At 45.0% G+C, this 60,948-nt stretch overlaps 1 protein-coding gene across 1 annotated transcript; it reads left to right on the top strand.

The window, feature by feature from the left end:
• Nucleotides 1-1,854: 1,854 nt before the first annotated feature.
• col5a3a (collagen, type V, alpha 3a) lies at nucleotides 1,855-48,731 on the top strand. The gene is made up of 67 exons (XM_079282320.1): nucleotides 1,855-2,105; nucleotides 10,037-10,204; nucleotides 10,459-10,675; nucleotides 10,773-10,935; nucleotides 14,937-15,059; nucleotides 16,620-17,000; nucleotides 17,806-17,922; nucleotides 18,037-18,153; nucleotides 18,253-18,306; nucleotides 18,416-18,457; nucleotides 18,902-18,964; nucleotides 20,036-20,110; nucleotides 20,293-20,376; nucleotides 20,530-20,586; nucleotides 20,914-20,967; nucleotides 21,094-21,147; nucleotides 21,291-21,344; nucleotides 21,869-21,922; nucleotides 22,173-22,226; nucleotides 22,758-22,802; nucleotides 24,029-24,082; nucleotides 24,281-24,325; nucleotides 24,547-24,600; nucleotides 25,199-25,243; nucleotides 25,611-25,664; nucleotides 26,893-26,937; nucleotides 27,292-27,345; nucleotides 27,979-28,023; nucleotides 28,144-28,197; nucleotides 28,307-28,414; nucleotides 29,673-29,726; nucleotides 30,068-30,121; nucleotides 30,218-30,262; nucleotides 30,479-30,532; nucleotides 31,945-31,989; nucleotides 32,154-32,207; nucleotides 32,336-32,389; nucleotides 32,626-32,679; nucleotides 32,799-32,906; nucleotides 33,226-33,315; nucleotides 33,932-33,985; nucleotides 34,185-34,292; nucleotides 34,625-34,732; nucleotides 35,128-35,181; nucleotides 35,391-35,444; nucleotides 35,553-35,660; nucleotides 35,798-35,851; nucleotides 38,755-38,808; nucleotides 40,072-40,125; nucleotides 40,244-40,297; nucleotides 40,396-40,503; nucleotides 40,608-40,661; nucleotides 40,752-40,805; nucleotides 41,001-41,054; nucleotides 41,170-41,223; nucleotides 41,332-41,439; nucleotides 41,617-41,670; nucleotides 41,794-41,847; nucleotides 41,928-42,035; nucleotides 42,127-42,180; nucleotides 42,666-42,701; nucleotides 43,158-43,211; nucleotides 43,312-43,606; nucleotides 44,428-44,540; nucleotides 45,121-45,189; nucleotides 45,966-46,199; nucleotides 46,347-48,731. Exons 1-67 carry the CDS (start codon nucleotides 2,021-2,023, stop codon nucleotides 46,491-46,493), a joined length of 5,583 nt encoding a protein of 1,860 aa, XP_079138446.1. The 5' UTR covers nucleotides 1,855-2,020; the 3' UTR covers nucleotides 46,494-48,731.
• The last annotated feature ends 12,217 nt before the right edge of the window (nucleotides 48,732-60,948 follow it).

Genomic DNA, 60,948 nt, shown 5'->3' with positions numbered 1-60,948 from the left:
GGAAATATTTGTCACCCAGAGCTCAGACTACCCACTGGACTCTTAGTAACTATCTGCTAAAAGCAGTTAGGAATGTGGCTGGCTAAACTGGTACTGAGAAGGGAGACGGTGGGAGGTCAGGGGTCCGATGTTTACAGACCAGATCAACCGCAATCTGATCAGTTATCTGGTTGTTTCTGTCAAACCTCCTTCTGTCACTCACTCCCAAGGCTTTTAGTGTTCTCTGTAGTCACTCTACAACTTGTGCTCCCACTATTTACTGTCTTTGAGGCTCAGGAAATGTATCTTTTATCTTTCTTTTTCATAGAAGGGTCCCCTTATATTGAAGAAGGATTTATTTTTTTATATTACTGAACCAAACAGTTTTTGACGTGATATCTATTTACCATAAAGAAGCATTTATATGTGTTGAATCTACATCGCAACTGATGTCAATGATGTCATTTGCAGCCAAGAGTTGGGTTTGGCAAAGAACGATATGGAACAGTATTGGATAAGAGAGAGAATTATGACTTTTAAATGGGTGTGTTTCTCCCTCTTTCTGTAGTTTGAGACTCATCCCCTTCGAGAAATGACGGTTTGGCTTCTTTTCTCCGAACGTTCTCTGGGAAAGCAGTTCCTTTACAAAGGCCTGTTGTAGCTTGGACGCGAGACATGTTATCTTTGGTCCTTTTCCAATTAGACAAGGTCCTCACAAGTCCTAGCATGTCTCAACTGAATACCACAATCTTTCTGGAATTAATTAGGCTTCTGGCAGGGCTGTAATCAGCCTTCACAGGTATCGACACAGTATCGGCTTATCGGCTTCTGGCAGATGTCACCGGCAGTATTAAGAGGTAGGTGACCAATTATTTCAGCTCATTACTGTCAGCGAGCACTATTTAACTTCACGCAACTTAATGCAAACTCACTTCACATTATGTTATACCTTTAAAACATGTTCATGTACAAAATAGTGCAACACCCAATGATGTCTTTTTAATATTTTCATGAGGTTGAACATGCACAAAATAGATGTTTCTGTTTTGTGGAAAGAGGAACTCATTGTCAGGTGATTTTGTCTAAAGAGCGACACGAGGTTGGATGGCTACTCTGGTAACGTTGCGGGGGTGTGGATAACACACCTTGTTGTTTTATATAATGTGCTTTAAACCAGTAGCCTGCCCCTGAACTAGCAGTCCACGACCTTTAAGCCGAGGTGATTCAGCCTCCAGCCTCGCTGTGGCCAAGCACCGGTCTGAACAAGCATCACTGCAGCAATGGGCTGAGATTAGACTGATGGTGGAGATAACCTGCCCTGGTCTGCAAAAACCTGAACCGGTGAACTGGCCCCGGGGTGTTTTAATGTTGAGATGTATTGAACTAGCGCTGTGAGTGAAGTTCAAAGCTCGGATACATCCTCCAGCTTCAAACCTCTGATCTTCACTGTGAGGTGACCGTTAACTAAATAATGACATATCAGAACATTTTGCACCATTATCATCATCGTCACAATCACCATCATCATTAATATTATGATGCATTGCTTTTCTATCACTCAGACATCCTGATCAAATCTATTTGAATTAGGTGTGCCATGTGTGGATAAGATAGCTTACACTGGATCTGCAGAAATCAGAAAACGGACAGGTTACTCTGTGACGTCGTCCTCCACACACTTCTGTGTATGAAGTGAGACCCCACACATTCTCGTCAGTTATAAACGTGATTTAGGAACGCAATCTCATCCATGCGTCCAAGGAGCGTCCTATATGGGAGGGAAGAGGCGGAGGAGGTGGAGAGCAGAGGGAGGGCGTGATGGTGAGAGGGAGAAATTGAATGAGAGGGGCATAGCGAAACTGAGAGGAGCCACCACAACAAAACTTCTCCAACAATCAAGCAAGTGGAATTACAGACTGACTTCTCTCCTTTTTCTCCCCGCATGGCCGCTGAGTTCCTGCAATTATAACTCCAGTGTAAAGTTGTGGTGGCGGAGGCAGAGGGGGGGAGGGGGGGGGGGAGGGGGTCTCCGCTTGGAAAGATGGACCATTTAATAAGGACCAAGTCGCGCAGGAGAATACCGCTATTTATTTTGATCCTGCTTCACGTGACGACGACACAAACTGGTAAAGTATCTTGTTGAACATGCATGATGTGCTGTCCACTTTATCCAAGTTTCCGTGACTTTTTCTTTTTTCAGCCATATCTTCATACATCACTTGGTCCCCAGCCAACAACAGTTATTGGTGCAAAAGCATCATCTTTACTCTCGTATTTTTAAGTTTCACTTTTGCATCCCTCAGAAACCCGCAAATACAATTATGCACAAGTTGTTTTCTGTCTGCGCACATATTAATTATCCGCGTCGTTGCACGAAGAAGCCCATTCGGGTTGATTTGGCGTCTCCTCCTCCAGCTTGCATTTTAATCGAACACATTTCAAAGCTTCTGAATTTCGACGCGTCCTCACTCCTTCCTGCGCCAGGTGAGCTGGAGGACGCGCAGCGACCCTCCGGAGATGATGTCACCTTTGCGTTTGCGTGTGACCAGCGTCGGTTTGCTGTGAACAGGTTTAACGTTGGCTTGAGAAAGAGGTGAATGCCTGAACACTGACCGAACCGAGTAGATTAAAATTCCTGTCATGGATCCGTTTAATGTGCCCTCTGCTCACATCGCTCTTAAGTGAAGGCGCTTAGCACTAACACTCTTACTGACTTATGATTATTCTGGCACACTTAAATATAGCTCTATAGCTCGGCTCCTGTTTCACACACTTTAGCCGCACTATGTCTTGTATAGGAGTGAAGTAGCTGGACTTTGTTTTCATAATCCACCTGTAAGAAGAGGGCCTGGTCTCTGTCAAACATCTGTCACTCTCCGTCTATCACAATGTCCACATTTGTAGCACTTTCAGGATTGTTCAGCAAGTGCTGCGCCCATTTTAAGACTTCCCTTTTCCCAAGAGAGCCAGTAACGATCAGCTCGTGCATATATATTGTATGCCATTTGGCCCACTGCTATCTGTCACCCACACAGGTCTCCCTGCCCTGTGGCTGTGTCCGATGTATCTCCGACTGGCAGCAGACTCTTTCGTTGCAGGTGTTGGGGGGTTTAGAGACTCCCCTGATGGAGCGACATGCCCCAACAGCAGGACTTAACCCCCATGGAGTGCTTAAAGATGTCTCCCTTTTTTCGCTTGTGGCTTTCCACATGCACCCACGTTATGGCTGGCAGGATTTGTTGGAATTGGCTGACAGAAAGCGATGGCAAGGGGGGGGAAGAGAGCCAACTGACATAATCACATTCAAGTGACACAGCGGCTGTGGTGTCCACTGCTATCGAATGAGGGCCTGTGAAGTGAGGGGCTGAGATGATTTAAAAGTGCAGGACATATGGCGGCGCTGATATGGCGGTCTCAGACACGTGCGTGCGCTTGATAAAGTGTTTGCGTCTGTGCGTGTGTGTGTGTATTACAGTGCCAGAATGTTTTCCCATATGCTGTCTGTGTGTGTTCAGCAGAGATGAGAGGACTTTGTAGTCATGTTTGCTTACAGGAAGTGAGAAATTCTTGCACACGTCCACGGCTAGTTTCAGTTAAAATCCTCTGTTCTTTTGCCTCAACACATTTTTGCTCAGTTTTTCCTTTCCTTCTTTTATTTTGCTTCTGTTCCTGGGAATAGGCAGTGTTTGTTTTCATTTTATACGCCTTATCTCTTCTTTTACATCATCGTTCTCCTCTTGCTCTTGCCCTGCCTCATCCTTGACTGGTTCTACGAGAGAGGGGAAATCGTGCGTGCAGCCCCCCTCGCTGTGTCCCGTTTGATCAAGCCTCTTTGCCAATTCTGCACCAGACTCTCAAAGGAGGACAGCGAGCCTTGTTCGCCTTTGATCCAGCAAAAAAATTTTGGCAAAGGAAAACAAATGAAAAACGCAGCCAAAATGATCAGCATAGAGAACAGGAAAAGAGGAATTGTACGCCTGTTACAGCTCTCGCGTTTTCTTCTGTTTTGTGAGTTTTGTGTTTCTGTCATGAAAACATTCAACTTTTCAACAAACAATTTTTCAACTTCTCTGAACCTGTCAAGTGTCCTTTAGACACTAAGCTGCCCACAACTTGTTAAGAATTTCTTTAAAACGTCCCTCAGCAGTACAAGGATCATAACTTCTAAAGGAGCATGTGTCTGGCATAAGGTTGTGTGTGTGTAGCATTTAGTGTTATTCTTTGATTTTGCCAGCTCTGGGGTTACACATCATAATAGCTGCCTTAATGTTATGATGTCTGAGAGACCAAATGACAGCTTGGGGCTGAAACTTGAATGGGCTTGGTCATGTGTACACTTGCATGTTAATCCTCTGTGCCTGAGGCATGTATGCAAATGTGCATTCGGAATTCTGTGAGCGCACTTGTGTTTGTATTTGTTGGGGTGGTGTGTTATGGTGTATATTTATGAGGACCTGATATCCTCAGAAAGATGAGAAAAGATCAGGTCATTTTTAAACCCTCACCTCTTAGTTTAGTGAGTATAAATGGTGTCAGGCATAGGTTAAGGGGTCGGTGGTTATCATGCAGTGGAGATTATGGTTAGGGAATGGAATTGCTGTTGTCAGAGCAGTAAAAAGAACATCCTCACAAGTAGAGAAGTACACATGTGTCTGTGGAGGGCCTGTCCAGTTATGGGCTTTGAGGGGCAGGTGTTTTCTCTAAGGGCCAAGCAGCTTTTGGCCTGTCGGCCCATCCTGCTGTGAACAAACATGACGAGAACAAACTGTGGAGATTCAAGAATGTGGTGCTGATGTGACTTGGAAGGAAATGTCAAAACACATGCCACCAGAATCTTGCAGCTTCAACACCAACAGTAACAAGACACTGACCCATATTCAGCGGGCATTTCATATGCCTATATAGATATACATATATATCTATATACACGTAAAATAAAATGAATGAAAGACTCAATGCTAGGCACTGACTGTTGGTCACTTCCATCATCGCTGTCATTGTCTCTTAATAATATTCATGACTTCATAACCCCTCAGAATATGTTTGAAGCCGTTCCCAGCAGTCGTCTATATATAACCGCTGACTTGACTTGCTCTCTAAACTCTCTGAGATAACTCAAAGCAGACCCAACCACAAAGCACGTTCAGTGAGATAGCTATCACTGCCTCTCAGTTTGCATACTTCCAGCTCAACAAATGTCCTTATGTTACAGTCAATTTACATTTGTCATCGATGCTGCAATACGCTCTTCTTTGTTTCAATAACCTCTTTTTTTTACAAGGAACAGAGCAAAGTGTTTGACAGCTAAAGTAATAGAGTGATTCATCTTGACTAGGTTAGAGGCCCAAAGTGCTGTTCTTTCCCCTTCTGTGGGCGTTATAATAGAGCTGCATATAAACAGCGTGTGCAGGTCAAACTAGTGCTCCTCAGTGCAAGCAATCTTATTCATCAATCTTATTTGTCTGTTCATGTGCTACATTTTCATCTGTTCATAGCGTGTATTAGCTCTCCTGCACCTCACAGTGCTCTTGTCACACACAGCGGTGACCCAGACGAAAGGTCACACCCACTGCTAATTAGATTAAGGCTGTTCTTCATGGAGCCTGAGAGAAACTGTGTCTTGATTTATTCAACCACTTCCACTGGATCTGTCTCAGATTTTTCATTATTTAATCACCATAGGTGTGTTGCAGCTTGTTGCTTTTAAAACGTTTCATGAAGAAATGCCCCGTCAATCGTAGTTCTTTGGTATTTCAGAAGGAAAGCTGCTTTTCCTCCCCTCATCTCAGGGTGTGGTCCAAGACACTATGGGAGATTGTCTTTACCCAGATTCATTTTGGCTTCATTTCTTGTTAAAATCCCCCAGTTTCCAGGCGCAATCGTTTCTGACAGAGTGGTATTCTGTGTGTGTGCGAGGGGTCTTTTCAGGCTGAGCTGGGAGTGTAGGTGGTGTGAGTCATAAAGAATGTCTTCAGAGACATTTGCTTTAGGAACACAGAGCACACATTATGTCCATGTATGACTTAATTGGTGCTGAGTTGTATGACCGCTGGGCACGGAGAGACTGTGTCAAGTGTCACAAAGCCAGAGAAGATACACAGATGGAGACTGTTTGGTGGCATTTTTCGGGGCATAGAGCATAATCTGTGAGGTGGAGTGTTTAGCTCTTTTTCTGTCAGGAAGACTGTGGACAGCTCTGTTGCTGGACAGAGACGGTTGTCTCATTGAAAAATGTACAAGAAAAAAAAAAGGCAGAAATGCCAGATGTCTGTGAAATTGCTGGATACTTCAAGCTCCTTCCCAGTTCCCATGTACTCTGACCTTTTGGTGTGATTGGAAAACACTCTGACTCATTAGTCCTGAGAGATTCTACGATGCCATATCAAACACGTGGAGCCATATCTTTGAGTGGTGGGGGTACCGCGCTGCCCAGGCCGACAGAATAACCATCAAGATCGTAGGTTCTGTCAGTGGCCATACCGGAGTGTTGATCTAATTTACACTCAGCCTCTCGCTTCTTTAGAAGTAACATCATTTGCCAGGTGAGGTCCTGTAAGGACACGACTACCGCAAAGCCTAATGAGATGCAAGCAAAGCCTGCTCAGACAGTCAGTGCTGCAGGACAGGTAACGCTGCAAGCATTGGCTGAACTTAAGGTGACAAAAATGGATCCAAAGCAAGGAAGACATAACTTTCTTTTATTGATTGCTTCATGGATTCAGATTTTACATGGCCGCCTGCCACATGCTTGGGGTTTTCCTCTTGACTGAAGAATCACCGGTGGTGGTATTTATATGGTGAAATACAGGCTACTCCACAGGAACTTGTTTGTATTCTCTGTGGGTCATGCATGTATTCAACAAGCTTTTGATGTTGTTGCTTGCAGCAGATGTTGTTGCTTGCATCCTCTAAAGTCCAGCAGAAGTTTTTCCCACGTTCTTTGAATCAGCTTCCTAAACTTTCTTCACAACAGTTCACTTTGCACACTTGGATGTGGGATGCCTATTATTCCCTGCATATTTGACTGACAGATCATTGTGAATCATTGATTCACAGTCAATGTTTCTTTTTTTTGGAGGAGGTTTTGCTGGTTGTCTCAGATGTCTCCCTTTGGCCTTGTTGCACATCTTGACTGTTCTCTGTTGTCTTGAGTCAACAGTCAACAGTCTCCCGACAGACCGTAGCTGGAACAACAGGGCAATGGTTATTTTTAAAACTCATAGCGGTTGAGGAACAAATGTACTTTATACGGTTCATGGGTTGCACTCACATCTCATCTTTGGATTACTTGAAATTAATCAAATCTTTGTTTTTAGACCATTTTGTCAGGTGCTGCTCCAGATAGGCTGACAGAAACCCAAGGATCCTGTCTAATTACACCCATGCTGCTTCAATTTAGAACAATTCAGCCTGTTCCAAACATCCCTGCCTTATGACCTCTCTCCCAGTGTATGAGTATGTATGAGAGATAGAGAAAGAACAAGATATTTACTGTGGGACATATTTTTTTTACTGGATTCTGACCTTTGACTAAAACACTAACTTTAAACTTTGCTATCCCAAAGGAAATTGATTTGGAGTCAAGGCCACAACAGAGCTCCAAAGAGCTCATTTGGAATTAAATATAAATATCAAAGACTAGGACCCATACTTGACGTAACATGCTAAGTAAACTGCTGTGCTTTGAAAGAAAGGCAGATATGTATTTAAAGGTGCTATATATGAGATTGGGAACATTTCTACTGCCTCTCAGCAGCTCTCAACATAGCGACGGCTTGCGGCTGCTAACAAGTGCTAACGGCGGTAACAGTGCTAACGGCGGCAAAAGTACGCCAGAGCTAACAGTGTTTACGTGACGGGGAACCAGAGGATGTGTTCCATGTTCCACAACAACCACCAGCTGTAACTGCCGTATGAGGCCGTGCAGAGCAGCATCCGTGAGCTAGTCAGTGGGCCACAAACATGCACAAACATGTGAGGCCGACCCGGCTATATGTAAATAAAGCACAGAAAAGCTCGGATTACAACACACACAGAGGGAGTGAGACCTCATTCTCTGCTCAGGTAGACATTACTCCACTACATTTCTATATAGCAAATAGTTGTTTGCTGCTGTATTAATTCTCTGTAAATTGAATAAAGCATCTTTCAGCTTTTAGCTACAAGAATAAAAGAGAGGGCAGGTCTTTGTTCTTTGCCTCTGAAGTGGCAGTCTGATCAGGGCAATCAAGGACGCAGCTATAGCCTTTTGATGACTTTCTTGAGGTAAATGTCATTTGTTTGTTTATTTGCAAACTTAACCAGAATTGTCAATTAATTTTATTTCATCAGGGCAAAAAGACAAAACGCCTTCATGTGAATGTGAGAATGGGAAATCAGAAACAATGCCAGTGTCTTGATTTAAGTGTGGGTGACTTGTTTGTGACCTTTTAAAGTCAATACCTTATTCCTTGACATTTAGGTCTTTGTTCACTGTCACAATGGCTGGAGCAGATTTGAAAATGATCCCAAAAGACTGTGTGTGGCTGGGTTACTGGTGCCACTCGCACATATAACTGCCTGAGGTTTCTGTTGTTAGAAGCCAGCAACTTCTGTCATTATTTAATTTACACTGCTTCTTTATATAAATTCAAACTTCAAGCCTTCAGGGTCTGAAATACCTTTAGATCTGTACCTAATGTTTTCTATTGTTGGAGCCTGGCTGTAATTCACAGCTTAACCTATTTACAACCCTGTTGCCATGCTCGGGGACTGGGCTCTCAAAGCTGCTTGCAATAAACAGCCTCTGCTATGCAAATAAATAATGCCATAAAATGTAACGTGGTGTTTTTCTGCAAGCAATGTCTGGGCATCGGTATACCCTCTCCACATGTTTAATTAACAAGGAGAATAAAATGCCAGCTCTGTTTGAGCGGCAAGAGCTACAGGAGGCAATTTGGGTTTAGGATCCTCTTTTCAGATGCCTGGAATGCTAAGTGCTGAGTTGCCCTGAAACGGCTCTCACTAGCAGCTGGTGGGAGTCTGGCAACGCCAAGAAACTCTGATCCTGGCTCATGCTCAAAGCAGCACTTTATCAAGAGAACATCTGATAACATGACTGCAAATAAAGCTCAGGCTCACTGTAATGAGAGGACCAACACTGGGAGAAACCACATGTCTACATCAAATAAATCCCCAATCTTAACCAATCACAAGAGCCGTTCTCCTGTTTGTTGTTAAAGTCAACTTGTTTCAAGAGTTTTAATGAGAATACCATCTCTTTATTGCACCAATTGGCCTTATCCTGACTTGTTTCCAGATATTTACATGCACATCTGGAAAACACCTGAAACAAAAGGGATTGCATGGAGAACAAATAAAAAACATTTGCAGAATTCTTTTTTTTTTTTTTCTTCAGGAAAATAAGCTTTTGAAGGTTTAATACAGAACTATCTGATTTGTCACAACAGATGTTTCAGCAGTGAGAATATATAAATCACTGATGTGCTTATTTGTGCCAGTGAAGTGTTGAAATTGTGATGAATGCGATGCGGACATATTGTTGCTCGCTGGTGCAGGTGTCAGCTGTCAGGTGTGCTGCAGTAGGATTATGGGTTAGACTGTGTACCACCCATATCCTATAATAACACCCACACAAGAAGCCTGGCCACCTGCCGCCACATCTCAGAGGAGCCCGTCTCTTCCGACTCCGAGGAAGCAGGAAGCCTGCAGCCGCACTAAACCCTGCTCTTCAGCTCGGTAACAACCAGCACTTAACTGAGCCAGACAACAAAGTGCTGTCACACTGGCAGAGTTTAAGTGTTACACTGACATAACTAAAAACATGCTGCCACAAGTTCCACCCTATCATAAGTCATTTTTTATAGTTTTTCACACAATGGTAGAAACAGAAATGATAAGAAAGCAGGACATCTGCTTTTTTTAAAAAATAATCAATATCTAATTTCAAGAGATATAATTAGCAACAGTCTGTGAGCGTGAAATGAAACGCACTACCATGTTTCTTCTATCTGCTCGATAAAAATGTGTAAATCACTTTTTTTTCTTCCATTTCCAGCTGATCCCATTGATGTTCTGCAAGTGCTGGAGCTGTCAGGGAGCATGGAGGGGGTGTCTTTGGAGACGGGTCTCTGCACCAGCAGGAGGGGCTTTGAGGAGCCGGACCTGGCCTACAGGATAGACAAAAGGATTCAGCTCAGTGCTCCAACCAAACAGCTTTTCCCTGGTAGTAAACTTATTTTTTCCAATGAAGATATTTAATGATGGGGAAAAAAAGTGTTTCTTCGCTCAGTAAATCATTCAGAGATCTGACTTTGAACTGCCTTCTACCCCTCCTCGTGGGTACTCACTGCTTTCATGGACAATATTTTTCATCATTATTATCTTCACTAAGGTCTCACTGGCAGTGGGTGGTGCCTGCGTGTTGTACAAGATCTGCTCCCTGCTGTTCTCTAACAGCTCCTCTCCTCTCCTTCCCAGATTCAACCATATTTCCTGAGAATTTCTCCGTGATGGCTACAGTGCGAGCTAAAATGGGCTCCCAGTTCTTCCTGCTTTCAGTGTATGATGACCAGGGGGTGCAGCAGCTGGGCCTGGAAGTGGGCCGTTCACCCGTCTTCCTGTATGAGGACCAGCATGGGCAGCCCACACCAGAAATGTATCCCATCTTCAAAAAGATCAACCTGGCTGATGGAAAGTGGGTAGTTTGAGGGCCTATGACGTCTCCATTAGAACAGATATCAATGACACATGTGCCTTTCTGTTGATTTGACAAAATATCGGTGTTGTTTCAGATGGCACAGGATAGCCTACAGTGTGCAGGGCAAGTCTGTGACCCTCTACCTGGACTGTCAGCGGAAAGAGACCCTGGATCTGCTGCGAGGGGACAACGCTGGAGTCAGCACGGAGGGTGTCGTTGTGTTTGGGACACGGCTGCTGGACGAAGATGTCTTTGAGGTAGGACATTATTTAAGCATGGGAGCCTCTGAAAGCAAGCGATTTTACTTTGCTGTCATACTTTTAAATGTTCCTTTATCGTTGTTAGTTATGAAGAGGATCAACAGACCATGTACTGGTCTGTTTATCTGTCCTGGAACTTTCATTTGTATGACTTTCATTCTTTCCCTCTATAACATGACTGCATTACCAGGCTGTTCAGACATGCCCAGCCTCATCAAGCCAAGAAATTACACATTCTCTTTGCCTTTTTGACTTGTCGGTATATTTCTGTCGGCCAGCTGTGCATTTGGACGTTAGAAACATGCTTGACTGTGAATGTGTGTTGTTCGGTAATGTCTTGTGATGGTCATCCTCCTGCAGAAACAAATACCCGCTTCTTGTTCTTGTACACTTTCTTATTTGTTTAGCACTCAGCAGGAGAAGTGTATCACTGATGTAGTTACTGCTTAATTCATTCCAAATTGCGTCTCCCAGGAAAACAAAATAATTTGAACCTTTTTGAAGTTGAAGTACACGTCTTCAGTTGAGGGCATTAGAAAATGTTTCCTGATGTGTATCAATATGCTGGGAAAACATGGAGGAGCAAACATGGAGGTTGGGACGCTTCAAAACTAAGCTCGACTCGTTTTCTCAGCAGTAACCTTTATCGTCACGAATCATTCTCTGTGCTTCCCACGACAATATGCCGGCCTTGCTCCATTGTCATTCCCAGTGAGGCGCCAGTCTAAATATCTCGCCCACAGCATGAAATAGAGATCAGCTCAAGCCCCTTCCCCTGCTATGCCCTCAGCGGTCTGTCTGCTTAGCAAAGGAGCAAGAAAGAAAAGGAAAGACAGCCAGAGGCATGAGGTACAGTCAAGTTTCTCTGTCCCGTCAGTGTCCAGAGAACACCCCACAGTTTGCAAAGGGTAACATACCATTACACTTTAAGAGAGTAGCGAGGGAGGGTTGTTATTACTCCCTATTTGCCGAATAGACAGAAACCACAGCCTTCCTCACTTTCACCAGGAGAAAACCAGATGTCCATGGTCCTGACAAGTAAACACCTCCTGCTTTTGCGTGTGTAGTCAAGAACTACTTTCCTAACCTTACCTTCCCTATGACCTCACTTAACCTCAGCTGCCCCTCCAATGCTATAAGTTACTCTCAACTCCCTTCCTTCCCTTCCCTCTTCAGTTAAGACATGCGTCTCCTCGTGGGCTCTATAAATTTCCCTTTTCAGAAGCAATAGAGCTTGTTTCATTTTTTTGGCCTTGCTCCAAAAACACTCCCATGTCCTTTTTCATCATCGTATGCATAGAGAGATATATGATGATACATCCTTTAGTCCAATCCATTGTGGTTATTGTTTTCATGTCGTTCAAAATTGATTCTTAATATCTTGCTTTCTGTGGAGGAAGTGAAAAATCCTCAAATGAGCCATCTGTTTCAGATTTTTCATTGATACATGTGATGGTAAATATGAGTTTCAGCGTGTGCATTGGCAGCTCTGTATGTCTGGCTGTGCATATCTCAGCATCCGTGTAGATCTCGGGCGAGGCTGGTACCAGGGGAGGAGAGAATGCAGGCTGACCTCTGGGCCTCTGTTCCCAGGCCCTGGTTCCGGGGAGGAGGCTGGTGTTCTGGCCCAGTTCTCCCAGCATGGGAGTATGGGGACCGTGGTCAGCCACTAATGTCTCTATTGCTTCCAGATTGCACTACAAATGACTACACGAGTTTGGTGTTCAGACTCAACACATTTGCAAACCTCAAGCTGTCCGCAAGTCTGGTTGTGCTCCTTCAGCTGCGTGCCCTTTGTATGTGCCTCCAACACGCTGACTGCTTGGATAAGATCCAGACCAGCGTTTATTTGTTGGGAAATTCAGATCCTTTCCATCTCGATTAGTACTGGAAATTAGATGTTTTTGTCACACTGTTACAGGCACGTCGAAGCCAAGCTCTGTTACGCATATCATTCAAAGGCAGCTTTAGTTGAAGATTTTGCAATCCCGTTATTTTAGCACACAAATCGGCACTTTAAATCCGACAAGGTCTGTTCAAGTCGTCATATCTTGTGATTACTCATGTCTGATTGTGGTCAGATGTTAGGTTAGTCATGATCATCTGTTGCACTTTCAGCAAATGAGAAGTTTTGAAAATTCTGTTTCATTGCAGCGAGCTATAGTTGCTCCTTCTTCACCCACACTAGATCGTGACTCACGCAAGAGCATACGTTACTTTTTAGAGATCGAGATCTGACTGAGACACAAATGAGAGGACAGTACCTCATATAAGGTCGAGTTAATCAGTTTGACTCTTGACCAGCTGGCACCACCCACATTATTGCAGACAGCAGGGGAAAGCGGAGGGGTCACTCTCTGAAACACCGACGAAACCTTTGCCAACGGCGCCATGTGTGACCTCACGCGGGATGTTGGCGAGCCATCACAAATGTATGGATTCAGCTGAGGTGTTTTTGCCTTGTCAGCACGTCAACAAATGTCTCTTCAGATGTCCTTGCCCCGTCCTGAGCGGAGAACGGCAGAGCATGCATGATTTTGAGCAACGCTTAACTCGCTGTGTGTTTCTAGAGGAGAGAGCCCCTGCTCGGCAAGAAAAACAGGAGAAAGTGTTGCCTTTGATCTCAAATTGAGATTGGATTAACTCCCCGTTGCCTTTCTCTCTCGCTCCTTCTATCTGTCTCTCACCTCAGAGTGCAATCATTTCCTTTTGCTTGACGCTGGCTTGTGGCTATAACAGGAAGAAAAAATGATAAATGGATAACAAGTGATGTCATAAACTGAAGCAGAATGTCCACGGTCGTTCCTATGTTTACAGTTTTCTATAGGGTGATCCAGACTTTGCGTAGACTTCTAGTGCTGATAATAAGGCGTGAGCTGTAGTAGAAGATATATGAGCTCGTGGCCGGTAACGGAGAAGCGATCTAGTTTGATTTATTTCACCTCTGGCCACTAAAGCTTTATTAAAGAGATTACAATGGCACTATAATTACCACAACATCAAGCAGTTAATCTGACTTGATTTATTGCAAATGACTGCCCAGCTGTCCCCGGATAACATTTCACCAGGCAATATGTTTGCAATGGCCTGTCAGTTACATAGATTCTTATCGTTAATGTAATCTAAACGTTGTCAAACATCGTGCCATGGGGCCGCCTGTATTTTGTGTTTTATTGAATTACTTCCTGACTTGCGTCTCAGAGAATTAGCGCTGCAGATTCAGGGATTTCCACCATCAAATGATCGTTTGAATATACTTTATATATATAGTAATATACTACTTTATTTATTATTTATTATTATAAAACGTTTGAGCCTAACTTGTTTTATAAATAGTGCTGTCTTAATATTTATTTTATAATAATACGCACGTGAGAAAAGCCTTTGTAAACCACTGTGTTTGGTATTTTACGTGACAATTTTGTGCTTTAATGCTTCAATTGATATGTAATCGACTAGTTATCTCAGCACGACAAAGCATTATGTAATAATGTAATGTGTACAGAAGACTAGAGTGATGCTGAGATGAGTGTAATGTCATTAAAGCTAACAGAGGCTCTGGGCTCAGAGCTGCAGGGCCCAGCAGTGCAGTCTCTCTGCATGTTATTTTATATACACTGGCTACGCCTCTGGGGCGGAATGGGAAGTGAAAGGTCCCGACAGGGGGGTGAGAGAGCTATTTGACTGTTTTGTGTACACAATCAAGCCCCTCCTGGAGTTATGGGAACACACAAAAAAGCAATAGTCAGTCGCGATTGCACCAGTACTGACAGTGTGATGATGCTACTGTATTATAATTTGCTTTACATCTAGGAATGCGGACAGTTTTGTTGTTCTCATAGTGTCGTTAGTGTCACACGTTCAGCCTTCTGCTCCATGAAATATCTCTTCACTGTGCTGTAGATGTTTCTGTCAGTGCTCCATTGAGATGACTCCCCTGCCTGCCGTTATGTACTACGCTTGCCTATCATTTCTGTCTGCTTTCTGGTTTATTTCAGGGAGATATTCAGCAACTGCTGATCCTGGAGGACCCGCAGGCTGCTGCTAACTACTGTGTAAACTACATACCAGACTGTGACTCTGCTTTGCCATACAACAGCAAATCCCTGGTCCTGCAGGAGGTCAGTACTGCCACCAACAGGAGGCAACGCCTACTAGAACAGTTCTGCTGATAGAGTGGGGTATATAGCTTCAGGTCACCTTAATTACTTGCAGACACAAAGGTCAGGATCTCTCAATTCATTCTATTGTTTCATTGTTTTTTTCCACATTTCCTTTGAGGCCCTGTGTTTCATAATACGTTTTAAGAAATATGATGAGCTAAAGTGGACTTGCAGAAGCCCTTGCTTCACAGCCAACCAGTAAAAGGAGCTCAAGCATGTCCATCAATAGAGCTACGTGTCCCTCAGACTCATATGATTTACAAGCGGCCAACAGCCCCAGCCAAGACGAGGTCTGAGTACTGTGCAAATGACTGAGTGTTTGCGAAAAGAGACTTGAGCGATTAAGATAGAACAGGCTATCCGTCAAAGAATAATTGTCTTCTTTTAAATGCAGCCAGCAGTGGAGCATTCTTAAGGTCAGGTGCTCTCTCTCTCTCTCTCTCACACACACACACACACACACACACACACACACACACACACACACACACACACACACACGCACGCACACACACACACACACACACCTACACACACACACACACACACACACACACACACACACACACACACACACACACACACACACACACACCTACACACACACACACACACAGTGTAGAGCCAGGTGGCTATAACTCAAACATGATATAATAGCTCTTCCCCTCCTCAAGGCGTGCATAAAACACTTTTGGTTTCTTTGGTGGTGTGTGAAAGACAGAGATAAGGAGGACGGAGGCAGCCAGAGGAATGGAGGCAAAGAGATGTAATTGTGTGTGTGTGGCTGCATGGGCTTCAAGGAATACACAGTTTTAGCAACATGCATTACACTCACATGCGTGCAAACTCACGTGACTGCCTTTGTGTCCTCACGCATATGTGTGCGCCTGGTCATTGATTATGCCCCAGAGACGGCTCTTTCATGGTAACGCGAGGCCATGTCGATAGTCATCCAGCTGGCTTTTAAGAACGACAGCTGAGCAATGAGCTCTGAATCCAGAACATGTCAACATCTGTCACCCCACTGACCTACTTCCCATCATTCTCCGTTACACACTGACCTTCTTTACAAGTGGATCTAAATCACGTCACTGATGTCTTTCACAGATCAGGCCTTTAGAAACATTTTCAGGCCATTTACACCACTGACATTCAATGGCCATTGCTCTGGAGGATGACGCAACCATGTTTGCTCACTTGCTAGAGCACACTAAGAATTAGCACCTCTTTAGGATCGTAGACAGGGTGACCCCTGACAACTAAAGCAAATATGTCTTCTGCATTGCATTGAGAGGAAACAACTCTTTGTTTGTCCCTTCCCATTTCATGTTTGCTTTAGGTTTTTGCCAGCTAAATGGGAATCCCAGTGGGTGACTCTATAAGGTTGTCACAGGACCAGTATGCATCACTTTACTGTCCCTTACTGTTTCCCTCATTGTATTTTCATTCACAGCAGCTGTTTCTTTTTTCTCCATCCTCCACCTGGTCTCTAAACTTGCATTTCCTTTTTCATAAAAGAACTCCCAACTCAGGTCTGATTTCCCAAAGCAAAGTGACCAGCCTGATGAACCAAAGGAGCACTCCAAAAAGGACAGGAAAGGCAAAAAGAAGAGGGGCAAGGGATCTAAAGGCAAACGCAAAGGCAAGGGCAAGGGCAAGAAGGGATCCAGAAAGAAAAAACATGAAGAGGAGGGTCTCGAGGATGGCTTCCTCAGAGTGTCCACAACAGTACCCGAGTATCTATCCCAAGGACCTTTTCAGCCAACGGATTTGCCAGAAATCCCCACTGAAGTGCTCGACAAGACCCTCATGGAGATGCCCACACATGAACCTGACTCCACAGCTGAGGCCCCCACTGTGGTGCCCAGCACTTTGCCTGAATCAAAGGATACTGAGGAGGTAGACAAGTTTATTTGTAGATGCCCTCCACCCCAACCCCCCTCCTGCCATTTGCAGTTCTAACCGATCACGTCCTAATACCTACTAACCATAGTGAGCACCTCTTCCCTCTCCGATTGCTTACCACCACCACTAACCAGCACCGTCCTAATCATCACCTCTACTACACCCCTTCCAAAAAAACGTGAAGAACGCATCCTAAATGAGAAATATTTGATGATCTCACTGTATAACGTGTGCCTGCGTGTGTGCATTTTGTAGAAAATGCTGTAGTGCATGCATACTAAGGTAAATGCATGGTATGCATGGGGCATACAGTTGACTATATATCTTCCTGTATGCAAACAGACAGAATGAGTATCGGGTTGACAGTTCATTCAATGTGAATATATGCCTACATTTTTGAAATTATGAATAAACCACAACTGTATATCATCTTTTTTTTTTTAAATCCAATCAATTTGAACTTACCACTGCAACAAACAAGGATTGTTTGTGTATGTCTCCTTCGTGTTTATTATTCGCTAATTTGCTAAGTAACCACATTTTTCATGCTCATGCTGTTTCTGTAGCTGTTGCCATCTTTGCCGTGCTGCCTCAAGTATCTGATGTAGTCCATCAGCTAATTACGCTCAAGCATTGTAATTAACTGCACACCTGTATCCCGGAAAATCAACTCACTCTTGCAAAAATGACAAAATGTGCCTTGACTTGGAAGTGCTAGGCGCTAGCTAATGAGAAGAGCTCACTGTCCCCTGGTTCATCTTTTGCTGTGACTAATTTGAGCCGGTGTGTCGGCCTGCAGGAGGACAGGCCAGTGAAGAAGCCAGTAATAGAGGACGGAGAGGACCTTTACGGAGACCTCTATGACGATCCCTCAGTTTCCACGGTAACAGAAGGCCCGATTGTTAATGAATACGCGGTAGGTTAAACGCAAACGCAAGACATGCCTTCACCTCAGCACAAACACACGGAGAGCTTGTTTTGGTATTCGCTTCTCCTGAAAGGGTTTTTTTTTTTTTTCATTCCTTAACAGGTTCTCGAGTATGAAGATTACAAGGATGACACCGAGTCAGAGTACGAAGAGTACGAGGTATATGACGATGGCTTTGAATTTGCGGAGCGGGAAAGAGCAGAGACGTGGGATGGAGAGGTAAATCTCACGCATCAAGTGAGAGGTCACGTCTTCAATTGCCTGTGTCAAGTGATTTCTAACAATGCAACAAGCTATTCACCTATTTCTCTTCCTCAGGTTAGCCTCAGAGCAGAGAAGGGCCAGAAGGGAGAGCCAGCTATTATTGAGCCGGTGAGCTTCAACTGACATTTCATGCATAGCCTATAGCTTTAGTCACGAGCATGGGAATGAGTTTATGCTCTCCTAATGTACATTTCATTCCATCTGTGCTTGTGTCTAGGGTACGTTAGTGGAAGGACCCCCAGGTCTACCAGGGCCACAGGTAAGCCTATTCAGCCTGAACACAGATTAAAAAAATGTGTCTCTGTGATTGTACAGGATGTGGCAAAATGTTAGAAGCAGGAACTATCCAGATGTGCTGCAAAATGTAGAGAATTTTGGATTCTAGCAATCAGGATGTGGTGTTTTTGGAATAGGAAACAAGGGTTTTCAGGGGTGACCACAATACAAATGCACCCCTGCACTGTAACACAATGCAATATGGCACTTTGCGAAAGACTATGTCTGTAAACACATGATGAGGTGATTGATTTGATTCAAAAACTACATAAAGGAGAAGAAGAAAACGACATTAAAAAAATAAAAAGGGGTTATTGTCAAGCATTTTGGGGGGTTGGAATACTATGTAGAAGAGTGTAATTTATGGAAAACTAAGCCACAATCTTCCTCAATGGTTGTTTGAGTGCTGTGATTGTTTCCTTCACAGGGCCTCACTGGTCCAGCTGGACCAACAGGCCCTCCAGGACCATGGGGAGATCCTGGTGAATTGGTGAGTGTGGCTTAGACCTGGGCCCATTGGCTTCGTTTCACTCCAGTTTGACCCTTTCGCCTGTGGGACAGATCAACTGTGACCTCACATTGAAACATGTCCAGTCCTGAACTGAACATTCTGGCTTCAGGGACTGATGATGACTCACACGTGTGACCTGACTTTCTTTTGGTGTGTGTTGCTCGAATAAGTGTATTTATCCATTATTCATCACAATAGGAGACCCAGACACACTGTTTAACACACTTACGTCTGTCCACCAGTGATTAATACATATAAATTAGTGCATACATTTAATGATTTATGTAAAACGTATGGGGACATCCTCTAAATATTCAATGCTTCAGCTAGAATATCATTAGTCTGCTGCATGGTTTACTATATTTGTATGATTTTTTGAGATTATATGTACATTCTTAAAGCCAAACAAAAAGGTTTACCAATGAGACAAGATAATTAAAGATATTATTTTAACCACTTCTGCTTCACTTGTTCCTAGAAACAAGTGTCAGTTATTTGACAACAGGCAAAAAGGTTCCATCAGTGGAGGAACGTATTTTACCAATTTGAATACTTATCAGATGACTAACAGTCATCTGATGAACACAATTGTCATGACTCAATGCTGCATTAAATGGCTTGTTAAAATAGATATTTACAATGTGTAAACAGAAGATAAGGGTGTGTGTGTGTGTGTGTGTGTGTGTGTGTAACATGCCCTATGGAAACGGTGCAACGGTTGTTTGATTAGATTGCTGAGCTGTTTTTCTCAGCACTTAGACCAGGGGTCTCAAACTCCCGGCCCGCGGGCCGAATCCGGCCCGCCACGTCATTTTATCTCTTTGTGGGCGACCATGATGCTGATGTGGCCCGGAGTGAAAATGAGTTTGAGACCCCTGACTTAGACCCTCTCTATTTCTCTCTCACACACACACACACACACACACACACACACACACACACACACACACACACACACACACACACACACACACACACACACACACACACACACACACCCCATAGGCACAGTAGCCGACGTTTACCCCTTCCCCCGACCTTCCTTTTCAGGGTCCCCGAGGACGTCCTGGTCTTGCTGGGGTTGATGGGATGCCAGGTCCTCCAGGAACCCTGTTGATGCTGCCAGTAAGATCTTACAGCGCACTCGCGCATGCTCACGCACACATAACAAACATACACACAGAGCACACCATATTCCCAATGTGGTGTAGTGGCACGACCACAAGGGGGGGCTGTGTGATTGAACTTCATTTACATTTAGGGAATCCTGCAGTGGGAACTGATTCCTCTTTTTCCATTGCCTCCAGTTCCAGTATGGCGGTGATTCCCAGAAGGGACCAGTGGTGTCTCCCATGGAGGCACAAGCACAGGCTATACTGCAACAGACCAGGGTACGCTTCCCAGAAACACGCACGTTGGCGTCATCATGCTATATCGTAACCCCAGTGACTGTTGACGTTGTCATTTCATGCTGTATGAAGACCAATTCATTGCATAATAAAAGTCAATGGTACATAAACCACACAGTTATTTTTTTCTTCCAGCTGTCAATGAAGGGACCTCCAGGTCCACTGGGTCTAGCAGGGCGACCAGGCCCACTGGTAAGGCATTCTGACCTTGACCAAATTTGCAACATATCTCAAGGGCTCCTGCGACCTTTAACCTCAACTTCACATTCTGCCTGCCCAGGCACAAGCTCTACTCTCTCCCTCCCACCCTAAACTCATCTGTATGCATGCTCAGTATGTATCAAATTGCTTGTGAAATCATTGCAGGGTTGCAAAAAGTAAACATAATACAGATTTAAGAAAATGTTGTTCTCAGTTTATTTGTATCTTCTGTTTTTTGGTGCTGAATCTGAGTGAAGAGCTGAATTGCTCCTGTGCGTTATGCCGTGCTTAAACGAATGCTTGTTTTTATTTTTGCAGGGAGTACCAGGTCCCACTGGGCTCAAAGGGGACAGCGGAGAAAGTGGCCCTTCCGTAAGACCAGACATTGTTTTTACCACACGACTAGCTTTTTCCACACTATTAATTTCCTTTTGTCCTCTTGCCTTTTTTTTGTGACACATCTTTCCACTTGTCTTCTTCTCTTCCTTTCTTATATAGGGATCGCATGGGTTGCAAGGCCACCTAGGAACTAATGGAAAGCCAGGAAAGAGGGTGTGATATTTCAAAATATGTTTCCACACTGAAAATGTATCTGCATATTGTGTTAAAAGCATACTATAACATATAAATATACAGTATACTATATATACTATAGTACTGTAAAGCAAAACATAATTGGATTGTGTATCTTATAGGGGCGTGCGGGAGCTGACGGAGGCCGTGGAGCTCCAGGAGAAGCAGGATATATGGTAAGGTCTTACTTACTGCTTATTTGGATATTAGTTGAGGTTCAAATCTGTGTGAATGCCACATTGCCAGTTTTTAGACCATATTGCTCAGGTTTGGTGTCGAGTTTCCATGAATTCAATTTCCTGTTTCCATCAACACGACAAAACCACACGTGTTTAGGCGGCAAGGTCCTGTACGATAACGAACTATCCCTGCTTTCAAGTGTAAGCGTCAACAGCTCCCAGCGTATTATATGTATTGACAACAAGGCAACTCAATACTTAACAGCTGCAGGAAGAGCTTAGCAAATAAATCAGGTTCCCTTGATGCCGGGTCTGACAGAACAGCAGAGTCTTTATCAGTCAAAGCAGCATTTTAGCAGACCTACAGCTAATCTGAAAACTCCCTCTCCCCGACACATACTCGGAGCAGATGGGAGGCTCTGCCAGGGGAGCCTTTCAGAACAATTCTGCAAATGTTTACACATTACCGTATTTGTGTGTGTTTCAGGGTTTAATGCACTTGCTTCTCTGCTGCTTTTCAGGGTGACAGGGGTTTCGACGGCCTGCCAGGTCTCCCAGGAGACAAGGGACACAGAGTGAGTTCGATTTGGTAACTTAAAGCATTGTCGCTGTGTTTATTTCTTCATTTGGGTTACGAACGCGCTAACGCGCATCAACACCTCACACGTTATATGGCAGGTGATTGTTTGCACATTATGATCATGATTATTGTGATTCCTTTGATGACAGCGTACACTAAAAAGCATCTGCTGGATTCTGCTCTGCCAGAAACAGAACAGTCCCAAATATCTTGATGCTTGTGTGGCTAATGCTTTTATCTTGTAGGGGGACAGAGCAAAGCCGGGTCATCGTGGGCCTGTTGGAGAGCCAGGAGAAAGGGTGAGTGCGCGGTACTTTGCAAAATTTATTTGCAACAAACAAAGCCTGGAAAAACACACCCTGCAGCAATGCATTGCTTTTCTCAATTTTTCCATCACCCAAGATTTCCAGATCAGTGAATCAATTCTACGAACCGTTTAGAAGGTAAAGCACCGTAGATCAAAGCTTTACTGAAATGAAGTCATAAACTCTTGAATTTAATTACGACACGCTTAGTTCATTCAGTGTTACGGTTTGCAAAAGACATGAAAGCGATGCAGTGCATCCTGGCTTAGAATTGAAAATATGAAGGATAGAAGCGCTGTCCAGATAGTATCAATCCATTCAGGCGGGTTGGAGAAATTTGAGAGAGCGCTCCATTAGTCTTTGCTCGAAGATAGTTGAGCCTTGTCTGTCAGGCGGGGAATTTTATTAATGAGCTATTTTCACAGATTATGTCTGCGGGGATATAAATGTATCCACTGCTGAGGTTGACTTAGAAAGGTGCATGAGATTTATGTGTTGAATCTGTTTCCGTCTTTGTTAATTCAGGGATCTGATGGACCTGTGGGGACAAGAGGGCAACAAGGCGAGCCCGTGAGTAACACTATCCGGAACGACACAATGCAATATTTAATATCTATTGCTTCTCTACGTAGAAAGTACTTAATGTAGTGGATGTATTTATCAAGTCCGTGCTTTGGGTTCTCAGAAATACGCTCACACAGAATCACAGAAATTGATGATTTCCACGACAAACCGCGAGGGGATTGTAGGAGATCACTAGATTTAAGCTCAAGCATCAGGTTCAGCCAAAATCTTACAGAAGAACTTACACAAGCACAGAATCTACTGCTCATGCTGTACATGAAGAGAACTTTAGAAACACTGCACGATATTTCACAATATACAACATTTATTTAAAAAAAAACTAGGACGGTCAAACCGTATGAATGCAGTACTGCCAGAATGTTCACCGCAGCATTAAGAGAGAAAGCTCAGCTTGGACACGAGAATATACAACGACATCACATAACATGTGTTATTCTTCCAGCAAAGTAACTTTGGATCAGAGAGAAACCACAACGATCTGTAGCGCACTGTTGCAGAAGCTGCCATTTCTTTTTCCTGTGTAGCTCTGCGGCGAACACTGGTTGATTGGTTGTGACTCGCTCTCCATCTTCCTCCCAGTAGGTGAGGTTGGGGCTCAGCGGGGTTCTGTCCCTCCAAGTGGATCACCCAGTTCAGGGAGAAATAGAGTGCCATAAGACCTATTAGGAAAGCTGTGTAAAACTACAAAGATACAAGAAAGGAGAGGAGTTGGCTGTTTTTGATGAAAGAGAGCGAGGGAGGGGAGCGATGGGAAAAGGGAGGCAGCGAGAGACAAGCGCGAGGCAGAAATTTGGTTTGGATGTGAAAGAGATACGAGAGAAGGAGAGAGGAGAGAGGACAGAGGGAGAGAGTCAGAAAGGGAAGAGATAAAATCCTGGCCTGAATGATTATATTTCCATATCAATCACTTCCCTGGAGATCACAGATGTGGCTTTGGAACAGGTGGCTTGGCCAGCCTGCAAAGAGGAAGGCTGACAAAAACAGAGCGCACAAACACTCCCGCAAACACAGGCTAGTGCCGTCTCCGTAGCTAGCACATATAAAACCAGATGTGCCCACACACACAAAAATATATTATTTGTTTCTCCCTGTTCCGCTCTCTCTCTCTCTCTCTCTGCTTAGTTCAGATGTATGATTTAGTATTCCACACTCAACCCATCTCATCATGAATGCAGGTTCGCTGCTGACTATTTGCTCTGTTTTGTCTGCAGGGTTCTCGGGGTCTTGTTGGGCCAAGGGGACCAGCTGGCCCACCTGGTCAGCCGGTAAGTCAACATCGCCTTGATTGCTGAAGATTAGAAGCTCTTCAGTCTCTTCATCTCTATAAAGGGACCTCTGTTGCCTGCGAATCATCAATATGCCATTGAAGATATTGAAGGAAGCTATTGAACTGTGTCTCTTTTTTTTTTCGATCAGACGTTGATATTTCATCCATTTTTTTTCTGACATCTTGTATTTGTCAGGGTATTCGTGGAACTGATGGAGTACAAGGGTCAAAGGGCAACCTGGTCAGTCCTGCTACCTTCATCACCCACTGTTGTATATGTACAAATAGTTGTATGAAAATGAGCATGAGGGTAACACTTTTTCAACGGGATCTCAGCTACTGAAGGATCATCTGAAGTGGACTAGTGTGGCCTCTTAATGAACATTTTAGCCAGTCGTGTGACAATGAGCTCATGACAAAGTTCAAGTTGAGGCAGAGTTTGTGACTATTTGTTGTTGTCAGGGTCCAGCTGGAGAGATAGGGCCCCCAGGTCAACAGGGAAATCCAGGAGTCCAGGTACTGTACCAGCACAAAAAAACTCTCCTGTCGCTATAAGAGTTAATCCACTCATTACACATCCTGTACATTTATTCAAATCATATAGACATGCTTCAAATATGCACTCTCTCTCTCTGTCACACACAGACACGTTATTGTGGCACAAAAACTTCCTGTTTCGGTTCTATTTTTGACTTCAACTGAAGGTTTAATTGCTCTTCTAGAGGTGTAGACAATTCTCTGTCATTTTGGGCACATAAAAGCAATCCCATTGCATGACACTAAAATGTAGTGAGTCTACAAGGCTCGTTTTTATTACCTCATTTGAAAAATGGTTTTTGGAGATACAAGGTTTTCACCCCACAGCAATAAAATGTCATTTTGAAATGTCGTCAGAGACATTACGGTCATATAAAAACGATTTAATCATATTTTTTAGCTTACCAGCATGTCTACAATCGTTCCAGCCTCCATCTCACACAAGGACATCCACACATTCTGCTCATGACTCTTACATACACACACATATACACAGACGCTAGCAAAACCTTAAGCTCTGAGCCTTCTCCTGTAGTCTTGGGACACTTAACCTGATTGATGCTTTGTTCTGGTCCAGGGCTTGCTCGGTCCTCAGGGTCCCATTGGATTGCCAGGAGAGAAGGTACGTAGCATGTCTCTCACTTAATTTTAGAATTAAAGCTGTGACCTTGTGACCCCTGTCATCACATACACAGGGGAGGCCGGTGGAGCTAGAGAGTACAACCCAACCACTTCTGGCCCCCATTCAGACGAGACAGCGCTAGACAGGAAATCAATACACAAGAAACACACACAGGCAAAACAGACACCAGAGATGGCCTTGGCCAGCCCGCATCATGAGGCTAGTCTGATCAAATAAATAAAAAGTGGACTGAGTCATGAATACAATATGTGTGGTCGAGGAGCAGCAAAGTGGGTCTCTCAGGCTCCACGACGATTTCATATCTGAAGCTCATCTCAGTATTCATGCCTCTCTCGGTCCTACGCAGGGTCCCCAGGGGAAACAAGGCATGCTGGGAGTACCAGGCATTGATGGCCCAACCGTAAGTACACACAAAATGTACAACTGCATGCATTAGCACAAACACAATAAACATTAGGGGTGTAACGGTACGCGTATTAGTATTGAACCGTTCGGTACGAGGCTCACGGTTCGGTACGCGTGACGAACCGAATACGTTTGAAAAAAAAAAGATTTTTTCTTTTTTTTTAAACCTTTATTTAACCAGGTAGTCCCATTTGGATTCAAAATATATTTTGCAAGATGTAAGTAACAATACAAGATGTAAGCAAGATGTAAGTAACAATACTACATAACATTAAGGAGCAGTTTTTGTTTTTTATGCTTATGTGTTGCTAAGAAGACACCCCAGAAGATGAGTCACTCAGGTATAGTTCCATCATCGTTCAAAGTCAAAGAATAACTTTATGATGTTAGTTGTAATGAATAAATATATTTTAAAATCAAGTACATTTCTCTGGCATTTAGTTTTCTACTGTACCGAAACGTACCGAACCGTGGCTCCACTGTATCGTACCCAACCGTGAATTTTGTGAACCGTTACACCCCTAATAAACATGCATGTATGCATGCATGTTATTGCACATCCAGTATCTATGTACATATTAATAGAGAGCCTACTGCTGCTCCGTTATCAGTCGACTCTGTGCTCAAGTGTCAAGAGAACTGAATCACTGCTCCCACGACATCATTCGATTGAATAGAAGAGACTTCACATTTGGCTCACGTTGTTCATCCGTTTTTTAAAATATTTTTTCTTTTAGAGAACTGGTAAAAACATACACATAACTATATACAAGCAAAAACCTATCTACACCACATAATAACGAGACCCAGGCGACCAGTCTCTACAGTAGCCTATCGTACAGCCTGCCAGTACAGCAGTTTCCGAATACTAGCTCAAATAATGTTGTAGCAACAATAAATACAACCAAATAGCTGTGTATGTTGACATATGTAAATATGTATACATATTTAACCCAGAAATTTGTTACTCTTTTCCTGCCGGGGGGGGGGGGGGTCCTGCCGTCCGACACATTTGAATGAGTTTCACTTGATGCTCCCTGTTTTCTTCTGCAAAGCTCTGTGACACACAATGATGTTTCTATGGTGCTTCCCCTCTCAGTGCCGCTGGCATTTCCTCTCTATCACTGGTCGCTTGCATTCGGATATTTCCATCAAGGAGTGATACAGTAATGATGTATTTGCAGTGGCGCTCAATCAATCTGATTCCTGTTTTCCTATTTCAGGGTCATCCAGGAAGAGAGGGCCCCGCAGGAGAGAAAGGCATCCAAGTGGGTAACTGCATATCTGCGGCTTGTCTGGTGTAGTGTCATAGAAAGACATCATAAGTGCAATATCATGGTGTTTCTGACAATCTATTGTAACTCACTAGCATTAAGTTGCAATAAAGCTCACTCGTATCAATATAAACACTGTGTTCCTACAATGTCATCCTCTTTATTGGGCAAGAGGCTAAGCTCATTGGAGTCAGCAGCATGCACTCATCTGCAACATCAATGCGTATTGACAATGAGGGATAGGATACAATGACTGAGTGCAATGCTGATTCAAATGTCAGATAAATGCATCGTTGCTGTCTGCTGCTGTCTGAAACTAAAGAATACCGTTTTTGTTTTTTCATGAAGGGTTTACCAGGCGCTCAGGGGCCCATTGGGTACCCAGGGACCCGTGGAGTCAAGGTGAGACACAAACGCATCATGATGTCAGGAGTAATGTCCGCCGAGATGTTTATTCCCTTCCAACGTTTCATTTCAGTACTATGTCGACCATGTGACGGACAAGCTGTTTGAGTCTATGACTGACAGGTGACAGGTGGAGGGAATGCTCCTCGGTTGTGAAGGGGACTGCTGACAGCGGAGTGGGAGACATTTGATGGATGGAAGAGATGTCAGAGTCAGATAGAGCAGAGCTGTGTGCGTAGGCGTGGAGCAGTCCATTTTGAAAGTGCTTTGAGTGTGCTTTGGAAATGGAGGAATTCAAGTAGGGTTGTCATGAAATTGCATCCTGCTCGGTATTTGTTTTTGTGTCACATTCACACATCTGGTATTGTATCTGGCAGCGTAGCTCGACATGCTGCAGTTGGAAATCGTCAGTGTGAAATGAATGTAAGGTCAATAACTACTTAATACAAAGCAATGTTAGGTCAAGAGAAAATCAATACGCACTTATAAATCATTGCAGTGTTTTAATATGGGGTATTTCTGGAGATGCAGGCAAGCAGTGTTTTTTTCTGTGTGATGTTCACAGTCTCTTCTTGAGAGCAGACTTGCGAGTGTTCTTGTTCAATTAAGAGTTTTCCTACTTTTTCACAGGGAGGAGATGGAGTTAGGGGTCTAAAGGGAAGCAAAGGAGAGGAGGTGAGTGAAACAGAGAGTGAGTCTTTCTTCTGTTGTCAAACTGTGGATTGTGACTGGTGGGACACCTGATGAGTTACAAAGTAATGATGCCATTTATCACCTCTCCTCATCGCATCACAGGGGGAAGATGGCTTCCCTGGGTTCAAAGGTGATATGGGCATCAAGGGAGACAGGGTGAGAGCGGCCCACAAATCACAAGCCTCAGTATAACTTCCTCTGTTGTTCTCTATTGGAGTGGAAATAAAATTGTCATCTCTCCGTGTACTCTCATTCTTGACTTTAGGGTGATAACGGAGGTTCTGGTCCTCGTGGAGAGGATGGACCAGAAGGGCCAAAGGGCCAAACAGGACTCTTGGGAGAATTAGGAGCTCTCGGGATAGCTGGCGAGAAGGTACATTTTCTAAAAGATTTACTTTACAAGACAGGGTTGGGACACAAAAGAGGAGGATGTGGGAGATCGAATAGCTGCCAAATGATAAGAAAACTCAGTGGCACTTTACATTACAGCTGAGTAATAACATGTTATGGGGGGGGGGGGGGGGTCACAATTATATAATACTATGTAACTCCAAATGAATAACCAGGTAATAGTTTGGTATTAATGGGTATATCTGTTTATTACATATCAATATGGTCACCTATTGTCACCTGCAATAAAATGATGATATTAGTGCAAAATTTGGATGAAGAAATTGTAATATGGTGGTTAATGGGGTGATAACCTTATTATAATGATAATAATAATAGATTTTCACAATATTAAAGGCTACCATCAGTGTAACACCTTCAAAATCACATGAAAAGTATTGGAAGTTGAAATTGGTAATTTCCTTATTATAATGCTGAAATTCATCCTCACTTATGTTTCAAATATTCCTTTTCGTTTCGTGGTAATACAAATTATATGTTTCATGCTGTGACGTGTCACCTGTTGACACATTACCTGTTGCTATTTAATTTCATGGTACTATTAGATTTAACTAAACAACAAAAAGCATAATGATTACCTGGAGACATTGTGGAAACAGGTCGTCAAGTATTTTGCAGCCCTGATTCATGTTATTACACACAAAACTGCCGTTGTGTTTCCAGGGAACAAATCACACCATTGAACATATCATTTGCACAGCATCACAGTAAAACTGAAAGGAATGCGAAACATCAACCTATATTACATCATTAATATCAGGTTATTACTCCAGTAGTGGCACCATATTACCATATTGTTGATAAACCATTCCCCCATTATTACTGAGCAGCAATGTAAAGTGCTACCAAAAACTCTAAACCTGCGTTGTGCTGTTACAGCCCAGGTAAGTGAGGTAGTAGAGTATACATTTCATTCGTTTTCAGCTGTGACCTTCTGATAACATGAGTGTCTGAAAATCCCTGAAATACTGAACATATGGATTTTAATGCCCGCACATTTATTACATCTGTTTACAGCCCATTCCTCGGGCAAAGCTGCCACTGAACCAGTGTGCATCTTTTAAGCATTTTATCTTTCTGTCATCACCATATGCATTCATTTAAAGACATCCTGCTGTATTTGGTGCATGCACAGTCAGCAGTGTGTCGTACACATCGTAATTAAATGGTTTCCATGCACTTTTCTTCTTAATATTTCCCTGGTTCCTTTCTTCCTGCAGGGTAAACTTGGTGTGCCTGGATTGCCAGGATACCCTGGACGACAAGGCCCTAAGGTGATTTAGCATTGACGAGCTATTATCATCAGTTAATGTGTCCTCTGGTTCCTTTATCGAAGCCTAAACCAGCAAGATGCGTCTTTGGCTGGACTGTTTCCCGTCTGATTAAAAATATAGGATGACAAATGGCTTATTAAAAAAAGTCTATTTTATTAATAGTTCATTAGTGACATCAATTCATTACATGTTGATGAATGGCGTATTTAAGGCTGTGTTGGGCTCGTGGATTAGATTTGCTTTAATTTGATACAGTAGTTAATTACGCGACAATGAGGCATCGGGGGCGACGTGTGATAAATGGACGGCCGAGGCTGATTAACCTCTACGTTTGTCTCCAGGGAACACTTGGCTTCCCCGGTGGGGCCGGGGTCTCGGGGGCGAAAGGACGAAGGGTGAGGCCATTTCTTTCACACTCTGGCCGCTTCAGAATCTGTAAACTTTATCTGTGTGGGAGCTGATGAGTAATTGTTTGACCTTTTACAATCCAGGGTCCAGCTGGTCAGCCGGGGCCTGGGGGCCAAAGAGGTCCTAATGTGAGTACAGCTATATAGGTGTCATGCACACGCCACCATTTTTTTTTCTCTCTCTCTGTATAAAGCTGTATTTGCTCCAATTAGATACCATCGGTGTACCGCAACTTGTGGGAGGCACATTGTTGCATCACTGCAGTGTTTTCACCAGACGTTTATCTTCCACCTCCAGACGAGTTCAGCATGTGGCTAATCAGACAGTTGTTTGTTTTCCAACAGGGAGCCCGGGGGGGAAGAGGAGCAAAGGGGCCCACTGGAAAGCCTGGAGAAAAGGTGAGCTTAGACTGACACACAAACAGTGACATGAAGAAAAACATATGCACAAACATTTACAGTCACATAAACACACACCTGGCTGTCTCATAAAGTATGGATGAATGCGCCGACCGAGTCGGGAGTGGATGTTGCTGTTCACTTCTCGATGGCAGGCCATCTGGTGCAGTGAGAAGCGACTGTCGGGCAGGGGATGCCTCAGTTTTCACTCTCACCCTCAAAGACCATCTTGGGAAAGCTACAGATTTGCTGGCGGGCAGAAAACTAGAAATGCTTGAGTGCAATGTTCCCTCTAATTTTTCATGTGTCTGGGCATACACACAAGCTCCCTGAGCACACTGAGGACCACTGTGAGCAACATCAGATGTGCACGCTGTGGCCACACACCAGTATCACACCTGTTCAAAACCTTGGATCATAGCAAGTTACATGGCTTATTAAAAGAATCAAATTACAGCAGCAATTTTCACTAGTTTACTTTTAATATAAGTGATTTGACAAACTTTAAAGGAAAAAGACAAAAATCTTGTTGTTCATGAGATGTGTAGTATGTTTTATGTGAGAGTCCTGCTTTGGCCTGTGTGAGGTCCTGTTGTGGAAGAAATTATACATATACACCTTTCAGACATAACATTTTGTTCACATTAAAACATTCACATTTTGCACAATGACGTGTGCTGTAGCTTGTGATACAGTGTAAATTCCTGTAACTCTGTCTGTAAAATATGTAATTACTCAGTTTTTTATTATCATTTCTACTACCCATAAATTATCTAGTAGTAACATAATTTAATGATTAATATCCATAAGTAAAAAATCTTAATAAATGTCACTAGAATATGCACAAATCTGACTTAAATTTTACCTTATTTTTCACGTCTGTCCTTCTCACTTCTCCAATGGTTGTACACTTTGTCCAGGTTGATGGCTTCGTCTGCTTCTTGCTTTGACTTTATGTCGCTGCCCGTTCGTTTCGCCATGATAAGGGGGGATAAGGGGCATTTGCGTCTCGTAACTCCGCCGCACTGTTGTTAGCTAGCTAACCTGCACGGCGCGAATGGGCAGGGCAATAGTGTCAATGCTATGATTGGCTGCGTAGCGTAAGTGAACCGAATCGTATCATTGGCTGGACACCTGTCACTCACTGAGTTACGTTGCAAAATAGTACAGAAAACAAAATTATTATTATTATTATTATTATTGGTTTAATTGATTAGATAAGATTAGGACTAATATTAGATATTAATTAATACGTTTATGTTGAATTTTATTTTATGCGCTGCATAGATTTTCTTGTGCGCTGAGAATGTGCGAGCAGTGCGCGATTGCTCAAGCGCGCAGCTTAGAGGGAACATTGCTTGAGTGGCTCATGTTTTTGTGTTTTCGTGTCTTCCGCTTTGTCCATCTGGTAGGGTTCTGCTGGACAAGAGGGTCCTCCAGGTTCCCCCGGAGAACAGGTGATCTTTTTCCTCATGGAGGATACTGTACATGCAGTGTTTAAAAAAAGACCGTAGATGTAAAGCCTGAAACATATCTTGGCACCTCAGTCTCAAATCAGTGTTGGCCAAGCACCAGAAACTACAATCTGGGGTTTGAGACAATCTGTGTTATTGTTCCCTAGGGCCCCCAAGGACCACAGGGACGAAACGGTGAAGCAGGACTTCGAGGCACCAACGTGAGTGGGCTATGATGTACTGTACAGTGATTACCCCGTGATTTACCATCACTCGTTTTTTACCTCATGGTCAAGTTTGAATATGTCCAGTGTCATGACAATGATGGAATAAAATGCTTCCCTTTCAGGGTCCACCCGGAAAAGATGGATTACCGGGTCATCCAGGCCAGAGAGGGGAACCAGTGAGTGACGTTTAATCTTAATAAGGCCACACATTTAGTCATTTCACTTCATCCAGCTGAAAGTCAACATGATCTGCAGGTGTCAACGCGGCAAACAAGTCGAAAGATATGACTTCAGCATTGAATTATTGATTACTGAAGAGTGCAAGTCGCGAGGCCTCCACCAAGATGACCTGCCCTGTGTGCATCCTATCGACTCTGTTTCAACTCTGAGACTCACTTGTCTTATTCTTCAGGGCTTCCAAGGCAAGAACGGACCCCCCGGCCCCTTAGGTGTTGTAGGACCACAGGTGAGAGGATCGGCCGATGGCATGTTCGTTGATTGTTATGCACACAGCTGTTTATTTAAAACAGCATGTTTTTAAATAACTGTTATGAGATATGTGTCATGTAACTTGCTTGTTGTCAGGGCAATTCTGGTGAGACAGGACCAACTGGAGACAGGGGCCATCCAGGATCACCAGGACCACCTGGTGAGCATGGTTTACCGGGATCTGGTGGAAAGGAGGGTGCCAAGGTGGGTGGTTTTCATCATGTCGGGCTCATAATCACATACCAGCGTCACCTTATTACTGTGATATTAGATAAAGCCCAAGGACTCTCTCAGCTCTGCCTATTGCATATCTTATCTCCTGGGTCTCATCCCACCCTCTAATTTGCTAATAAATAACAGAGGAAACCTCGCGGTGTTGAGTGTATTGTGGCTCATAAAAGATAAATGGTGCTTCTTGGTGTGACTTGCTGGTTTGGTGTGATTTATGACTGCATAAGGGCCTGCTGTCTGCTCGCTACTTGCCTTTTATCGGATCACATATGTGTGTATGTGTGGTTTCCAGGGAGACCCAGGTCCATCGGGAGCCTCGGGGAAAAGTGGCCCTACTGGGCTGCAAGGCTTCAGAGGGAGCAGAGGGACCCCTGGTGTAATGGTAGCGTAAACTTTCATACATCTCACATCCTCGCCATCGCTCACTGTCAACCAGGAGGTTTATTACCTCAGTAAAGATTGTAAATATGAGTTTATGGTCATAATTCTTCTTCAACACTTCTTCAACACAGCATGATGTTTATTTTGTAAATTAAACTCCAATTTAGAGTCAAACAGACGATAAAGCAGGGTATGCTTTCGGGCTCGACTTCCTTGTGATTGACAGGTCACTACTACGGCGTTAACTTTAACCCTTTCATAGTGTGATTTTAGTACATGGAAGCTAAATGTACCATTTTGTTTGCCTAAAATGTCTTATTCAGCATTCGGTAGTACTTTGCTCCATCTTTTCGTGTCACGAAAGAAAACCAAGATGGCGACGGCCCAAATACCAAACTCTAAGCTTCAAAACCGTAGTCCACAAATTAAAGGGCGACGTCACGGTGACAACGTCCACTTCTTACAGTCAACACAAGATCCTTTGAAATGTGCAGCTTGCAATTACATCACAGTTGAAGTTAAAATCCTGCCAGTTACGCGTAGAAACTTACGTCACTGATGGTAAAACTTGCAATGGATGCGGTTGTCACGTGAAGGCTGTTTATGTGCATCTCCAGGGTCATGCAGGTCTGAAGGGAGGAGAGGGCCTACCTGGTGTCGCAGGACTTATTGTAAGTCAGATTTTTGTTTAATTACTTTCCATCCCATCCCCTGCTCTCTGCCAGCTTCTATGGTCTACAAAAAAATGCTATAGGACATATGAAGCAGGAGGCTGTTTCCATGGTGATCACTGATCGTGACCACCACATTAAATCAAAGAGTGCATCACGCTCACCTCATCGCTCTGTCTCCTCTTTTTTCTTTTGTCAGGGTGCCACTGGAGAGAGGGGCCCTGCTGGGCCGGCAGGCGCTATTGGCCAGCCAGGACAGCCTGGCGGCGTGGGTCTTGCTGGGCCGATGGGAGAGAAAGGCGAGCCAGTAAGATTTGGAACATTGCTAATTTTGTTTCTTCGGCAAACAACGTTTTCCAGCACATACTGTCCTATCACCTCCCACCATTGGGTAATAAATAACATGTGCTCTCACCTTGGTATGTGTCATTATGCGACAGAGAGCAGGAGGGAGGCAAAGGAGACAGCAGGGCCCCTTTGCAGGGACAAATATGAATGTGAATGTGATCAAGCCTGCTTTCTTGGGTGCAAGTTTCCCTCCTGGTTTGATCCATTTATCAATGTGTCATGCTGCTATATGAGGATAATCAGTATTCTAGCATTTGCTAGATGTGTGCTGTTTTCCCTTCTGTTCCCTAGGGAGAGAAGGGGCCTGTGGGGCCGGCTGGGCATGATGGGGAACTGGGACCGTTGGGGCTGCCGGGGGCTGCGGGATCTCCTGGGCCTCCAGGAGAGGACGGAGACAAGGTAGTTGTATTGGACACAAGAGCGGATTATGAGACAATGGTCCCTGGGCAAGAATATGTTAAAGTCCTGTTCCATCTCTCCGACACAGGAGCAAGACACACAGAGTTTTTTAGTTTTTTTGCCCCTTTTTGCAGTCATTTTGTGTATCTCTGCAGTTGTTTTGCATCTCTTTGTAGTTTTTTTTATGTTTCTTTGTGGTCCATTTGTCCCTCTTTGTGATCGGTACGTGTCTATGCAAATTACATTTTGCAGGTGAAGCCTGGTAGACCTGGTAGGCCTGTTAAGTAATCCTTCCGCTATTGGACAGCCAAACTGGACTGCAGCACTGCTCTTAAGTGTTTTCTCTCGTCCTCGTTTGTGTGTGCATGTTCATGTGTGTGCATTTGTCTCCATAGGGAGAGACAGGAGGACCAGGCCAGAAGGGCAGTAAAGGAGACACAGGAGAAGCTGTGAGTATGAATTGTATGCGAATAGTCCCAACAGCACATCGCTGGCCTCACCAGGAGGTAGAGGACAAACTGACTTATAACTGGTAGGCTGCAAGTCATTGTGATAAATGTTTGCCTGGACTCTGCATCATCTGCTGGAATGAGCAGATTGTTTTAATCATGTCTTTCCTTCAGGGAATGTGTATTGAACTGCCCTCCTGCTTTTCTAGGGACCCCAAGGACCTGTTGGACGTCAAGGGCCTGTGGGCCAACAAGGACTGCCAGTATGTTATGAATACATCAGATGAAAACACACCATTGTATGAGAAGTTGGTTGAGGTTGTGCAGTGTTAACACAGTGCACAGTGGTGACCTGTACTTGTATATTTCAGGGTGCAGATGGTGAGCCAGGTCCTCGTGGGCAGCAGGGCATGAACGGGCTGAAAGGAGACGAAGGACACAGAGGCTTTAAGGGAGCATCTGGTCCTTCTGGACTACAGGTAAGAATTGCCGTCAATTCCAAAAAACGGACTGCGTCTCCATTGGCTCCTCCCTGATTTTTACATTTATACTTTAGTTTATCTCGGTCTTCATTTTATATCTGCGACGGCGCTGCTCACCATATCTTTACTTGTAGGGAATGCCAGGACCACCAGGGGAGAAGGGAGAGAGCGGGCATGTTGGCTCGATGGTGAGTGCTGTTCAGCAATCTCAGCACATATAACACTCATCTCAAGTCTACTGCTGAGGTCCAGTGTCAGTCTCAAGTCTTTTCTCAACACCACTTTACTGACATCTTACATTTTGTGCCGTGATTGGTCTGACTTTGACTTGTCTTGGTCTCGTCTGACATTGGATATCGACTTGCCTTTTCTTTACTTTCCAAAAACAACACGTTGAATATGTTTCTCCACTTTTCTTCATCTTCTCTCCAGTACCAAAGCAGTTTAATTCATATTTTCAAAGATCAAACATGTATTTACATGCATTCATCAGTATGAAAACAATGAATTATTTACCGGGAATATTTAGGGTGTAATGCAGAGCTTGTGCAAGTACCGTATTTCAGTTTTTGATTTGGAAACAAGTTTGTATTTGTCAGAGATAATTACTCAGCTCAGTGTTTCCTGTTACCTGTACGGTGTTTCTGATGCGGGTGTGTTATCGATACTCTCACACGGTGCAAGTTTAAGCCGTGCATTATTTCATGCGATAGCTCTATCCAAGAAGCAGACCAAGACCATCCCCCTTTGTTTTGAAAGAATGACATGATGCACACAATTTGGCAAGATCAGGAGGGTGCAGTGCTCTGCAAATAAAAGAGGACCAACACCAATATTCTAGTGACACCCCATTAATAACACATTGAATAGGTGTGTGTTGCTATAGGTGTAATCACTTGGCTCGATGCTTGTAGATAATGCAGCCCAGAAACAAATGAAAACAGGTTACTATCAGAGGAAACACATTTCAATGCATTATAGAATGCACTGCTTTCATATGAGAGAAATAATAAAAGGAATTTCATGGATGATTTTTATTTCGTGAGATGAGGGAATGGTATTTTTTTTATAGCCTGTTATAGAAACAAAAGGCTGATATGAGGAGAGAGGAGCCATGTTGTTTCCCAGATTATTGTACATGTAGTATTGTAAAGGTTCAAGGTATCAGCAGCGTAGGAGCTATAGCTGGGACGCAGACAATCCACCTCTTTAAACTTTCATTCGTGCCACATGTTTTGTTTGCTTTGTTCTTTGTGCTGATCCTGCTGCTGTGTGGCAAACTTGCGAATCAACCCATTTCCTCTGCCGATACTCATCAACGCTCACCGCCCTGAAACTACAGGCAGCGGGTCTTAGTTTTGTTCTGGTCTGATTAGTCTCAATATAATTGAGACTCCGGTTGTACAAAGAGGTGTTGACAGACCTTTAGAGTAAAGTCAGTCATGGCTCTTACACTTGGAGCAGTCTAGTGTGAGGTCGATGCTCACAGCTTACTAAGAGCTGTTTCCATTGTAAGAGCCTCGACGACTCTCAACGCCTAACAATCGAATCAGCCTCATCTGTTGAAGAACTTCGGACAAAATTTAAATCTGGTTTTCTTGAGCATTTTTCCAAAGCCGACAATTGAACTTGTGATAACAGAAAAGCACGGGTGTAACGTCAATGATGGTTCTGCTCCTAATAGTACAGAATAATCCTTTTTTTAACCTAATTCATATAGTACAGAAATATCACAACCATGACACAATGACACTGAACAATGCCTACACTCTGTGTGGTGTTTTAAAGGTGTTGATTATCAAAGAAATGAACATCCCACACTAGCAAACTATTACCATCGCGTATAACAAGAACTGTGTTATTAGAGCAGCCTTGGTTTAAAAAAAAACACTCTTCGGTCAACTGCTCTTTAATTCTATTCCTCATATCTCCAAGTCTGTTGGCCGTGGTTATATATTTTTGTTTTCTGATAAAAACGATATCCAGAGTAATTATGACAAAAGAAACCGTAACACCTATAACAAGCTTAACTCGTCTGTTCGATTGGTGATGGATCTTCAAGGCGGAGTGTGAATGACGGTGACTTTACGGGCAAGAGAGACAAGCCCACGGGATGAAGAGGTGGTCCTCCATGTAAAATGAAGAAAAGGATCAAAAAGAGACGAGAGAGTGTTACGGAGAGGACGCAGTGAAGCAATGGAGTGGAAGGAAGAGGCGGAGCACTGACTGTGAGCAGGAAGACGGTGTGACAGCTGCTAATCAGATTAGCCTCAGCCTTGGCTGTCTAATGAGCATCCTCCTTTGTGACAGTCATCTCGCAACGCTGTCAACCATGAACACACGCTCAACAAGATTCTCTATAGCCCCTCTTCTCCACAGCCAGATTAGGGAGGGAATCAGAATGGAAGCAAAACAAAAGAGAGAGGAGAGACGCTCAAGACTCAGTGGGAAAGTTTCACTCATGTGTGAGCGTTGCGGATCACAGGATTCTCCCCTCTAATGCTCAAGTATCTCTCCGCCAGAAGGATATATGTTTCCTCTAGTCCCACACAGTCTCTCTCTGGGCAGATTGTCTGTCTTTCTGTCTCAGTGTCTTCACAACACAAGGCTCCCTCCAAGACTTCAGAGTGATTCAGAGCACAGTTCAACATCTACTCGACTGAAACTGAAGCCGAGCACAGTTAGGATTAATTGCTTCCCGGTCTCTCTCTCGAGCTGCACAGAAGAGTCAAATCCCATGATGTTACTGTGGCTCAGAGAATATGGTCTTGCACATCACAGACTATAGGTTTCTTATTAAAAATGGAGAATACGAGAGATGGGAGGGAGGGAGGAATCAGAGCTCGTGTCATATTGAGGGTAATGACCTGTCTGGATGTCTTCACCATGTCACTACGATAATGATCATGGATCCTGGGGCCACTGCATAAGCAGTCCTCCATGGCCTGACTTCTAACACTCATTTCATTTAAGAGGCACCGGTCATCCACTAGCTCACATTCAGTTTGTATTGCTTCTGCATGTTTTATTAATGCAGTATATATATCTTTATCGTCTGCACTAACGAGACATTTTATTTCTCTCTCCACAGGGGCCTCCAGGACAGCATGGCCCACGAGGCCCTCAGGGGTCCATTGGTGGAGAGGTAGAGTACAGCATGACTTTTTATAATGACCTATATGTGGGTTTAGACGTGAGCATGACTATTGGTGATATTACAGAGACAGTCCCATTGAGCGAGGCATTAAGAGAACACGATACAAATGCAGGTGCTCTGAAGCAAGTGAAAGGAGAATTACCCTGCGAGGAACGCATTATATCAACAAGCAGTTCGTATCCATCTTCATAACACAAACTGTAAATATTCATCGGAAAAACGTTTCACAACTGATGTTCTTGCCTTTTTTAGGATAATGCATTGAGGTTTGCAAATATTTATGATATGTTCATGAATTGTTCTTTTTGAAAAAGTATCATTGACACAGAAAACATGAAGGTGCATCAGTTTTGGAATCAAAAAGACATCCATTCAACACGCAGCATTATCGACTTTTCAAACGAAACAATAGCTTATCCTTATGCACAACATACTTTATATTTCCCAGCCTCTCATCTTTATATTCTGTCATTTGAACACTTCCTGCCACAGACCATCCGCTGCTTTTGAAACTTGAATTATTAAACAGTATTATGTTTTAATCCCTGCGAGAGAGTTATATTTACTGCTTCATGAATCATTAAGACGTATTAGACTATCATCCCTGAGAGGCAGTTATATTTACCTCTAGTAATGGTCGTCTCTCTGCAGCCTCTCACACCGGTCAATTATTCAGCAGCAAGCTGCAGAAATCGATGTGAGGCCACACTGCGGCTTCTTCACAGGAAGCATGGCAATACGGCGGTGCAGAGGGGATGGGATCCATTCATGGATTGATACAGGAATTGTGGAAAAGAGCGAAATGGTGGTTGGATGGCATGAGAGGAAAGAAAGCAGGTGACAGCAGGAGAGCGGGAGCAGTGCGTGGCGGTACTCAGCTCTCATGCTTGTGCACTCTACCGAAGACGTGCTTTTACTGGGTTTGTCTCAAGACAAAGCACAATGACAGACGTATGCGCACGCTAATATGCGTGCACATACACGAGCGAACAAACAAACCGATTGAGAGAGGGGAAGTAGCATCCACTCTGCGACTCAGGCACGATCCACATAGCAAACCTGACACAGTATTTTCCCTCGTGTTGTGATAATTCTGTTCCAGTTTCAGCATTCTGTGAGCAGAACTGCTGACAAGTATAGCAACAAAAAGATACTGCACCAAGAGCTGGATTTTCAAAAATCAAATGAATATTTCAAACTTGCCCTTGTATGATATTTTGGCTCAAGCTGTTCTCTGTCCTGCTACCACAGGGCCCACCTGGAATGTCTGGTGGAGTTGGTCAGCCTGGGATTGTTGGAGAGAAGGTCAGCATTTCCCATTAGCAACTACACAGCGTGTGCCTGTGCACATCCGAGTATCATAGCAGGGGGTTTGTGTGTGTGTGTGTGTGGGGTTTTATCTTGTGCTGTCCTTCTCTACCAGGGTGAGGATGGAGAAGCTGGAAACCCTGGGTCAGTTGGAGAGCTTGGCATTGCTGTAAGTCATGTTAATTCCATCTTTCCTTCCCGTCTTGCTCAACCTCATCCTTTCTTTACCCTTTCACTGATTGTCATTTCACATGCCCGGTGTCCCAGGGTGCTAAAGGTGATGTGGGGGAAAAGGGTGACTCTGGCCCTCACGGTGCAGCGGGGCCTCCGGGACCCAGAGGAACACCAGGGGAGGACGGCCCCAAAGGCAAACCTGTGAGTCTCTGTCTCTCTGGATCATTAACTCTTTCTTGCTCTGGTTGTCAGTTCAGACTGTTGTTGCTCTCTGATGGTGTCGAGCTCATTGTTTGTCCCCACAGGGCCCTCTTGGATTCCCCGGAGATTCCGGACCTCCCGGAGAATCTGGCGTCAGTGTGAGTATTGTTGTTATCATTGTTTGACCATTCATTTGTCATCAACTTATTGTTTGATTATTCCGTCCACATGATGTTTTTTTTATCCAGGGAGTAGATGGTGGACCGGGGCCTAAAGGAGTCAATGGAGAATCTGGCAAAGCAGTAAGCAGCGATTTTTTCCCCACTTTTTGCATGTTGACAACACTAGTAGCTTAGCTTAGCTAAGTCTGTATTCTCTGTGACATATTGAGGTTTTGCTTCTTCATCCTTACGGCTGGACGTTCTTCTCAGTTGTAGGTGACCGAGTGATAAGGTGTTTCTGTTTTAACATTCCTCCTTTTTTTCTTTTCTCTGAAGGGACCTCCAGGAGCCTCTGGAGAGCCAGGTCCTTCAGGAACTCCTGGACGGAGGGTGAGCTCAGCATATTGTATATGTTCATGTGCCTACATGTGTGGGTCCCTACTGTATATGTGTTTGTTTGCAGTGTCAGTATCATGGCAATCAACATCGTCTTTCTCGACCCCAGGGTCATATAGGTGCTGCAGGAAAAGAAGGGAAGCAAGGCATGAAGGGAGCCAAGGTAAGGGTAACGGCTGGCACTGAGCTCCGTGGTTGTGTTTGGTGCCTTACGGCAAAGCCCTTCTGGTCATAATGCCTGGCTGCCTGTGTCTGTCCCTCTGCTCTGTAGGGGACAACAGGGACCCATGGTCCAGTGGGGAAGACAGGCCCAGTGGGACCCCAAGGGCAGCCAGGGAGGTCTGGCCCGGAAGGTCTTCGAGGCATCCCGGGTTCAGCGGTCAGTACACAATGTAAAATGCTTTGTTTACATTCGTCTGAAGCTGGTACTGACTTTGTTGAGTGTGAAGCAACATCACTGACAATCATCAGCACATGAACTTCCATCACTGGTTGCATTTAACCATTGCTTCAGCAGACTTTACACTGATCTCGAATTATTGTGTTTCTTCTCTAGGGTGAGCAAGGGTTAAATGGGCCACCAGGACAAATTGGACCACCAGGACCAATAGTAAGATCCTTATAGTTGCCTGTTAATGGAGAGCGTCATTCATAATAATAAATCAGGATTCAAACCCAACCCAACAATATTCCATGTGCATTGGCCAACTAATACATCTGCCATTGTTAACAGGGGCCACCAGGACTTCCAGGATTAAAAGGAGACCCTGGACACAAGGGAGACAAAGTGAGTGTTTAGCCCTTGACAGAGAGAAAACTCTGCACCAGTTAAGAAACAATGCTGATGAGCCATGTCTCGGTCTGCAGGGTCATGGTGGGTTGCTCGGCCTAATTGGGCCCCCAGGAGAACATGGCGAGAAGGGAGACAGAGGCCTTCCTGGGATCCCGGGTACACAAGGGCCGAAAGGAGACGAGGTGCATTTAGTTGCAAAACGATGCATCTGACATACCTCCACACAACAGGAAGTTCAGTTCACTAACAAGATATGCTTGTCTTTATATATAGGGTACGCCCGGCACACATGGTCCCACTGGCCCACTGGGACCACCTGGACTGTTAGTAAGTCACATAACTGTTAATATATATATGCTTTTCAGGATGATCAGCGTTTGATTTCAGCTACAATACGAGATAAGTCATTTGCGTATTAAGCCCAAAAGGGATGTGTTGACGTCTTAAGAAACTTTATATATGTATCACCCTATTCACATACTGTTATTGTCCATCCTATGGCAAAAAAAGCAGTAATGTTAAGGTTGTATAGATTTGGATCGCAGAGATTTAGCAGCTGATTCCATCTGCAAAGCTAAAGTAAGAACCATTTTGTCCAGAGAACACACAGTCTTGTTATTATTGTCATTGTTACTCAGTAGTGAATACAATCATTTTGACCATAACCTGCCCTGTCGCTAAGCAGGTGCCGGATTCATCAGTGAATAGCTGACAGTATTTTGCAGTGCTTACTTGAGTAATTCGATCGTTTGTCGAGTATGTGCTGCTATTTGTCTTTTTACTGCTTGCTTACTCCTCCTCTCCACTCTTAGGGCACAGCTGGCGATCAGGGATCGAAGGGAGAAATAGTGAGTACAGTCATCTGTCTTGTTTATACATTGCCACCGCTGTACTCACACCTCAGCTTGGTTAGCAGCTGCTGGGAACATATGCCGGGGAAGAGGGAAAAATAGTGTTTGTTGGTTTAAATGTGCCATGCTTCACAATCACAATGCTCTACTTTGTTTACTGCATGTCGTTGGAACTCAAAAGAGGCTGTACAGCCACGCTCGCCTTGTGTGTGATGTTTTTCAATCACACCCTTTTTAATATGATTTGGTTCTGGTGTGTGTGATGTTATGGAAACCGCTACAGTGTGTCTTGAGAACCAATGCTTTGACCACAAAGTGCTGATGCACACAGCTGGATAATCCTATAACGCAGCCATATCTGCCTGGATAAAGCTGGGATTTAGCCAAGTGGTGTGAGAGAGGCTCCAGGTGAGAAATGCTTGACACAAAGTTTTGTCCTGTTCTATTCTCCAGGGTTTTGTTGGTCCCAGAGGAGATCGAGGCCCTGCTGGATCCCCAGGGCTCCCTGTGAGTACTGCGAATGAGCCACATCATGGCCCTCTCAGTGCCATCTTTACCCTCTGCCTTGCCCTGTCACCTCTTGCTCACCTCTCTCTGCTCCCTCCAGGGACCCCCTGCGACAATGATTGAGCCTCTGCCTATCAGAGAGGGCAGGCGGAAGAGACGAAGGCACTCCGATCGGGCAGGAGGAGCCGCCCCGTTCGGGGAGGAGGACGTGGATCTCGAGGAGTTACTCCAGGGAGATCAGCCTCTGGAGGACGCCGAGGGAATGGAAGAGGTCTTTGCCATCCTATCTTCCATGAAAACGGAAGTAGAGGTGATGAGGAGGCCCTTGGGATCCTTTGAGAGCCCTGCCCGGACCTGCAAAGAGCTGATTATGGTCCAACCGAACTATAAAGACGGTTAGCAAAGACAATGCTTCATGATTGATGCCTATTTCAACACATTACATGTTCTATTCAGGAAAAACTCGTGAAAATAATTCACACATCCTCTAGCAAACCCCCCTTTTAACCCTCCTGTTATGTTCGTTTCTTAGGTACAGCCATTATGTTCCCGGGTCAATGTGACCCGGTGCATGTTTAATCATCCAAAAGTTGTCAGAAACCAAAAATTCCTAATAAATACAGTTTGTACCTCATCACCAACACCATTACTAACAATTCAATCAGTATTTATTGGAATGGAGTTATTCACCCCTCCATAGATCATAGTTCAATTCGGATAACTCACTCGTTTTCATGAAAAATACATGTTCAAACTATTTTTTAGGTACATTGGAAAAACCTAGATATAAATTGCATTAGACTACCATAACATGTATTTCCTTCTAAATTTGTTTTACATTTTGAAACTTTCTTTTTTTCATGGGCTGATAAATAGAGATGAGACACCTCTGCTGTTCAGGGTCATATTGACCCGCTCACTCAAAATCAAGCCAAATGAGTCATAAGGATTTATATTGAAAGTAAACTCTATTTATGTTTATTTATAGTGTTAAGGCAAGCAGAAGAAGTTTCATACAAAAAAAGTACTTTCAAATATTTTTTCTAGATTTTCAAACTTTGAAACGGGTCAATTTGACCCGCAACATAACAGGAGGTTTACCGGTAAGTAAAAATGCTCTTTATCATATCGCCAGCTGCATGTAATCATTGTGTAACCCTCGACGTGTTCATTATACACATGCTTGATCAATGTCCTTTCTATGTGCACTCTGTAGGAGACTACTGGATTGATCCGAACCAGGGCTGTCACCGAGACTCCATCAAGGTCTACTGTAACTTCACAGCTGATGGAGAGACATGTCTCTACCCTGACAAGAGGATTGAGAATGTAAGTCTCCAATCTCTTATCAGAGCAAAAATCACTCCCTATATCCCTTAAGCCTAAAATTGACACAACATCATCTCGCTCTCTCTTTGCATGTCTCTCTCTCTCGTTGCGTGTCTCTCTCTCTCTCTCTTTGTCTGTCTCTCTTTCTCTCTCTCTCTCTCTTTCTCTTTGCGTGTCTCTCTCTCTCTTTGTGTGTGTCTCTCTCTCTCTCTCTTTCTCTTTGTGTGTGTCTCTCTCTCTCTCTCTTTGCGTGTCTCTCTCTTTCTCTTTGTGTGTGTCTCTCTCTCTCTCTCTCTTTCTCTTTGTGTATGTCTCTCTCTCCCTCTCTCTTTCTCTTTGCGTGTCTCTCTCTCTCTCTCTCTCTCTCTCTCTCTTTGTGTGTCTCTCTCTCTCTCTCTTTGTGTGTGTCTCTTTCTCTTTGCGTGTCTCTCTCTCTCTCTTTGTGTGTGTCTCTCTCTCTCTTTCTCTTTGCGTGTCTCTCTCGCTCTCTCTTTGCGTGTCTCTCTCTCTTTCTCTTTGCGTGTCTCTCTCTCTCTCTCTTTGCGTGTCTCTCTCTCTCTCTCTCTTTCTCTGCTTCTAGGTGAAATTAGCAGCGTGGAACAAAGAGAAGCCTGGAAGCTGGTACAGCCAATACAGGAAAGGCAAGCAGGTACAACAACAACAAAAAGTCTAACCTCCTCCCATTAATCTCAACTGGTGCCAAATGCCAGGCAGTCTTTTTCAGCTGAATTACTCATCCTAATTGAGAGTGCATGAATGATGTTCATGCATAAGATTGAGGTGCAAGCATTTGTTGAGTGTGTTCACATGAATGTGTCGGCTTGCACATGTCTATCCATGTGCTTTTAGGTTATTATTTGTATATTATATAATTAGGTAGCAATTTTTCAGACCCTGTGCAATGAGAGAGCTGATTTGATATTGCCTGCAGTTGAACTCAGCGTTCTGGATGACTCAGAAAGAGCCATTGTCAACTCTTTCATTGACTAACATGCAGGGCAGCTCGCTCAGAGCACTTGCCTTTCATGAGCACCTGATCAGAGGTCTCATAACGCTCTCAGATAATCATAGAGCTGCCAGCACAATTGCAATTCACTGGCTTTCTCGTACAGAGTCCTTGGCTCTGCTTAAGGTTTATTTTTTCCTTAATTTCCCTTCTACCTACTTTACTTTCCCTGTCTGTTCTGATTCTGAAGAGAAGTTGACAGAACCTCAACACCCTTGCTGACGTAAACGCCTTCATCAGCACAGGGTATTTGTCTCAGAAAGATTATAGACTCAGACATGTTTTTCTGTGGATTTGTCTCTTTTAGAGAAAACATGTTTTTGTGTACTGTATTTAATTTAAAGGCAATGCAGTTGGGTTTATAGCACATACTATATCCGTCTATGTAGAACACTAATGTCTCTATCTGTGTCATCCAGTTCTCCTACAGTGACAGGGATGGGAACCCTGTGCATGTAGTTCAGCTGACCTTCCTGAAACTACTGAGTGCCACGGCCAAGCAGAGCTTCACCTACACCTGCCAGAACTCGGCAGGCTGGTTTGACAGAACCTCTCGTTCCCATCAGCGTGCCCTTCGCTTTCGGGGCAGCAATGACGAGGAGCTGACACAGGCCAAAAGCCCCTTCATCAATGCGGTGCATGATGGATGCCAGGTCAGTGCAGGGACATGCCAGAGAAAGGGACGAGCTGGACAAATAAGAATTAGCCTCGGACAGGGATTTAGGCCAGAGAGCGGGGGGAGCTAGTTAGTCCTATTAAACCAAGCTAATTCTAATAATGGCTTTAATTCTCTCTTTCAGTTCCGGAAAGGTCAGGAAAGGACTGAACTGGAGATTGACTCTCCCTCGGCAGATCTGCTCCCTATTATAGATGTGGCTCCAGCAGACTTTGGCAACAGCAACCAGAAGTTTGGATTCCAAGTTGGACGAGTATGCTTCAACGGTTAACATCTTGCCAACAACAAACACAAAATAAAAGAGACCTGCACAAAGTTTCCACTTCAGGAAACTGGACTTTTACCGCTGCCCCAAGCAGTATTTATTCTTCATGTTCCTGTATGTGGTGGGTTTGTGGTATATCATTTAAGACTATTCAACAGCCAATGAGATTGGTTCTATGGCTTTACAACAAGAAGAAGAATGACGAGAAAGACGACGTGTACCAGCGGGAACAAAGCACATTTACCAAAGGGAAATATTCCAATTAAATATATTTAATTTGAAGTGTTTTTGTTGTCTTTTTCTCTCACTGTTTGAGTGTGCTGTAAATGATCCTCTAGAACAGGGGTGTCAAACTCATTTTCACTCTGGGGCCACATCAGCATCACGGTCGCCCTCAAAGGGCCGGTTGTAAATGTAAGACAGTGTAAATGTAACTACTCCTAACATATTTAGTTTAGTTTCCCAGGATATCTGTGACTTCCACAACACCTACTAAGCAGAAATAGAGGTTATTTTTTCCATGGTTAATGGCGGACAGTTGAACAGCTTTCAGGGCGATAAGCCCCGCCCCCTCTCCTGCGAGTCCAGTGCGAATGAACACAAATAGCCGCCGGCGAGACCGGCGGCTATTCTGCGGTATGGGTCGGCTAAGTGGGACTTTTCAGACCTTGGATGAACTAGTTGCTACCTAATGCTTAACAAAGACTGCGGCTGAATACATCAGAAACGTTGTCGTACTCATTTGCATGCTCAGATTTTGCTATAGTGACAATTGCGTAGCAGTTGTGAACTAGCCTAGCATATTAATTCCACACAAGCGCCATAATTAATTTCCTGTGTGCAGGAATGATATATTGTCCTTTTTACCCTCCAACTGCAGTTTGCTCAGTGAATTCCATTGATTGGTATTCAAAAGGCTTCGCCAGTTATTGAGCCCAACACTTACTTGAACGGATAAGGTTGTTTCCTTTATTGGACTGCTTCCCTCCATGGGTTTGATAATAAGCCTTTTGAGCCCTCCATCTTCTCAAGGGCTACAGTAGTTTATGTCAGACTAACACCCTTTTTACTTCGGTATATATACTTGCTATGACGTCCTCTGCAACTCTGTTGGGGATATTCCAGGGCAAGAATTAAGAGCATGTTGATTAAAACAGCATTAGTTCTTCATACCAAGAGACACATCTCTTGAAAGCATTGCTGACATCACCAGTTTTCACATTTTTCTCACCGACTCAGAGGTTTCTGTTTCTCTGTTTTTGTTCCTATATTGAAATTTCTAAAGAATGTGTTGCTGTTCATTTGATGTGATTTGTCCTTTAGTGGTGCTAAAAGTGATTCTGTTATTTTTGTGTCACTGCGTTTGTGTGTCTCTGTGGGCAGGATTAGAGGACGGCTTATTGCTCTTTCAGCAGCACGGGACGCCCTGAGAGGCGGAGGACTAGTCTGCTGCATTTTTTTGTCCATCTTCTGGCTGATGGTGCCAATTTCACAGGGCCAGTGAAAAGAGGTTCGGGACAGTTCAGAGCGTGGTTGATCGCTTTAAAAAGGGAAAATCCACCTTTAACGAATCCAGACAACTGTCTATCGAAACTAGAAATTACAGCATCAAGACTGGAGTTAATGGTGTCATCATGTTACATTTTGAGAATTTTACCTATCTTAGATTTGTTTTCAAATATATTTCTTTCAGATTACCTTTAAAAATTGTCGAGCTGTGAATCAGAAATTGTCCTCACATCCCAGGGAAATTGCCACGGGTGCCGTTATAGCGCCATGTTATTCCATTATTCACAGTCTGTGCAGCAGCTCCAGCATTTGTGTTCAGATGACATCATTACTACAGTCTGTCTCTGTACGTCGGCTTAAACAGAGACTTCTTCAAATTATTAAATGGCAGCCGTGAAATATTACAGAAAGGACATACGCATGTGAATTCTATTTCACGAATGATTTTCCGCTTAGCAAATTAAATCGTAATGCTCCGTCTACCTCCTACTCAAACAGTGGACTGTGTGCCCAACGTGTGTCATTTTGCAATTCACTCCCGCTGTTCTGTTCTTTTCACGGCGTTTAAACGTTCTCGTAATTAACTCCTCTCCTCCTGTCCCATCCCGCACTGCCCATCCTGTGTATAGTGTTTGTTGTACTAACTTTACATACTGTACTGTTATTCTCAGGCCTGAATGAAAAACAAATGTATTTGTCAAAAAATTGATGTGCGAATAAAAACAAACAAAGAAATTGCTCTGTTCTGTTTTTCCCCGTCGGACCCTTCAGACGGGTTGGAACAATATCCATGAGAGCATGGGGCTGCCTGCGATGTCCACAGAGAGTGTAATACAAACAAGGCTCTTCATTCCCGACTGGTTCTGCAACATTCCCTCAACAAGCTTGCAATGTAATCAACTCAGATTAGCTCCCCAGTTCATTTATTTCAATTAGCTCTGTTTCAGTCCTCAAGAGGGAAGGCTGGGAGGAGAGAGAAGCGAAGGAAGGGTGGGTGGTGAGAACAAGAGACGAGGTCCGCAGTGAAAGTGAGAGGATAAGAAATGCACCCGAGAGATTTGGTCAGTTTGGTGGAGGTACAGCTGTTCTGACAGGTATTTATGTGAGACAGACAAAGAGAAGAAACGGTAAAAATCCCAAAAGCTAATTTATTTTTAACCAGTCTGAATTTCTTCATACCCCATTCACATACTCTCTCGCTCTCTCTCTCTCTCCCTGCCTACTTATCTCTGGTGCTATTCCACAAACACACACGCAATAATTGCTTTTCGCTCCATTCACGCAGACTCTTGCGTATGAACAACACACACGTACACACAAAAACTCTAAATCCTATTCTCTCACACGCATAAAAGTACAAGGCGCTCATCCCCTTTGGGGCCCACTGTTCAAGGTTAGCGTCAATGGCAGAATAAAAGGTTGCCATGTTATTTTGTTTTCTTCCTTTTTGCTCCCTTCCACTCAATTGGATTTTAACCACACTAAGCTCTTGACCAGGAAAGGTCATCTGTTGCCACTAACTCAGAATAATGATCAAGCTGAAGAGCAGTGTGACTGTCAATATGATATTTCCACGGCACAATGCCCTTTTCCCTTGCTCACAACCCACTCTCTGGTTCCACCAATTCCTTTGACATTGTGTCTCCAAAGTGTAGCATGTCCTCTGCTGAGAGCGGAGCCTTTTCAGAGAGCTTCACGGTGCTATACGTTTATTTCCTCTGTTGGCAGCGGAACATCTTTGCCTTAGACTAATATACAAGAATAAACTCTCAGAATTGAGTTGTCAAACATGACAAAAAAATGTGGAAACTGTTAACATACAGTCTCTCCCATGTGCACTGTAACAGTCCCGGGGTGGTCCGGGGTGTTACTGGACAATATGCAATACTTATAAAGACACGGAGACTTAAAGACGTGGCAATCAAATACTTTACTGGGGTATTGGTAACGACACAGCAGCCACACAGCCAATACAAGTCCGTTAAGCAAGAGAAGGGTCTAGGTGCCGTTCCGGGGTCTGATACACCAGGCGCAATTCTCGTACGGTCCAGGGATGGGGCAGGGGCGTCGTTCTCCTCCAAGCAGGGGTCAGTAGCCGGGGGCAATCCAGTTGGGGTAGTCTTCCGTTCCAGGGTCGTTCGCTAAGTCGTCTCACAATATCTCACCGTCTCGAATGGTTTCACCTAAGTTACTTCCCCCAACTTCACATCTTCCTTCTCCTTTTATATCCGCCCATGAAGCTCCACTGGCCGGCTCTCTCAGGTGTGCCTTGTTGCGCTGATTGCCTGCTGGCACTACGGGAGCGTGTGCAAAGTGCAATCCATTTCTCTCTGGTAGTCTGTAGTATCTTCCTGCCATCACTACTCCCTGGGCTCGCCCACCCCGGCTGCCACACACCCCCCCCCTTAAATCTGACCTGGGGGGAGGACTGCTCCAGGAACACCAGGCGTCCCTGCGGGACAAGGCATCGGCGTTTCCGTGAGCGGCACCGGATCTGTGGACGACAGAGAAGGCATAGGGCTGCAGAGACAGAAACCAGCGGGTGACCCGGGCGTTATTTTCTTTATTTCTCGACATCCATACCAATGGGGCATGGTCGGTGACCAGAGTGAACTTTCGTCCCAATAAGTAATATTTGAGCTCGCCCAGGGCCCACTTGATGGCTAGGCATTCTTTTTCCACTGTGGAATATTTCTGTTCCCTGGGCAAGAGTTTTCTGCTGATGTATGTTATCGGGTGTTCCTCACCATTTTGTACTTGGGCCAGGACGGCGCCTACCCCGGTCTCTGATGCGTCGGTCTGGACCACCAACGGTTTCTCAAAGTCCGGGGTCACCAACACTGGTTCTGAACACAGCACCCTCTTGAGGTTCTCGAAGGCCTCCTCTGTCTCTGCTGTCCACTGGATCCGCTCTGGCAGCCGGTTTCCTGTTAGGTCCGTCAGGGGAGCTGCAAGGGAGGAAAAGTGGGGGACAAATCGCCTGTAATAGCTCGCCAGTCCAATAAATGCCCTTACTTGTTTCTTGGTGAGGGGGCGGGGCCATTCCCGGATCGCCTCGACCTTCCCTACCTGGGGCTTGACGCAACCTCGCCCAATGGTGTACCCCAGGTAATCCGCATCTCGGAGGCCGAGGCGACACTTTTTGGGGTTAGCTGTTAGCCCCGCTCCCCTCAGGGCTCGGAGCACGGCGTCGACCCGACGCAGGTGGGTCCCCCACTCCTCCCCATGTACGACGATGTCGTCTAGGTACGCCGCGGCATACTCTCGGTGGGGCCGAAGGACTTGGTCCATCAGCCTCTGGTAGGTAGGTGGGGCCCCGTGTAGACCGAAGGGGAGCCGTTTGTACTGGTACAGCCCCTCGGGGGTGGCGAAGGCTGTCTTCTCTCTGGCCTCGGGGGCCAAGGCCACTTGCCAGTAGCCCTTCGTGAGGTCCAGGGTGGTAATGAATCTGGCACTCCCTACCCGTTCGATCATCTCGTCCACTCGTGGCATCGGGTAGGCGTCGAATTTGGAGATCTGGTTGAGCTGGCGGAAGTCATTGCAGAACCTGACTGAGCCGTCAGGTTTGGGGACGAGGACGATGGGGCTACACCACTCGCTTCTGGAGGGCTCGATTATGTCCGCCTGCAACATTTTGCGTACCTCTGTCTCAATGGCGGTCCTCCTGGCTTCTGGCACCCGATACGGCCTGAGACGTACCTTCTTCCCAGGTTCGGTATGTATGTGATGGTGGATGAGGTCGGTGTACCCCGGCTCTGGAGAGAAGACGTCCCGGAATCGGTCCACTAGCTCGCGGAGGTCTTGCTTTTGGCTGGGGGTCAGCTGCTCTCCCATGGGGACCTCTACTGCCTCCGTCTTTCCTGTGGTGGGAGGGGGAGAGAGAGAGAGGGAAAATAGGGCCTCACGGGCCACCCATTTTTTTAGCAGGTTAATGTGATACACCTTTGTTGGATGTCGTCGCCCTGGTTGTCTTACCCTGTAGTTCACTTCTCCTATTTTTTCCATTATTTCATAGGGTCCATTCCACCGAGCCAGGAATTTGCACTCAGATGTGGGGACTAATACCAGGACTCGGTCCCCCGGGCTAAATTCTCTGGGCTGGGTTCCCCTATTGTAGACCCGGGCTTGGGCAGTCTGGGCCTCGGCCATGTGTTCTCGAACCATCGGCCAAATTGTTGCCATTCTCTCTCTTACCTCTTCCACGTGTTCCACCAGCGTACGGTGGGGGGATGGCTGGTGTTCCCAGGCCTCTTTGGCCAGGTCGAGGAGTCCCCGGGGCCGTCTTCCGTACAACAGCTCGAAGGGGGAAAATCCCGTGGAGGCCTGGGGAACCTCACGAATGGAGAACATGAGGAAAGGGAGCAGCTGATCCCAATTACGTCCGTCTGCCTCCATGGCTTTCCGGAGCATCCGTTTCAGGGTCTGATTAAACCTCTCTACTAGGCCGTCTGTCTGCGGGTGGTATACCGACGTTCTTAACTGGTTTACCTTCATTAGCCCGCACAGGTCCCTCATGATTCTTGACATGAAGGGGGTCCCCTGATCAGTCAAGATCTCGTCCGGGATGCCTACACGAGAAAATAACATCATTAATTCCCTGGCAATACCTTTGGTGGCCATGGTCCGAAGGGGAATGGCCTCTGGGTAGCGAGTGGCGTAATCCAGCACCACCAAGATGTACTGGAATCCCTTACTGGACCTTGGGAGGGGTCCCACCAAATCCATCGCAATCCTACTGAAGGGAATTGAAATAATGGGTAAGGGGATCAGCGGATTGCGATGGTGCGGCTGGGGGGCGACCCGCTGGCAGTCAGGACAGCTCCGGCAGTAGTCCTCCACCGTTTTTTTCACCCCGGGCCAGTAAAACCGGGCCTTGATTCTTTCCAGGGTTTTCTCCACCCCCAGGTGGGCCCCCAACAGGTGGGCGTGGGCCATCTGGAGCACCACCGACACAAAAGGGCGGGGCACCAATAACAACTCAAGGGGTGCCCCGTCCTTCATTACCACTTGATACAACAAATTAGCTTTAATGGCAAAGTGAGGGTAAATTATTTGTCTTACCCCATCCATGGGTTTGCCGTCCACCACGGACACCTGTCGCAGGGCATTTTGGAGGTTGGCGTCCTCCAGCTGGGCGGTCCCGAAGCGTCCCGCTAGAGGGGCAGGCAGGGGTTGGTCCTCGGGGTTTAGTGGGAACAAATCAGCCCAGGCGTCCTCACTGGCCTGGCTTGGATCCCTTTCTTCGGGGGCTGGAAGAGGGTCCTCCTCCCTGGCTGGACGAAGGGCGGCTTCCGCGGCCCGGACGGCGGCGCTGGCGGCGCCTTCTGAGAGGGGGGACGTGGAGCTCAGGGGGTCGGCCCCCTGAAACCCACACAACTTTCCTGGCGTGCGGTGTGGTTTTCGTGGTGGGGCTTTCTTCCCGTTGGCCAGGCCTCTCCATAGCCCCGGGAAGACAGTGGAGTCCCTTCCGATCAGGAGGTCCACCGGTAGGTCGGGTACCACCCCTGCCGGTCCGGTGCTCTTCCCCTGGGTGGTGTGAAGCTCTAGGATCGCGGTGGGGTAGTCTCTGGTCTCCCCGTGAATACAGGTGACGGATACTGTACTTTTCAGGTAGGGTCGCTCGACGAAGTCGGGGCGGACGAGGGTGACGGCGCTGCCGGAGTCGACCAGGGCGGCCGCGTCATGCCCGTTCGCTCGTACTGGGGTGAGTGGGGCCGAATCGCCCGGTTGGGCCCAACAGGTGGTCAGTAGTCCACAGGGGTGACTAGTCTCGCTAGCTGTGGGCATGGGGGCGTCCCCCCGCTGTGGGCAGTTCCAGGCAATATGTCCCATCTCACCACAGTCATAACACCTGCGGGTGTCGGGGGTTAACAGGGATCTGCGCTGGGGGGTTTCCACGGGAGGGGTCCTCATGGCCGGCTCTCGTGGGGAATCTCCATGTTTCAACAGTCGGGGCCGGGTTGATATTTCCATCTTGGGCGGTCTTCCCCCACGCACCAGAGCCTGCGCCGCTTGCCAGCCCTCCATTACCTCAGTCAGTTCCTCGAGACTGCGGGGATTTTTTTGTCCTGCCAATTTTTTTGCTTCAAACGGTAATGACCTCAGTAACTTATCCATGATTACCCGATCAAGGGGGGAAAATGAGAGGGGCTCCGACATCAGCCAGGCGGTAGTGATCCGCGTGATATCATACAGTTGCGCTCTTGGAGAGAGGGTGGCATCATAATTCCACTCATGAAATCGCTGCGCTTTTGTCAGAAGAGTCACCCCGCTCCGCTGAAGCACTTCCTCCTTCAGTGCTGCGTAGGTGACGGGTGAAATATTGGCTAGGTCTTGGTAAGCCCGTTGCGCGGTGCCCGTCAAAAAAGGAGCGATCAAGTCTGCCCACCGTTCCTCGGGCCATTGTTCACGTTTTGCAGTGATTTCGAAAGTCAGAAGGAAAGCTTCCACTTCGTCACTGGCTGTTTGTTTAACCAGGAAGCGCGAGGGATTCACTCGCTCCAGTCGTTTCCCTTCCTGTTGGTTGGTTTGCAACTCCATATATTTTTCCATTTGCTGGTGGTGTTGGTGTTGTGTTTGCTGTTGAAGTTGCAGCATTTGTACTTGCAGCTGCATTGCCTCTTCGTGCCTCCTCTGAGTCTCCGTATTGCTGGCTATGAGACCTGCGAGAAGCTCCTGCACAGGGTTGGGCGCGGACATTTTGATGTCGATACGACGCGTAATATAAATATTAGATATTGTCCAGAAGCCGGTTAGTCTGCCCACATTCTCCACCACTGTAACAGTCCCGGGGTGGTCCGGGGTGTTACTGGACAATATGCAATACTTATAAAGACACGGAGACTTAAAGACGTGGCAATCAAATACTTTACTGGGGTATTGGTAACGACACAGCAGCCACACAGCCAATACAAGTCCGTTAAGCAAGAGAAGGGTCTAGGTGCCGTTCCGGGGTCTGATACACCAGGCGCAATTCTCGTACGGTCCAGGGATGGGGCAGGGGCGTCGTTCTCCTCCAAGCAGGGGTCAGTAGCCGGGGGCAATCCAGTTGGGGTAGTCTTCCGTTCCAGGGTCGTTCGCTAAGTCGTCTCACAATATCTCACCGTCTCGAATGGTTTCACCTAAGTTACTTCCCCCAACTTCACATCTTCCTTCTCCTTTTATATCCGCCCATGAAGCTCCACTGGCCGGCTCTCTCAGGTGTGCCTTGTTGCGCTGATTGCCTGCTGGCACTACGGGAGCGTGTGCAAAGTGCAATCCATTTCTCTCTGGTAGTCTGTAGTATCTTCCTGCCATCACTACTCCCTGGGCTCGCCCACCCCGGCTGCCACAGCACTAAGAAGAGCTCTTCATCCAGCTTATTCTGGGGCTCAAATTTGTGAAAGCCTGTGGGAATCCCATGGAAATGCACTCCCATGTGAGGAAAACTGGTATTTTATGCACACAAATATAAACAACATATATAAAACAATGCTGAGAAGTTTTACTATGTCATTCTTTCAGGGGTCCCGAAGCCGTTTCATGATACGGATTCAACAGAAAATACAATACATAACACTGTGTGGTAGATGTGAAGCTGACAGTAGAAAACAGGAAGCTTGTCAAGTAAGCAGGGATTCACCAGGAAAGTTGTTAGGACTGGTGGCAAGTATAATTTAACAAGGGTCCGGCACTGGCCAGGGACAGACTAATGGCAGCATTAAGGTAGGAATCACGGACAGAATCATGGAATTGATCATTTAAAAACAAAACTATAACACAGGTTCCATCAGCCGTATCGGTTAAAGACAGTTTGTCAAAAAAAGAATGGCAAAGTCATGACCCGCCTTACTCTGCCTCTGATTGCCCAGTAGCTACCCGCTGCCTTCGTTGGTTGGGTTGGGTACGTTTCGGCTGTTGGCGTTAGGCTGAGTAAGAATACCAGGGTGAGCCAATCAGGAGCAGAGTAGGGCGGAGGATGCCTTCTCCAGTTCTTATGCATTATGAAACCATGATTTATATCATCGCAGTTACCAAATCGGTTAATCGCGACATCCCTAATTGCAATATTAATAGTTCATATAACAAAAGATCGATACTTGGCGTTCGTGTATAAATACAATATTGGTGACAGGCAGTGAAAATTGTATTTAAACATGGTGCATTTACGCTTTAGATTCGGGGGATGCAGGAAGCTTTGCAAATGACTTTTAAACATATATAACTTGTAACCGGTGAGGAAGATGTACAAGTGGTATGTGAAAACAATTACTTGTGATCAATAGTTTACACTTCAGAGAGGGGCGTGCAGAAACATTAGTTCAGCAGTACATTTACACATCATTTATAAAAGGTGGGGTAACAGTGATCATGTTGGTCCTAAAATAATTGAATCTTGAAGAGACTTTGTTGATGCTGAATATCGTTTACACTTCAGGTAAGCAGCTGCAAAAACCTCAAACGTGTTAGTACACATCAATAGAAGTTACAGAGTGATGGCCATGATGTGTGGATCTTTGTAGATGTTTAAAAAGGTTTACTTTGCAGAGTTGTTCTCCCTCTCTTCCCATTAAGCCTCTACTGAAGTGATCTTCGTCACTGCATATGGCCCATTTGTAGTGAGTACAACAGTACAAAAGACAACTCAATGCCTTCTCTGACATTCTGAGGCACCAGCCGCCTCTTTTCACCAGCATGTGAGGAACTTCACTGGTCATGTGCAGAGGTTACCGTTATACCTCAGATTCATAATATATTACTGATCAATCATTTATTAATTCATTTGTATTGGTTATTAAGGTTAATATATGACTTACAAGTATTGATAATTCACTAACATTTATGAATGCTTGTTGACAATTAGTTATTTAAAGGCTTATAAATGATTTATGACTGATCATTATTACAAAGTGTTACCAAATCTTTTTTCTTCTATTATTTAATGATTCCTTGAAAAATTAACTGTCTTTTCAACAGATGGTTATGAATCTTCAATCTTATGTGAGTGAAGCCCACAGAAGTAGATTTTTGGAGCTAAATATAAAGGAGTGCTGGACTCTGCGTTATTGATTGGGAGCGTGCTCTCTAAAAGCCACCGCCCCTCTCTGTGGTGCTCTGTCTTTTAAAGCATTATGGACACGATCGTTGTAATGTCTCTCTATCGCTCCTTCTGTATCTAGAGGGTAACACACCAAACCTGCATTACTTGCATTACTGCCCACTGCTATTCCATCAAGGATCTGAGCAGAGCTGTGGGTCTATAGTTGGCATTGATGAGCTACTTTTAGGCCCAGGAGTACATTAGTGTAACCCACAGGCAGGACGAGTACCCTTAGTTGCTGCATATTGGAAACAAGATTGTCTCTCTTATTCTATCTCTCATATCTGTGTTCTCTCCCCCTCCCCTCTCTCTCTCTCTCTTGCTCTTCTCACATCACTGTCTCATTATTCTGGAGTTGAAAATGTTCGAGACGTTTCTTTGTTGTTTCTTGGACTGTCTCGTCTCCCTTCGATGCTCTTTCTAGTTGCCCGTGCCCTCAGCTCCTCTCCTGTGACACTGATTCTAACTAAGCTGAACGTGTCACAAATGTACAAATTAAACAGACGTTCATTCATCAGAGAGAGGGAGAGAGTCAGTGGGAATATCTACATCTCCGGGTGCACAGGGACACCCCCTTGGTCTCAACACATCCACACAAATCCGGATGTCGTGTCAAAGTCGATAACAGTGGACATTATTTTCCACGCCACTGATGTGTGTAGAAGTGTGCATGCTGCTCTCAGTTTAGCATCTTGTACTGTACAAGTGGCATTCCGAGTGGGAATAACTTGGATCATCTCCAGCTTGTGCTGAACGTGCTCCTCGATGCGTAGGCCTGTAGATGCGTCTGCGTGGGTATGTGAAATCAGGAGCACTTGCCGCTAAGCAGGGTGTACTCTTATTAGTGTGCATGCAAGCGCCTCTCCTGCCATGTCCCATCCACAGCTCCTTTATCTCAGGAAGGGTGGGGTGAATCATTTCCGCAGATGCCTTTCCCATCAAAAGCGCTTATCGACAAAGCTAACATTCGTAGAGCAGTTCGACAAAAATGACTTGAAGGCGAGGTAGGGCAATAGAAATCCCTGGGCGAGTGGACAAAGGGCGCTGTGATGGTTCGGAGACTCAAGGCCCTCTGCGTTTGAGAGATATCTGGCAGATAGAGAGCCCAGATTCAAACACACAGCTTGAGAACACCCCCGCCGCCTCCAACACACACGCACACACATCCTCCTACTAATTTGCCGTCTGCCGCAGCTCTCAGCGTCCACGGCAACGACCATATCTGCTGTGCCATTGTGGCTTAACTAAGGCCCCAGTAAAGGGGAGGACAAAGTTATCTGCAAGCTCCCCAAGACAGCCACAGTAATCAGTGGTGTCTTGTTTACCACAATGGGAGAGGGACACAGAGATAAATTGATGTATGATGAGAATGAGAGAGCAGAAAGGAAGAGAGAAAGAGAGCCACAGTCACTTGACAGGCCGATGTGTTGTATGAATCACTCAGGCCAATTTAACCACGCACAGCTGTTCATAAATCCAAGGCAGTGTGTTAATGAACAAACTTAGCCCTGATCAGGAAAACAGGAGGAATAGTCACAGGGGATCTGTGTTCGGCTTTGGGTGTGTGTGTGTGTGTGTGTGTGTGTCTTTGATTTGTTAGTGAGCGAGAGAGAGAGAGTGATAACTGCATGACCCCATTGCTCAATAGAGATGATTTTTTCCCATAAATCAGACGAGGCAGCCGAGGAAAGAGTGCAAGAGAGACAGAGACTGAGTGATTATGCTGTGGGAGTACACTGGCTCAGACCTCAGTTGAAAAGCCAGGGAAACTGATCGTTTCCATTCACCTCGATGAGTCTGGCTGCTCGTCCGTGGTCCTGAATGCAAAGAAATCCTCATCTTCTCTCCACCTCTCACTCCGTCATCCCCCAACCTGTTTTCCTTCGCCGTCCCTCCCCTTTCCCTCCCTTTCCTTCCTCAGTTCCTGTGGCGGCACTAACACGGTTGTTATGCTATCACAGAGAATCAGATGTGGCAGCATTTCATGGGCACCTGGACACTTTTCATAAATACTGCAAAGGCAAGGGTGAACTGCAGAGGAAGCAGAGCTTGTTGCGTGACAGAGTCGAAAGAGACATATAGGAAAAATACCTGTGTGAGGGAACAGGAACTGAGTTTTTAAAGACGGCAATATGTTTTCGGTCTCTTGTACAAAATCATCGTTGTCTCGTAATCTCTGTACTTATGCAAGCAAAATGGAAAAGGCAGAGTAATCAATACACCTGCAGAGGGGATAAAGTGCAGCGCTTTCTCCCCACGTTTGAATTATGCTTTCATATGTTTCACAGCAATGAGGACAATTGGGCCTGACTCTGCTGCTCTTGAATAATTTAGAACAAACCTGAGACATGAAGCAATATTCTGAATCTGCAAATCCGGAATTATTGCTGCAATCACTTGTTTTTTCGGTGTCTGTCTTTCCGTCAGTGGTGGAATGTAACATTTACCCAAGTTTTGTACTTTTCAATGTATGCATCTTGCGTATATATATATATATGCTATTTCTTTCGCACAAAAATATGGATATTTTCTTGTCACAAAGCATTGTTGCACTGTTGTATTTAGCATGCTGGAATATTTTTATGGTAAAAGATCTAAATACTGCTTCCACCACTGTATACTACACGGTCAAAATCTTTATCTCCCTCACACATGCAGTACACATTCATAGTACGGTCACAAAAATTGTATTAGTGGCTTTGAGGGTGAATTCACTTGGTACAGAGGTAATCAGAAAATTGAGAACACAGTAATCATGGCTGCATTCGATTATTACTTTGCAATCAACCGAACACCTTACGTTTAAGAGGGATGGTAACTATCTGCTAATGACTTCTCTAAAATTCAGCATCTCAAATAAATACAGAAGGCTCTTGTACAGTGTATTCTATGTAACGATAGAAGCAGGCCGACGTAATATAAAGACACTATCATTGAGAGAAGTCTTCATGCAGGTATTTCAGTTACTTTGAACCACGTCATACAGTGGTCTTTAGTTAAACCCCGGTTCTCTATCTATTTCCCGTAGGACACATCAAACAGCCATGTCTAGTCAAGTCCCATATGCACGCCTGTTTCAGCATCAGATGAAAGTGCAGCGATGCACTGATTGAATCCTTTGCTGTCTGAATAAACCAGAACCTAATCTGTTTAAACCACAATACTTCAATTTGAATTCTATTGAAGGTGCGAGATCCACTGGCGCTCTGTGCGCTGTATGCTTTTTTAACATCTTTACACATGTGTACCACTATTACGGTCATGTTGTATGGTTATGTTCGAGGTTATATATGGTGTGTTGATGTGTGTGTGCCTTTGCTGCTGCAGTGCTAATGAGAGACTAGGGGTTACAGGGTTTCAGGTGCTGGTGCTTTGAGAGAGGAGGTGAGTGACAGGGCTCATGAATAGTGATGGCCGACAGCTGCTCATTAACCAGGAGACTTTCTGTCAGCTAGCAGACTGGAACAGCAGCCCTTCCTCTATGTGTACACACAGTTTCACATTAACACACACACACCGCATGCTACATACACATATGCACAAGCCCATGCAGATGTGCCCCTAACCAGCGCATACATGCGCGCACACACACACACACACACACACACACACACACACACACACACACACACACACACACACACACACACACACACACATATAGTTCATATCTCCTTCATCTGGATCCCCTGAGCTTCCTGTGGAGCTGAGGCCTGTCCCCCTGACAGTATGAGCCGAGTGTGCCTATTAGCTGTGTGCTAACATCACTCCCACTGGGGCAAAGCCCCTCACTGAATATGGATACACCTGCCAGATGTAAATTCTGAACGAAGCCCAGAGTGCAAAAGGTACAACAGACTATAGTGCCCACAG

Source organism: Melanostigma gelatinosum (assembly GCF_949748355.1).
Source record: "Melanostigma gelatinosum genome assembly, chromosome: 13".
NCBI lineage: Eukaryota > Metazoa > Chordata > Actinopteri > Perciformes > Zoarcidae > Melanostigma > Melanostigma gelatinosum.
The sequence above is the reverse complement of the archived record's forward strand: the minus strand, read 5'-3'. Positions and strand labels throughout refer to the sequence as shown.

Coding starts and splice junctions, on each gene's coding strand:
- col5a3a (XM_079282320.1), top strand. CDS start 2,021: ATGGACCATTTAATAAGGACCAAGTCGCGCAGGAGAATACCGCTATTT. Junction 10,205..10,458: donor AACCAAACAGCTTTTCCCTG/GTAGTAAACTTA, acceptor TCTCCTTCCCAG/ATTCAACCATATTTCCTGAG. Junction 18,307..18,415: donor AGCCAGCTATTATTGAGCCG/GTGAGCTTCAAC, acceptor GCTTGTGTCTAG/GGTACGTTAGTGGAAGGACC.